Here is a 72,089-nt window from a genome sequence, read left to right as displayed (position 1 = left end):
CATCACATGCAATCAAATAGTGACATGATATGGCCAATATCATTATGCTCCTTTGATCTCCATCTTCGGGGCACCATGATCATCTTCGTCACCGGCATGACACCATGATCTCCATCATCATGATCTTCATCATTGTGTCTTCATGAAGTCGTCACGCCAACGATTACTTCTACTTCTATGGCTAACGCGTTTAGCAACAAAGTAAAGTAATTTACATGGCGTTATTCAATGACACGCAGGTCATACAAAATAATAAAGACAACTCCTATGGCTCCAGCCGGTTGTCATACTCATCGACATGCAAGTCGTGATTCCTATTACAAGAATATGATCAATCTCATACATCACATATATCATTCATCACATCTTCTGGCCATATCACATCACATAGCACTTGCTGCAAAAACAAGTTAGACGTCCTCTAATTGTTGTTGCAAGTTTTTACGTGGCTTGTATAGGTTTCTAGCAAGAACGTTTCTTACCTATGTAAAACCACAACGTGATTTGCCAATTTCTATTTACCCTTCATAAGGACCCTTTTCATCGAATCCGTTCCGACTAAAGTAGGAGAGACAGACACCCGCTAGCCACCTTATGCAACTAGTGCATGTCAGTCGGTGGAACCTGTCTCACGTAAGCGTACGTGTAAGGTCGGTCCGGGCCGCTTCATCCTACAATGCCGCCGAAACAAGATAAGACTAGTAGCGGCAAGAAGAATTGGCAAACTCAACGCCCACAACTGCTTTGTGTTCTACTCGTGCATAGTAACTACGCATAGGCCTGGCTCTGATACCACTGTTGGAATTCGTAGCATAATTTTAAAATTTTCCTACGCTCACCAAGATGCATCTATGGAGTATACTAGCAACGAGGGGAAAGGAGTGCATCTACATACCCTTGTAGATCGCGAGCGGAAGCGTTCCAATGAACATGCATGACGGAGTCGTACTCGCCGTGATCCAAATCACCGATGACCGAGTGCTGAACGGACGGCACCTCCGCGTTCAACACACGTACGGTGCAGCGACGTCTCCTCCTTCTTGATCCAGCAAGGGGGAAGGAGAGGTTGATGGAGATCCAGCAGCACGACAGCGTGGTGGTGGATGTAGCGGGTCTCGGCAGGGCTTCACCGAGCTTCTGCGAGACGGAGAGGTGTAGCAGGGGAGGAGGGAGGCGCCCAAGGCTGTGTTGTTGCTGCCCTCCCTCCCCCCCTTTCTATAGGCCCCCTGGGGGGGCGCCGGCCCTGGAGATGGGATCTCAAGGGGGCGGCGACCAAAGGGGGGAAGGGGGTGCCTTGCCCCCCAAGGCAAGTGGGAAGCCCCCCACCCTAGGGTTCCCAACCCTAGGCGCATGGGGGGAGGCCCATGGGGGGGCGCCCAGCCCACTAGGGGCTGGTTCCCTTCCCACTTCAGCCCACGGGGCCCTCCGGGATAGGTGGCCCCACCCGGTGGACCCCCAGGACCCTTCCGGTGGTCCCGTACAATACCGGTAACCCCCGAAACTTTCCCGGTGGCCGAAACTTGACTTCCTATATATAATTCTTCACCTCCGGACCATTCCGGAACCTCTCGTGACGTCCGGGATCTCATCCGGGACTCCGAACAACTTTCGGGTTTCCGCATACACATATCTCTACAACCCTAGCGTCACCGAACCTTAAGTGTGTAGACCCTACGGGTTCGGGAGACATGCAGACATGACCGAGACGCCTCTCCGGTCAATAACCAACAGCGGGATCTGGATACCCATGTTGGCTCCCACATGTTCCACGATGATCTCATCGGATGAACCACGGTGTCGAGTATTCAATCAATCCCGTATGCAATTCCCTTTGTCAATCGGTATGTTACTTGCCCGAGATTCGATCGTCGGTATCCCAATACCTTGTTCAATCTCGTTACCGGCAAGTCTCTTTACTCGTACCGCAATGCATGATCCCGTGACTAACGCCTTAGTCACATAGAGCTCATTAGGATGATGCATTACCGAGTGGGCCCAGAGATACCTCTCCGTCACACGAAGTGACAAATCCCAGTCTCGATCCGTGCCAACCCAACAGACACTTTCGGAGATACCCGTAGTGCACCTTTATAGTCACCCAGTTACGTTGTGACGTTTGGCACACCCAAAGCACTCCTACGGTATCCGGGAGTTGCACGATCTCATGGTCTAAGGAAAAGATACTTGACATTGGAAAAGCTCTAGCAAACGAAACTACACGATCTTTTATGCTATGCTTAGGATTGGGTCCTGTCCATCACATCATTCTCCTAATGATGTGATCCCATTATCAATGACATCCAATGTCCATAGTCAGGAAACCATGACTATCTGTTGATCAATGAGCTAGTCAACTAGAGGCTTACTAGGGACACGTTGTGGTCTATGTATTCACACATGTATTACGATTTCCGGACAATACAATTATAGCATGAATAATAGACAATTACCATGAACAAAGAAATATAATAATAACCATTTATTATTGCCTCTAGGGCATATTTCCAACACCCTGGGCGCCCCCCTACCTCATGGATGACTCGGAGACCCCCCTGACGTGAGACCGACGCCAAAAATTCCTATAAATACAGAAACCCCTGAAAAGAAACCTAGATCGAGAGTTTCGCCGCCGCAAGCCTCTGTAGCCACCAAAAACCAATCGGGACCCTGTTCCGGCACCTTGCCCGAGGGGGCATCCATCACTGGTGGACATCTTCATCATCCCGGCGCTCTCCATGACGAGGAGGGAGTAGTTCACCCTCGGGGCTGAGGGTATGTACCGGTAGCTATGTGTTTGATCTCTCTCTCTCGTGTTCTTGATTCGGAACTATCTTGATGTACCGCAAGTTTGCTATTATAGTTGGATCTTATGATGTTTCTCCCCTCTACTCTCTTGTAATGGATTGAGTTTTCCCTTTGAAGTTATCTTATCGGATTGACTCTAAGGATTTGAAAACACTTAATATATGTCTTGCGTGGGATACCCGTGGTGACAATGGGGTATTCTATTGATTCACTTGATGTATGTTTTGGTGATCAACATGCGGGTTCCGTGACCTTGGGAATCTGTGCATAGGGGTTGGCACACGTTTTCGTCTTGAATCTCCAGTAGAAACTTTGGGGCACTCTTCGAAGTTCTTTGTGTTGGTTTGAATAGATGAATCTGAGATTGTGTGATGCATATCGTATAATCATACCCGTGGATACTGGTGGTGACATTGGAGTATCTAGGTGACATTAGGGTTTTGGTTGATTTGTGTCTTAAGGTGTTATTTTACTACGAACTCTAGGGCTGTTTGTGACACTTATAGGAATAGCCCAATGGATTGATCGGAAAGAATAACTTTGAGGTGGTTTCGTACCCTACAATAATCTCTTCATTTGTTCTCCGCTATTAGTGACTTTGGAGTGAATCTTTGTTGCATGTTGAGGGATTGTTATATGATCTAATTATGTTATCCTTGTTGAGAGAACTTGCCCTAGTGAAAGTATGAATCCTAGGCCTTGTTTCGAAGCATTGCAATACCGTTTGTGCTCACTTTTATCATTAGTTACCTTGCTGTTTTTATATTTTCAGATTACAAAAACCTATATCTACCATCCATATTGCACTTTTATCACCATCTCTTCCCCGAACTAGTTCACCTATACAATTCACCATTGTATTGGGTGTGTTGGGAACACAAGAGACTCTTTGCTATTTGGTTTCAAGGTTGTTTGAGAGAGACCATCTTCATCCTACGCCTCCCACGGATTGATAAACCTTAGGTCATCCACTTGAGGGAAATTTGCTACTGTCCTACAAACCTCTGCACTTGGAGGCCCAACAACGTCTACAAGAAGAAGGTTGTGTAGTAGACATCAGGTAGCCAAGTGGGCCATTGAGCTTGGACTCCATGGCTTAAAATATATGCCTCGCACAGCTATCAAATCTCAAGCACTTGTGGATGTCATCAATGATTGGACAGAGCTTCAGACACCTGAGGAGGAAGCCAGATAGCACATATTGTACTATTCACTTTGATGGATCCAGGTAGTTGGAAGGCTGGGGGCCTGGAGTTATTTTGACTTCCCCACGAGGTGATCAATTTTGTTATGTTTTACGGTTGATGTTCCCTTGTACTAAGAATGAAACTGAGTATGAAGCCTTACTCCATGGTCTTCGGATGGCTAAAGAGATGAATCTATGCCGGGTGAGGTGTTTTGGTGACTCAGATTTGGTGGCTCGGCAAGTTTCAGGCACTTGGGATTCTAAGGACCCGCTCATGGCGGCTTATCGCCGCGAGGTTGATGCTATTGCTGGTCATTTCGAAGGTTATCAAGTGGAACATGTTGATCGCAGGAAAAATGAGGCGGCTGATGCTTTGAGCCGGTTAGGGTCCCAACGTAAGCCGGTGCCACCTAACATTTTCCTTGATATTCTGCATAACCCTTTAGTCAAATTGCCTACAGAGGAAGACCTTGCTATTCCTGACCCAGAGGCATAGTTCGTTGCGGCTCTTCAAGCTATTCCTGATTGGACAGTTCCATATTTGGCTTATATGACCCGGGGCGAGTTACCTGAAGATGAAACTTCGGGAAGGCAGATAACCTGGCGGTCTAAGTCAATGACTATTGTCAACGGAGAGTTGCACCGTTGCAGTGTCACAGGGGTGTTTCAACGTTGCATTTCCCCTGAGGAGGTCCGTGAGATTCTATGAGAGATTCATGAAGGGGATTGTGGTCATCATGCCGGCTCTAAGTCTCTCGTAGCCAAGGCTTTTCGTCATGGGTTTTATTGGCTGACGGATCATGCTGATGCAGAAGATTATGTCAGTAAATGTGACGGTTGTCCCAAAATTTCAAGACGAGCTAATGTGCCGGCTCAAGAATTGAGCATGATTCCAATTACTTGGTCGTTTGCAGTCTGGGTGCTTGGTATGGTTGGTCCTTTTAAAAGGTCCAAGGATAAAAACACCCACCTTTTGGTGGCGGTTGACAAATTCAGAAAGTGGGTTGAGGCAGAGCCGGTTAGTAAGTGTGACGCGGCGACAGCGGTTCAATTCATCAAAAAGATGATTTTCCGTTTTGGCTATCCCCACAGCATTATAACTGATAATGGCACTAATCTGCCAAGGGTGCTATGAAAGAATTCTGTCAACAAGAGCATATTCGGCTTGATGTATCATCAGTGGCTCACCCCCAGTTTAATGGCCAAGCTAAACGAGCCAATCAAGAAATTTTGAGAGGCATCAAGCCCCGGCTTATGGTCCCTTTGCAGAGGACGCCGGGTTGTTGGGTGGAGGAATTACCCTCAGTATTATGGAGCATCAATACCACCCCCAACAGATCTACGGATTACACGCCTTTCTTCATGGTTTACGGAGCAGAGGCGGTTCTCCCTAGTGACATCCGTCACGACTCGCGCAGTGTGGCGGCTTATGTGGAAGTTGATAATGAAAAAGCACGTCAGGATGCTATTGACCTATTGGATGAGGAGCGTGACCTTGCGGCGGCTCGTTCGGCGATTTACCAGCAAGATCTGCGTCGTTATCATAGCCGTCGGGTTAAAACCAGCACCTTTCAAGAAGGCGATTTGGTGCTCCGGCTTATCCAGGATCAAACTGATATGCACAAGTTATCCCCACCTTGGGAAGTGCCCTTTGTGGTCAGCAAAAGTCTGAACAACGGGTCATACTACCTTATCGATGTTCGAACCCACAAGGACTCACGCACGTCGGAGGAAGAGACCCGCCGGCCGTGGAATATTGCTCATCTTCGGCCTTATTACACTTGGGCCACTGGCCCTTCTGATGTACATACTTTGTCAATGTATATATTATAATGAATATAATAAAGTCGGCATCCCTGATAATTCAGGTCCTCTGTCGTTTCATTTCTGAGAATATGAGTCTTTATTATCACTTCATACGATCGCTTGGGGGCTTCCTGCTTGTTGAGCATAGCTATGACTACCCTTTTGATCCGGCTCGTATGGCATGATTATAAAATACTTAGGGGCTTCCTGCTCATTGAGCATAGCTATGACTACCCTACTGATCCGGCTATACGCCTGGACTAAAATATTACTTGGGGGCTCCTTGTTAATGAACTGAGCTTTGTTGACCCTGGTAATAGGCTTGGATGCCAGGTGTATTCACCAAACAATCTGGGTTATCCTGCCTTTGTTTGCCTGCTACTCCGACCAGGTAATTCTGGAATGATTCGTCGTACACTTGCTAATCAATCATTTACAGACCCTGAATTTGTCAAAATTAAAACGGCGATTGGTCATGTGAGGTCCGGCTTACGAGGTTTGAATTAACGTTTAACTTAGCGGCTGTGTGGCCCTTGAATAACACTTGACATGAAGGCTTGGCAGCCTATGAATGCCTTATTTTTTGTTTTGTTGTTTTACACTTGGTTTCTTGTTTATGTAGGTGACAAAGAGGTCGTCGTAAACGGTTAAGTCGATGCAAGCTTTGACACTGATCCGGACGATTCTAAATCACAAACCGGATACGTGTTTATTTTGAACGGTGGAGCTTTCAGTTTGTGCAGTTCTAAGCAAAGCGTCGTGGCGGGATCTACGTGTGAAGCGGAGTACATAGCTGCTTCGGAAGCAGAAAATGAAGGAGTCTGGATGAAGGAGTTCATATCCGATCTAGGTGTCATACCTAGTGCATCGGGTCCAATGAAAATCTTTTGTGACAATACAGGAGCAATTGCCTTAGTAAAGGAATCCAGATTTCACAAGAGAATCAAGCACATCAAGAGACGCTTCAATTCCATCCGCGATCAAGTCAAGGAGGGAGACATAGAGATTTGCAAAATACATACTGATCTGAATGTTGCAGACCCGTTGACTAAGCCTCTTCCACGAGCAAAACATGATCAACACCAAGACTCCATGGATGTTAGAATCATTAATGTGTAATCTAGATTATTGACTCTAGTGCAAGTGGGAGAGTGAAGGAAATATGCCCTAGAGGAGATAATAAAGTTATTATTTATTTCCTCATATCATGATAAATGTTTATTATTCATGATAGAATTGTATTAACCGGAAACTTAGTACATGTGTGAATACATAGACAAACAGAGTGTCACTAGTATGCCTCTATTTGAACTAGCTCGTTAATCAAAGATGATTAAGTTTCCTAGCCATTGACATGAGTTGTCATTTGATGAACGGGATCACATCATTAGAAGAATGATGTGATTGACTTGACCCATCCGTTAGGTTAGCACTGTGATCGTTTAGTTTGTTGCTATTGCTTTCTTCATGACTTATACATGTTCCTATGACTATGAGATTATGCAACTCCCGAATACCGGAGGAACACTTAGTGTGCAATCAAACGTCACAACGTAAAAGGGTGATTATAAAGATGCTCTACAGGTGTCTCCGATGGTGTTTGTTGGGTTGGCATAGATCGAGATTAGGATTTGTCACTCCGTGTTTCGGAGAGGTATCTCTAGGCCTTCTCGGTAATGCTCATCACTATAATCCTTGCAAGCAATGTAACTAATGAGTTAGTTGCGGGATGAAGTATTATGGAACGAGTAAAGAGACTTGTCGGTAACGAGATTGAACTAGGTATTGAGATACCGACGGTCGAATCTCGGGCAAGTAACATACCGATGACAAAGGAAACAACGTATGTTGTTATGCGGTTTGACCGATAAAGATCTTCGTAGAATATGTAGGAACCAATATGAGCATCCAGGTTCCGCTATTGGTTATTGACCGGAGATGAGTCTCGGTCATGTCTACATAGTTCTCGAACCCGTAGGGTCCGCACGCTTAAACGTTCCATGACGATTGGTATCATGAGTTTATGTGTTTTGATATACCGAAGGTAGTTCGGAGTCCCGGATATGACCGCGGACATGACGAGGAGTCTCAAAATGGTCGAGACATAAAGATTGATATATTGGACGACTATGTTCGGACACCGGAAGTGTTCTGGAGTAGTTTCGGATAAAACCGAAGTGCCGGAGGGTTATCGGAACCCCCGGGGGAACTAATGGGCCTCGATGGGCCTTAGTGGAGAGAGAGAGAGGGGCGGCCAGGGCAGGCTGCGTGCCCCCTCCCCCTTGAGTCCGAATTGGACTAGGAGGGGGGGCGCCCCCTTTTCCTTTCCCCTCTCCCTCTCCTCCCTTCCCCCTCTCTCCCTTTTGGTGGAAACCTACTAGGACTTGGAGTCCTAGTAGGATTCCTCTCTTGGGGGCGCGCCAAGGAGAGCCGGCCGGCTCCCCTCTCCTCCTTTATATACGTCGTGCGGACGAGCTTGTCAGCACCTGCACCCGGGCTGCCAAAATAGCGCCGGCGCCCGGGCAGCGAGGCCCGAGCGACCAACGGAGCAGCGGTGCCCGACTTGAGGCAGCCGACGAGCCTGATGCAGCCGTCCCGATGCAGCCGAGGACGAGGCCGGCAATGTAGACCGCCGGGCCGCCGTGCAAATGCGGCGGAAGCGGGTGACGTGGATCGATGGGCGGGCCGGCGCGCGAGCGATGGCTATGGTTGGCCGTCGCATGGCGCGAGGCCACCGGGTCGGGGCGATGCAGGTGTCCCGATCGGAGCAGGGCGGTGACGGCCAGCGCATGGCGACGGGCGGACCGACGCGCGGACGGCGGCTGGCCCGGACGGGCCGCCTCGGTGCGCGTGGCCGCCGGGTCGGAGCAGAGGCCGGCTGGTCGCGCCGGGGTCGGAGTAGAGGCGCTCGGGGTCGACGGCGGCGGTGGGCGACGCAAACCGATCAAGAATAGATCGGAAAACCAAAAAGAAACCGCGGGATCAAGATGACCGGCGGGAGAGAGAAAACCCCGGAGTAAGGCTCGGGGAAAAGACTCTCTAGGGCAGCCGGTCAACACGACCGGCGGACGAACCCTAGATACGGGCGGCGCGGCCCCCGGCGGCGGTCATGGAGGCCGACCGCCCCGGGGGCGGCGCGCGGCGGAAGCGTCGTGCGGCGGCTAGGGATTGGATCGGTTAGGCTGATACCATGTTAGAAGGGAGAGAGGGATTTGGTGGAATATTAGTTGTATTTCTTGAGCCTCGTGGGCATATATATAGGAGTACATGATCTACTTGGAGTATAAGACAAGCCAGAATACTTTCCTAGTCTATTCTATGTATCCAATACAATCATGTTACTCAACAGCAATCAAAGAAGCATTTTCAGCACTGCAGGGCTGAAGAAAAGTACAACCATCCGTATCAATTACCCCGCCCACTGCTGGTCCGGTGCACGATGGCGTACTAGTAGTTTTCTTACACAAGGATTTATTTTACATTTCTTCATCCAAAGTGTGCTATGTTGTGAATTATCTTCCATTTCACTAGCAAATTTGTACTTGTACTGAAGGCAAACTATAGTTCAGCCTATATAGAATAAAGTTTGACAATGGAACTTTTCTTTCGACTTGGATTTTCTTTTTTGTACACCTAATAAACTTGTGTTACTTTAAGTTTGAAGCGCAACGATGAACTAACCACACCCCGTAGAGATGTTAAACTTGCACATCAAACTGTTAAAGTTGAAAACTGAAACACATGTGCCAAGGATAACACATTTCTCTCACACAAATAAAGTAATTTTTGGAGAAGACAGTTTCGATCTGGGGGGCAGAGGGAAGAGGGGAATACTAATAAAGCCAGCGTATCATCAGACCATTAAAATAGAAAGGAGAAGACCAGTACATCCAGGGAGAACTATCGACAACCATGCAGTAACAGAAGACAAGATAATTTGTGAAAATGGCAACCAATCAGAAAAAACAGTGATAATCTGTACATGACGTACCTTCTTTCCAGGTCTAACAAGCTTTATTGCAACTTGTGCTAGTGTCTTCGCAGCAGCAAGAACATTAACTGCTCTTCCAGTAACCGGCCATGTGTATGAGTCAGCACAGCAATAAAACCGTCAATATGACAATCTACACCTATGTCAAATGAGATCAGAATAAATCCTCAAGGCTCATGGTAAAATAAGAGGACAGACACAGGGTATAAAAGGCTAAAGCAAGACAACACGTTTTGACATATCATTTTCTCGTAGGACTGCACTATCACTGGCAAGCGGGGACAATTAATATGGCAAGTGTTGTTCACAGGCAAGCATGTCGGGAAAGCAATGCCCCTTTCAATCTGCCTCTTTACGTTCTTGTACACACTTCCAGTTTGCCTGCCATCAACAAGAAATACTGTGTGATAACGAATCCATGAAGGAAGCAATAAGGAAGATGTGATGGAAGAAAAAACTCGATCCATTACTCTGTTCTATATTATTTGTGAGATTGTAGACCCTAGAATCATCAAACCCTTCTGTTATATGTGATGAACCAAGATGAAGAAGCAGGGAGTAGTTTAGGCCAGGAAAACCATCAAATGGCTGCAGGAACAATGATCTTCATCATCACTCTTGTTAAGATTGGTCCGCTGTGTGCTGCGGAGACGCCTAAAGATCGTCCAGCAATCCAGGAATTGGAGTCACCGCAATCAAAGAAGCATTTTCAGCACCGCAGGGCTGAGCAGAATTACAACCATCCATGTCTATCGAGTGCCCACACACTGCTGGTCTGGTGCATGTCAACCTACGACTAGTTTCCTTTGCCTAGGGGAAATTCGAGTGCTATGTTGTACGTATTTCCTACCTCAAGGTTATAGTCTTTGTGTGTTTAGTGTTTACTACTACAGGGTGGAACCAGCCTAGTAGCAAGCCGAATGAACTACAGCAACTTTCCAGAACCTGAATACAACAAACAGAGGTTGGCGAATCGGGTCACCGTCCAGAGGACATGTAGGACGACATGCCGCCGAGGAGAAATGTCCAAGGGCGAACCGAAGCAGCGTGTGTCCACCGGCGAAGCAGCAATCCCGGGAGGCATGCCACGATGCAGCATTGGGCGAGTCATTGCAGACATGAAACAAACAGGAAACCGTGGCCGAACTTGCGCCCTGAGGCCAGCAAAGATAGGCACACGCCAAGCTCACGCGGCGGCTGTTTGCGAAAGGAAACAGCGCAAGCCCCGCCGCACCGTCAGGAAGCAGCTCGTCCCACGCGGAGGACACCAGACCTTCGGACGAACACCTCGAGGGCACGCGCTTGACAGCTACCAGAACAGATGACGCCAGGCGCTGCGCTGGCGGCGCAATGCGTGCCGAGTCGACGAATGCGCATCACTCGCCGCCACCGAGGTCGAACAGGTGGCGTGCACCTCCGCAGCAGCGACGCCAGAGGCACGGATCGGCAGCCAGGTTGAACGGGGCGGGGCGGGGCGAGCTTATGAGTACCATTTGGCAGCATGAGGGAGAGAGGCCATGCGGAGGACAACCGACCGCAGCTCTATCATTGTTGAGCTGAAGCGGTGGAGAGAAGAGGTGAGGAGGATGGGAGATGAGGAGGAGGCAGGGAAAGCGGACATGCCGAGGACTAGGCGGCGGAGGGGGATGCTGCGGCCGGCGGCCTCGGCTTAACAGGAGGAAACTCCTCTGTTTCCTCCTGTTTTTCCCCTTCGGTTCTACTCCGTATGCACTGCGGAGATGCCTAAAAATCATCCAGCAATCCAGGACGCTTACATCGAATTCACCGCAATCAAAGAAGCATTTTCAGCAATGCAGAGCTGAGCGGAAGTACAACCATCCGTGTCTATCGACTGCCCTAATGTGGTGCATGATGACCTACGACTAGGTTTGTTTTCATAAGACTTTATTTTTCTTCATTCAAAGCATGCTACGTATGTTGTGAATCATCTACTGAAGGCAAACTACAGTTCAGCCTATATAAAATAAAGTTCAGCATGGGAACTACTTTTCTTTCGATTTGCTGTTGTTTTCCTACATCTAATATACTATGGTTACATTTAAGGTTTAATCCCAATTGTGAGCCCATGTTTGTGGTTCATTCCGTCTATTTGTCTGGTTGGTCCTGTGTGTTGCTACTGTGCCTGGTGGCTTTATCTATAAAGTCGGGCGCATGCCTTATCTCTAAAAAAAATTCCCAATTGTGAACTAATGACACCCCTGTAAAGATGTGAAAGCTGCACACACACACAGAAAAAAAGTTAAGCTCTTGACTTGTCAGCAGCTGTGGAACCACGTGATCATTCTTTTGAGCTTAGTTATTGTTTGAAGGGGGAAATTCGAGTGCTATGTTAGCTACTTCCTAGCTCAAGTGAATAGGTTGTAGTGTATATTTACTACTACAAGGTGACACTAGCCCAGTAGTAAGCCAAATGAACTGAGGCAATTCTGCAGAACCTGAATCCAAACAGGGGTTGGCGAAACCCGCTTCAGTCCAGAGGAGACAAGACAACATACCACCAAGGAGAAATGTTCTGAGGCGCGAACTGAAGGAGCTGCATCCACCCCGGCAAAGCAGCAATCCTCGGAGCCAGCTTGCAATACATCATTGCGGTGCGGAGACACCAAAGATTGACCAACCACACAGGATGTCTATGCTGATGCCGTCACAATCACAGAAGCATTTTCAGCACTACAGGGTTGAGCGGAAGAAGCATTTTCAACCGTATCTATCGATTACCCACATGCTGCTGATCTAGTGCATGATGATGTAGGACTAATTTTATTTACATAAGGCTTTACTTTTCTTGACCGAAAATTTGATTTGTACACTGTGATATCATCTTCTATTTCAGTAGCAAATCTTATACTTGTACTGAAGGCGAACTATAGTTCAGGAGCTTATGTACAAACTCATGGGAAGCACATTATTTTCTACTTGGCTGTTCTTTCCCTACAATGTAATAAACTGGTGTTATTTTAAAGTTTAAACCCAACTATAAATGAACTAACCACGCCCCTGTAAAGATGTAAACTTCCAAGAAGGATCAGCTCATGGTTACAGTAAATGGGTCATGCATGAATGGTTGGAAAACAGCAGGTCACAGATAACCAAATAGATGCCCAAAGTAGGCATCAGGTCCTGTAAGTAGAGGTGCAGGATGCAGAGAAGTCAGTAAGAGCACACGGAATAAGCTAAACATTTATTTGTTACTTATTACTAGGTTTTTGTAGGCGTAAAATATATAAACTGTGATTCAGTGCAGCACCCTGGGAAAAAAAATCTTTTACTATCCATTTCCTTTTGCTTTTTATTTGAGAGATTCCAATTCCGCTTCTAACCATGCATGATTCATGTGTTTTGATTTTATTTTTATGATACGTCACATTTCACTAGGTTTTGCAGATATAATAATGTGTAGAAACTGTGGTTATGCAACACTTTTCGGGATATTTATTTTGCTTTACAATGTGGGTCGGGCCATTTTTTGCCTAGCCCATTCCCAGCCCAACACATAAGCAGACAAAGCCACCCATTGGGCTTTAGTGGATATCACTAGGAGGGCCATTGATGTGCACGTATAAAATTTCTGCACCTTCTAAAAAAAAAATCTGCAACCTGCTTGAATGATTGAGTCACTTAATCCAAAAGAAATAATTGAGTCACAAACTGTTGGCAAGTCTAGTGTCATGACCTATCCACATATTTACACGGTACAACCACCTCCAGTAGTGGCTACATCTTGACTTGTCTTTTTGTTATTCCTGCAGATAGTCGATGCAACTTGCTATATGCATTAATCGCTGATGTTGATCGAATGGAATAAAAAAATAGACCATGGTAGCAAGTCTCGCTGATCCCTATGCTCGCTTCATTTTCGCTTTCATGGAATTTTCCACGGTAAAAAACAAAGATTTCATATAATTTCCAAGAGCATGTTTGCTTTTACTAGTCTCGCTGTCAATTTATACCACTTGCTCATATTGTTATGCATCAGTATCAGTGTTGACCGAATATGATAGAAACTTTGTCGGGACACCAAGTCCCCATGCCCTTGCTGTCATATTAGTTTCCATAGAATTTTCAAGAGCGCGTCTTATTTAATATTATTGCGGGGAGTTTTCATGCATTAATGGTCGACGTTGACGTACTAGACTATAAACTCTGTCCAGGAAACCAAGTCTCTCATTACCCTTTCAAAGAATTTTCAAGAGAGAATCTTTTTTTCATTTTTCTTGCCGGCAACCAATAAAAACTAGCTAACATTTCTATGCAGTAATGGTCGAGGTTGACATACCAGACTACAAACTTTGTTCACGACACAGAGTCTTGCTGCCCTTGCTGTCATATTAACTTCCGTAGATTTTTCAAAAGCACGCTATTATTCTTGCAAGCAATCAGTACAACTAGTTAATATTTCTATGCATAAATTATCATACCAGTGTAGAAACTTTGTCCACGGCACCAAGTCTTATCATCTTGCTGTCAATTAGCTTTTGTATATTTTTCAAAAGCGCGTCTTTAACCGACACAATCCCACCTTTTAGTAAGCCACACATTTTATCTTGTAATTGTTTCAATGAGCAAATGATCAAACTTTATTAATCAACAAAATAAAACACATCAAATCAAGGAAATTGGACAAGCATGCACCTTTTTAGTTTTTTGAGTTGTTTTCAAACATTTCCAATGTGGACTTATATTTAAAAATCTTCTTAAAACTCTTGTGTTAGCAGAATAAAGCACAAAAGCATAATAAAAACGTGTATGACCTAACACCTAAGAACAAACTCTGTTGGATTCCCGGTAGAGTGGTCCAATAGTTTGTCCGTAGTGATCAGTACCTAAGATGCCTATGAATTTGCATCACTTTGAACTGTTACTAGTGGTTGGGGCGCCACTCTGTGGCGCCGCTTGAGAGAAAGTTGTACGCACATTTTCATTTAGAAAAAAAATACATAGAGTCCTCACCTTCGTCTAAAAAACATCTTGGAAAAAAAAATCCGCACCTTCATCTAAAAAAAGAAGTAAAAAAGAAAAAAGAAAAAAATTGCCACCGCAGCCTACCGGCGAGTGCCACTTTGCATAACCCTCCATTTAAAAAATATCAGAGGTCCTCACCTCCATCTAAAAAGAAAAGAAAAATACATTTAAAAAATAATCCACACCTTCATCTAAAAAAAATTTCAAAAGATTTCTCACCGCGGCCAACCAGCTTGCGCCACATGGCATAGCTGGTTGGCCGCCCTTCACGCGTAGTTTAATGGGTTTAATGGGTATTTGTGTGGTCTCTAAAATATAACTCTGACTGAAGTTTCACAACAGTATTAAAACCAACAAAACTATAGCACTAATGTCCATTCTGAGATCAGCATATATGATTCTAAAGCACAAAGCTTAAAAACTGAAATAATGTCAGTAACCATATTTCTATTGGATGTGACCCATACATATGTATAATAGAATTCACATAATCCTCTCGGAAAGTTTACAAATGTAATGTTCACACATGAACAACCTTCTTTTGTCAACAACACAAACCAGTTTGCTAGCCAAGTAACATTTTGAGTCCCACTCAGAAAGTCATAGAACAATTTGATGGCTAATAGTTGGTCCTGGTAAAGGTTGCAAAGCTAGATATTGAAATTGAATGGACTGTAGAAAGACACTGACAAGTGTGGAGTAGTCTAAATAGCTTTGAAGAAGGATGATGTTTTAGAGGAGCTCAGGTGAGCCACCGGGAGCACGGCAAAGAAACGTCACTGACTCAGGGTATCTCCAACGCGGCTCCTCAAATGAACCTCATCAAATGTCCGCAGACACGTCCGTCGTGTCTGTATACGCATCCAGCCATGCGGCGGCCATCCAACGCAATTCCACAAACAAAGCGGACAAGCCATTTGAACTTGTTCATGGATTATTTTTACAACGCAAAAGATAGCTAAATAAAAACTATAAAAGCATACTCCTCTCCGTCGGAGGTGAGGTCGATGACCCTTGCGCCGGAGCCAACGGCGTTGGCACAACCACGCTAGAGCTGTCGACATGTGCCTCTTTGGCATCATATTCTGATGCATCAAGCTCCTTGAAGAGCCAGGCCCGCCATGCAACGTTGATGTAATAAACCGGGGGTGCTTCTCCACGAGGAGCCTAGCAGCAGGCCTGTCACGGAGCCTTGAAATCCCACCAAGGAGTTAGCGACTAGCCCGGAGGATCGGATGAAGCATCTATAAATCATCTCAACCCCTAGCTAAGTCAACATGACGGCGTTTAGATTGGATCTACCTCCTGGAAATCCCTAGCCCCCACAATGTATATAAGGTGGAGGCTAAGGGGCTCTTATACCCATCTACTCTCGTAGACCTAGACTCTCGGTAGCAACTCATCTCCCCCACTGTAATTCCTCGCACGAGGTACACCCACCATGAATAATAAGACAAAGCAAGACTTAGGGTATTGCTCCTCACCGGAGGCTCTAACCTGGGTAAAACCACTGTGCGACCTCCGATGTAGTACTTCCGGCCATGCCCGCTACCCTACCAAATGTACTAATTGAATATGCGTGCAGTACACTCGGTAGGATGGCGAACACGGCCGAAAGTGCTACAAGGGAGTTGGCACAAGAGGGTTACCCAGGTTTGGGCCACCATGGTGAGGTAACACCCTACATCTTGCTTTGTTTTGTATTGATGGTGGAGCACCTCGTATGAGGGATTTACAGAGATGGTGAATATGGCTACCGAGAGTCTAGCCTATCAGAGAATAGATGAGTATGGCTACCCCTGCCCTTGTCTTATATAGATGATCAGGGCTAGGGTCTACAAGGGGTCTAACCAATCTCATGCCTTCTTTTAAACACAACAAATTTATAGATTAAATCATTGCTTTACAATTGTTCTCGACCAGCTCACCCCCTTTAATCAGTACTGCAGTATCTGTTAGATGCATGCAAGTAGGCATACCACCAGAAGATAAAACAGAACATAATGTTTCTATTGCCAATTTTATGTGATATGAGAAACACACATGCCACCCATGTTAATTAATCTACCTCAGGCATGTCATCATTGGTCACGCTTTGATTATTTTTAAGTCATAGTTCTGCTAATTTCCAGTTATATATTTTTTCAAAAAATAACCATAGGAACATTATACAGCATTTACCCCAAACTGCATTATTGAAAATATGCAATTCTAATCCAACTGCAACTTCTAGGCCATAGGTAAGTTAAGTTGAGATGGTCATTGTTGAAGGATAGGAAAGTAACTCAGAAGTACTAAAAATAATCAGAGCAGAGCTGGACTTTATTTGCTGGTACATGTCACTCAATTTTTGCCTATAAAATTCGAATGACAGGCTCTTCCGCTCCTGTATATTCTTTCAGTAAGAAAAATAAGCATCTTAAACTACAAACTTATGATCGACTGAACGGATTACACTTGCATAATGTAAATAGCTCCTGTAGAAAGATGAACACCCCATTTATAGGTAGAAGACTTGATGTGCAATGATCGTGAAGAAAGAGAACAACAGATGCTCCATTGGACCAGCCTCCATCCACATATTTGCATGTTCCATTGTATAGAACCAGTACCCTTCCTATGAGCAGTACGGTGGGCAGCGTACGGGTGGGCAGCCTACTGGGTCGTCTGTTCGATTTAGAAAATATCAGGCTATGAACAAATAAAAATGCAAGTACGAGAGAAGAGCAGAGAACCACCATACTGCGAGCTACTCCCTCCGTCCCATAATATAAGAACGTTTTTGGCACTACACTAGTGTCAAAAACGTTTTTATATTATGAAACAGAGCTGTAGTACAAGGTTAAGACCTCATAAAACACGAATACTTACGACCAGGAAGGCAGTGGCGAGCTGCTTTGTGCATGAAACCCCTTGTAAGCAGGCAGAAGCAGACAGATAACAGCAACAGGAGGACGGTAAGAACCCGAATCAAACGGCAAGCGCTAGGTAGCATTCTTTCTCACCGGGGTGAGCTAGCTCCGCGGATGTGCGAGAGGGCAAAAGCTAGCTAGTTAGCACCAAGATGGAACAACTGGAGTACTACTGAAAATCGCAACGCTGCAGGGCACGTATTTATTAAAGCTCAAGTGTGAACTGAACCGAACCCCTTTACTGGGAAACATGCGCCAAGAGACGAATGACACATCCACAAGTGTGAACTGAGGTAGCGCCGAACTTTTTGACTGGGAATTTGTGGAACTAGGAAACTTGCAAAGGACGGCCATGAGCATAGGAGTAAAAGTCTCCGCATGACTTTGACTCAGTGTTGAAATTGTGTACATCAAGTATCGAACCCATCAGCCTTCTATAAATGAAAGTAGAGAGGCCATATCTGATATCTCAAACCCATCAGCCTTCTACAAATACACTAGAGAAACCATATCTCAATGCAAGAGTAAAGCTGTAGAACCCAAGCCATCATGTCTCCTACGCCTCTGATAATCATTGTCCTATCCTCTATTCTGACATGCTCATTACTAGGTGCTACAGCTCTCCACGATCATGGTGATGCTAGCACGGACTTCCAAGCCCTCCGTTGCCTTAAAATTCATCTCAGCACTTCTGCTGGATTCCTACCCTCATGGAAGATTGATGGTTCCCTCCAAAAGTTCTGCACTTGGTCCGGTGTTACCTGCAGCAAGAGGCAGACGTCTCGTGTGGTTGCACTGGACCTCGAGTCACTCTACCTTGATGGCCAAATGCCTCCTTGCATTGCAAATCTCACCCTCCTCACAAGAATCCACCTCCCAAACAATCAGCTTCGGGGTCCAATCCCGACTGAACTTGGCCAACTGAATATGTTGCGCTATCTTAACCTCAGCTCAAACAATCTTAGCGGCATGATCCCGAGCACTCTGTCCTCATGCTCTCAGTTTAGAGTCATTGATCTTGGAAGCAACTCCTTCAGCGGTGAGATCCCACCAAACCTAAGCCAATGTTCAAATATGCAGCAGCTCAAGCTGGATCACAACAGGCTGATTGGAGGCATCCCCGAAGGGTTGGGGATACTCCGCAACCTTTCAGTTTTGCATCTTGCTGGAAATACTCTGACGGGTAATATACCTCTTTCACTTGGAACCAGTTCTGCTCTTCACTCTGTTAATCTCATGGACAATAGCCTCACAGGACATATTCCGTCTCTCCTAGCTAGTAGTTCATCACTTCAATGTTTGATCTTAACCAAAAATCAGCTAGGTGGAGAGATTCCATCTGCACTATTCAACAGCACATCACTCAAAATCTTGTCCCTGGGTGTAAACAACTTTACTGGGTCCATACCTGCTGTTTTCCCGAATTTTGATGACTCACCCTTGCAACATATTGTCTTGGCATCAAATAATCTTGCAGGGGCAATACCTTCTACTCTAGGGAACTTTTCTTCCCTTCGCTGGCTCTTACTTTCACAGAATAATTTTCAAGGTAGCATCCCAGCGAGCATAGGTAAGCTTCCCAACCTGCAACTACTAGACCTGAGTTACAACTTCTTGTCAGGGAGTGTCCCCGCCTCTATTTACAACATATCAACACTCACATACCTTAGCGTGGGTGTGAATTCTCTGGCAGGGGAAATTCCATATAACATTGGATATACCCTTCCAAGCATCCAAACTTTGATTATGGGAGTAAACAAATTTCATGGCCAAATCCCCACTTCACTAGCCAACACAACGAATCTTCATGAGATATATCTCGCTGAAAATGCATTCAATGGTATTGTGCCTTCTCTTGGGACTCTTCCCAACTTAATCAGCCTAGATCTAGGCGAGAATAGTCTCCAAGCAGGAGACTGGTCTTTCTTAACCTCCCTGACCAATTGCAGTCAACTGGTGGAATTATTCTTGGATGCAAACATCCTTCAAGGAGATTTACCGAATTCCATTGGGGACCTTCCAAAGAGCTTAGAGATATTGTTATTAAGAGAAAATAAAATATCTGGCACAGTACCAAAAGAAATAGAGAACCTCACAAACATCAAACGTCTTTACATGGGAAATAATTTGCTTACTGGAAGTATCCCCAAATCACTTGGAAATCTTCAAGAATTGATTGAACTAAGCTTATCCCAGAACAAACTCTCCGGACAAATTCCGCTATCAATTGGCAATCTAAGTCAATTGGGTGAGCTATATTTACAGGAAAATAATTTGAGTGGCCCAATCCCAAAAACTCTACGGGATTGCAAAAAATTAGAAATATTGAACCTCTCTTCTAACAGCTTTGATGATAGCATACCAAAGGAGCTCTTTACACTTTCCTCTCTTTCAAAAGGTTTGGACTTATCTCATAACAAACTGTCAGGACAAATACCACTGGAGATTGGCAGCTTGGTGAATCTTGGTGCATTAAATATTTCCAATAACCAGTTGTCTGGAGAAATTCCCTCCACTCTAGGTGAGTGTGTTCATTTGGAGTCGCTGCACATGGAGGGGAACACTTTTCATGGGAGTATCCCTCAACCTCTCATGAATTTGAGAGGCATCATTGTGATGGATCTATCTCAAAACAACTTGTCTGGTGAAATCCCGAACTTCTTTCAGTCCTTTAGTTCCATGAAGCTTCTCAATTTGTCGTTCAACAATCTTGAGGGACCAGTTCCACCAGGTGGGATGTTCCAGAATGGAAGTGAGGTGTTCATACAAGGGAACAAGAAGTTATGTGCAAACACCCCATTGCTAGAGTTGCCACTTTGCAATGGAGTGATATACAAACAAAAGATGCACATCTCCAAGATCCTTAAGATTGTAGCAATTACTGCTCTTTCTTTGGTTCTGTTATCATGCTTTGCAGTTGCTATTTTTAAGAAGACAAAGAAAGGCAAACAAGCAGCACATCCATCTGTCAAGGAGTTAAAGAAGTTCACATATGCTGATTTAGTGAAAGCAACAAATGGGTTTTCTTTGGCCAACTTGGTTGGTTCAGGAAAATATGGGTCCGTCTACAAAGGTAGAATTGAGTCTGAAGAACATCATACGGTTGCTATCAAAGTTTTTAAACTTGATCAACTTGGAGCAACAACGAGCTTCCTTGCTGAATGTGAGGCACTAAGAAACACTCGTCATCGTAATCTTGTAAGGGTGATCACCGTATGCTCAACAAGTGACCCGATAGGAAATGAGTTCAAAGCTCTTGTTCTTGAGTTTATGGTAAATGGCGACCTAGAGAGTTGGATCTATCCAACACTAATCAACGAGCATCATCCAAAAAGGCCGTTGTGTATGGGTTCAAGGATAGCAATAGCAGTGGACATAGCTGCTGCTTTGGATTACCTCCATAACCAATGCATGCCTCCTATGGTCCACTGTGATCTGAAGCCTAGCAATGTCCTTCTGGATGATGTCATGGGCGCATGTGTCGGTGACTTTGGGTTGGCTAAGTTCCTACATTGTTATTCTTCTTCTTCTGGGATAGATGGTTCTACTTGTACAAGCTTAGTGGGGCCAAGAGGATCAGTTGGATACATTGCACCAGGTAACGATTTCTTATGTGCTCTACTGGATATGCAAGTAGTATATATTCCTTTTTTTTCCCAGAAAACCCTTTTGATTCTTCTGCTCCAAATATTTTGTGCTAATTAATTGTTTGAATATATATGTATTGCAGAATATGGCTATGGAAGCAAAATCTCGACGGAGGGTGATGTTTACAGCTATGGAGTCATCATCTTAGAGATGCTCACAGGGAAGCGTCCAACTGATGAGTTGTTTAAAGATGGCCTGAGCCTCTACAAATTTGTGGAAGATTCATTTCCTGAAAAGATTGGGGAGATTCTAGATCCTAGAATGATCATCCCCTATTATGGGAACCGAGATGAAGAAGAAGCAGGCAGTTCTTCAGACCAGGAAAATCATCAAATTGCTGCTGGAATAATGGGCTGCATCACAGCTCTTGCTAAGCTTGGCTTGCTGTGCGCTGCGGAGACGCCTAAAGATCGCCCAGCAATGCAGGACGTCTACGCTGATGCCATCACAATCAAAGAAGAATTTTCAGCACTGCAGGGCTGAGGAGAAGAAGCATTTCAACCGTATCGTACCTATCGATTGCCCACACGCTGCTGGTCTGGTGCATGATGACCTACGACTAGTTTTTCTTTAGATAAGGCTTTCTTTTTCTTTGTTGAAAGGATGCTATGTATGTTACGAATCATATTCTATTGCAGTAGCAAATCTATATTTGTACTGAAGGTAAACTATAATTCAGCCTATATAAAATAAACTGTACTTCAGGAGCCTGTATACAATAAACTGTACTTGAGGATTCAGGTACATTTTATTTTCAACTTGGCTGTTCTTTGCTTACGCCTAATATAAACTGGTCTTTAAGGTTTAAGCCTAACTATATACAGTATGAACTAACAATGCCCCTGTAAAAATGTTAAACTTGCACATCACACTGTTAAACTTGAAAGTTGAATGAAAAGCATTCCCTGACAAAAAGTAAGAGGATTGAAGAACATACCTCATAATACAGCTCCTCGAACAGCCTGCACAGCCAAGGGGCAGCACACGGCCCGCCTGGAAGACGAGGAGAAACCAAAGCACACCTACGAACAACCATCTCCCTGACATTGCGCCTTCATTGCTGCCGCTTGATTGAAGTACGACATACAGGGCAGTTGAGGAAGGTCCAGATGGTCGGCCAACAACAGAGACGAGTGCGGCGTGGAGGTCGGAGTCAGAACTGCGCCCCAGGACGGGAGGAGGAAGACATCCAAATTCTACAGTAGAGGAGCAGAGCAACGCTGAGAGAAGGCGGGGACGGCGCAAGACCAAAGGTCGAACATGTGGCGTGCAGCACCCTGGCCAAAGCAGAGGCAGGCGCTGCAGAATTCAGAAAGACATCCATGGAGGCGCTCCAACTTGTGCAGAGCCCAAAGAACGCTAAGCAGCCGCACCAGGGCAGCGCTGGGAAGGCCGCCGACGGTGAGAGAAGGCGGAGAGCGCGCAAGGCCATCTGTCGAACAGGTGGCGGGCATCACCATGGCCAAAGCAGAGGACGGCGGTGGCAGGGCAGATGGGGATTGGGAGCTCGGTACGGCGGCTGGGAACGAGGAGGAGGATTAGGAGGCGTGGAGGGGCGAGGGGTGGGCGCTGCGGCCGGCGACGGCCGGCCGGCATTCCTCAGCCATTCGCGCCGTCTGCTCACCCTACTCATCATGCATCTTTCTAGTCTTTAAATTTCAACCTGCTGTACTTGTCAATTTTTCAGTTTAGAGTAGTAGTATTTTTGTTCAAGATTTCCACATTTTTGGATTGATTTCTCTACTTTCCATCTGGTGATATACACTAGTAGTATAGGAGTATGATTTAGGGACCATCTTCAATCAGCTAGAAAAAAAATTCCAAACCAGTCATTTCACTCTACACCGTTAGATCGGAATCCAACGGTTCATCCTTTTTCTTTAACCTCCGGCGGTTCTTCTCCCACACAACCCTGTACCTCCCGGCTGTGCACACATCCCCCATCTTGCCCTGCCCTGCCCTGCCCTCATTGTGTTGTCGTCGCCCTCGGCCATCCTACTCTACAGCCATGATTTCGTCGCCCACACTCGAACCCATCGAAGCACTGACTCGACACGTTGATCATGCCATGGCCGGCTGCGGCGTCCCATCTCCTCCTCTGGCGCGCCAAAAACTGTTTTCAGTTGACTGACAAATATTATGGTTGACAGTTAACTATTTTGTGATGAAACCTTCAATCATGACTCCTCTCTTGTTATCAGTCACATAACCCAAAAATATGATATTTTTCGTAAACAGCGTTAAGCTTACTCATCTACTCCCTCCGTCCCATAATATAAGAGCGTTTTATATTATGGGACGAAGGGAGGAGTACTTAAAAGGAAGGCAAAATGGCCCGTGAGGAATTTGTTCTGTAGTACAAACATAAGATGAGCGCTCATCATCAGATTTTTACTAGCAACCTTTTTTTCAAGTGCAATGCTATTTGATGATTTGAATCTACAAAGGTTGTGCCAGTTCTTTGGTGCGGCTTAAAAATTAAGTTGTCTTTCCCCAGCTTAAAAAATAAGCCTCTCCCAAAATTTGTTGAGCCTTCTAAATTAGTTATCCCATAACTAATTCAGAAGCCTCATTGCTTATTTTTTTTAAGCCGCCAAAAGAACTTGGAAGCTATAGCATCAAATTCAGCACGAAACATGGTATGATTGGGAGATTATATGTTTTTGAGGTTCCCTGATTCCCAGGATCTCACCCAAACTTGCTTCACATATACTTGATGCAGCATCTGTTGCCAGGAAACCTGACACAATCCCTAATGAAAACACTGCAACAAAGGAGCTAATTTTTTTGCTTCACTTTACGAACACCTCACGATAAACTCGGCCAAAGTTGATTAAGTTTACACATGTTTCTCCATAAATCTGGTCAAACTTAAATAAGTTTGATTTAAGACGAGATAAATGAGCCCCGTAAACCCGGACAGAGAGCAGTGATCAGACAGGATCATATATACCTATACGCCAGGACTGATGCATCTAAAACCAAGTTTACCATTACTTTCACTACCATAACCACCAAGGCAAAGCTCAAAAACATCATCCCTATGCTGTCTTGTATACCTGTAATGTACATCCATAAGCGCCGAAAATAAATCCACACAATCACTAGAACCACACAAAAAAATCCAGAACAAAACAAGAATAAAATCTATGCAATTCTCTCTCCCTCACCGACTCACTCTTCAGGCAACCAATTGCCTTATGTTACAGTTACACGCCGCCCTCGATGTATTCACAAGCCACGCCGTCTCTTTCGCGCACAACGAAGAAGAGTTCTGATCAAGCTTCGACTCGCCATAATCAACATCCCGGTAGCGACTGCCCCGACGACGCCATGGCGGACAGGCTCGCGTCCGAGTCGCCGCAGTGCCTCAGGTACGACTGCCGGAAGGACTGGGCCGACGACGCGCCCGCCAGGTTTAGGCTCGCGTCCGAGTCGCCGCCATGGCGCAGCAGCTGGGGCTGTTGCTGCTGTGGTGACTGAGGGGCCATGGTGGACAGGCTCGGCCCCGACTCCCCACAGTGCCTCAGGTACGCCGAAGACCGGTGCTGGCTGGATGAGCCCAGGTAGTAGCCCGACGATGATCCATATCCCGAATTGGAGATGTATGAAGAACCGGCGTGCGGGCTGGGCGACGCGTAGCCAGAATTGTACATCTGCGGTGGGGCACAAGCATAACTTATGTTGACTGGTGGAGACAGGTGGTTGCCGACCAAGGAGTGTGTGGAGCCTCCGCGGAGGAGGGAGGTGCGGAGGTAGGGCGAGGACATGTTTGCGAGGTCTGCGCTGCTTCTGCTTATGCTCATGGCCGATGAGTTTCTGAAAGGCCTTTGGGTGTTGAGAGAGTGCGGGGTACCGGAAGCAGAGTAGACCCGAGATATGGACTGCGACGAAGGACGCCGGCTTATTGGTCTGGGAGGGGATGCTCCCATGCTCGACCGGAATGAGGATGACGGAGAAGGCAAGTGTCCTGCGGAAGCAAACAATGGGGTGGTTTCTGAGGCAGGGGGGCCTGACATTCCAGCGCCTGCATCTCGCTTGCACACGGGGCAGAATGATCTCCAGGATGTGAGCCACATGTCCACACAAGCTGCATGGAACTCTGCAAGACAATTCAAGCAAAATATCAGAGTACTGCCGTAGAGAAAACACATTCCTCGGATAGCTCATTTTATAAAACTATAAAAGGGGTACCATGTGTCCAATGCAGTACACTTTACATTAATGATTGTAGATTATGGAGTTGTCCAATTTGTTTATATAAAAATTTCTTTTTTGCATTACTACCTGACTGATGAATCTACAATTGCATAGCTTAATGATATGTCAAAAATGAATTTACAGATGCAATCTCGCAAGGAAATACAAAATGCAATTGGAACTTTCATGTGGCGGCACAATATCAGCATTCTATATTACTATGTTCTCAAGGATCTTCAAGTGCCAACCACATGAAAATAAATGCAGAGTAGTTCAGTAAGTTTTATTACACATCGACACAATGGTTGTGCAAACAGATTCGGAACCTAGCCCAGGATATTATTTTTAATACCAAATTCGAAGATTGAAGATTAAAAATATAGCAGATAGAGGTGACTAGTTTTGCCTAAAATATTATGGGTGTCGCCAAGGATCAAATTGGCAAGGTACTAGTTTCTACAAAACATAATTATATCATTTCAAAGTTGGCAGAGACATACTGTGACGGCAAGGCAGCACTCTTATCTGTTCTCCGACAGTGTAATCCTCCAAGCAAATGGCACACATCGACGACGTGCAGTTGTCCTCTTGCACTTTGGTGAAAATAAGGCTGGGCATCGCCTTAACTAATTGACTGCTCATCCCATGGAATTCTCGGGAATCTAGATTTCTAGGCCGGTCCCGCCTTATTCGATGTCTTCTCACAAAGAAACAGGTAGCTAAAACAGCAGACATGGCGAGCAGTGATATGAATGAAATCGCCATGATCGACCAGGCTGAGTTCTCAAATGTCGGTATTATCCACACCTCCACATCAGTACGGCCTGAAAATTTCTTCAGCACCTCCCCTGAGACCTTTGAGATGAACACAGCGTATATCTGAATACCGCTTGAGCTTCCAGCCACTGTTACACCTAATTCTCAGTTAGAAAGTGCAGAGAATATATGATCCGAACAATACTAAAACGAACTAGTGAAAACTATAGATGTAGGAACAGTTCCCAAAAACATATCAACATTACAGTTATTTCTAGCTTTTAATAATCTGCACAAGTATTTCAGCTTCATCATTATGGAGAACAGATCTGAAAGCATTTTCTGTGCATCTCAGTCTGTTCCATCTCTACTCAATATGTGGCCATCTACAGGACATGAAAGGTGAAAAAGAAGAACGGAGTTGAGAGGGACAAGGTACATTACTTGAAACCAGAACTCCACTGTTTTCGTTGTCATACACTATTGCAGCTTTGAATCCAGCATCCTGCACGTTTTTCACTTTCTCATCAAATGTGCAGCCACCTCTTATAACCAGGGCAAACGGAGACGGTGGACCCTCGACTGCCTTGCTTGTCAATGCACTGCAGGCATTCAAAGGTTCGGCAGTATAAACTAAGCCATTAACACCTGACCCTTTTACTGCCGGAGCTGCAAACAAATTGAAATGGCATAATTAGTCCTTCAGATAACATAATGCAGAGTTGCAGACTCCACAGAAAAGTGCAAAGTACATAACATAATGCAGAGTTGCAGTCTTGCAGACTCCACAGGGAAGTGCAAAGTACTCCCTCCGTTCCTAAATATAAGTCTTTGGAGAGATTCCACTATGAACCACATACGGATGTATGTAGATGCAGTTTAGAGTGTAGATTCACTCATTTTACTCGGTATGTAGTCCATAGTGAAATCTCTACAAAGACTTATATTTAGGAATGGAGGGAGTAGAAGGGAAAAGGTTATAATGCAAATGCACCATGAGTACATGGCACAATCAATGGAATAACAATCAAGCTTAATGTCGTTAAGAGAGTTGGCAGGACACAGACGGAATAACATAATAGGATTATTACAACATATTTTGCATGCCACCATAAATCAACATCGCAGCCAAGAAGTATGCAGCCAGACATTAGCACCTAAATATGCCATAACCAGTAGGTGGAGAACAGGAGAAAGCATGCAATAAAAAATGTAGTGACAGTCAAATAGTAGAAGTTGGTAGATGATGGTAAGATGTTCAGAACTTACAAAAGTTTGCCTCAACATCGTCGAACGACAAAGTAAGATTATTCCCCATCAGAACTACATTGGCAGCTCCTATCTGAGCCATGAGGCAAACCACTGCCCAGAGACAGAGAGGAGATAACATTGCTCCTTGAGAACTCTTCATCTTCAGCTCTTGACAAAAACCCAACTTGTTTTTACAGGTTACAACTACGCAATGGAAAATCCACCTAACACTTCAATGCTTCAAACCCACGTCTCCACAAGCACTCGACGATAACTATGTGCTCTGAATCTGCAGCTCGAAAGCATCCAATCAGCTACGATTCCTGCAATGGAAACCGACAATGTTGAGATTCATTTGGCATTTTATCACTCACATTACGCCAAAAGGAGCAGGACTTTTACACGGAACATAGAGAATTACAGGCTTTGCACCCACAGGTTCCAAATAATTACATGCTTTAAAAGGTAACAGGTCACAAATACGACAAGAAACAGAGTCTAGCCCTAACTAAATCACAAGTAAATCCACCAAAATTATTCTACTCCAACCTTGTTCCCATCACATAGTGTAGACCTTTAGTAAAGGAATCACGTATTTTCCATTTCCATAAACACGGTTATGATGGCAACTGGACAGCCAACAATAAATTTCCAAAAGCAAGACCCTCTCCAACGTTATCCACAAATAAGTCAAAAATAAGTTAACGGTGCCTAGAACTCCAAATCTTCAGCAACTTCCTGAACTTATCACGTGGTGAGTGAGATTAGTACTAGTAACCGTAACCAGGCTTATCACATTCCGCCAAAACGACCGGTACTTTTCATCACCACCAAGCAAACAGGAATAAAAGTTCCGCCCGACCGACCATTTCGCGCATAATTCCACCTGTTTCATTCAACTGGAATATACTATCCTGTCTGGTTCATTCCAAGCTTCCGGCACTCCGAAACGTCGTATCCCGACAAGAGAACCGAATCACCAGCATACCGGATTTAGCAAGTATGATGCTGGCATATGCATCCGACTGGTTTCTTATGGATGGATAGGCAAATCAAATCGGGCCACAGCACCAAAAGATCAGTCAGAAGCTTGATACTCTCAAGTCGGCATCTAAATCACCACCACCACTCCAATTCAGCTCAACGCCACTGGAAACCCAACGACGGAAGGAGTAAGTAAGCGAATCTGCCTTCCGCGGCGGTCGCCGCCGTCCGTCAAATAGTCAGCGCACGCCACTCGAATCGCCGCCGCAAGACTAAATCTTTATCCGCGTGACCCAAAAGGGGGGAGGAAATTGACGAGGCGAGGGCCGAATCTTTGACAGGGCTTGACCCGAAAAGGAAAAAGGGGGAACGGGCACCGGAGATGTGAGAGGGGAATCGGCGCGGACGGGATGGATGGGAATCGGGATGGGATACCTGAGGGCGGAGCACGGGGGTGGCAATGGCGACGTCGGCTTCCATCATGTGTGAAGTGCGGGGTGGCGGCGGAGGGCCGGGATCGGCGGCGGGCAGGGGCAGGGGATCGAGTCGGGGCGCCGCGGGCAGTTGGGAGGGGAGGTGGACAGGGGAGGGGAGGGAGCCTATCCGTACTTGACCAGCCTGCAGAAAAATGGCGACCCTTTTCTCTCCACTTCTTTTTTCTGGTAAAAAAAAATATGATTTTTAACTTCTTATTTGTTTATTTTTGTGAAAATATGTGTCTTGTTTCTCCGACAGAAAATAACATCAGAATTGTTTATGCTGGATAGCACCCTAATCAAGACATAAACAACATTTACATTCTTCTTCTTTTCTACTCCTTCCGTCCGAAATTAGTTGAAGCTCGAACGGATGTATCCTAAAATTTTTTTAGAAGATTATCTTCTCTTCTGATGGGAGAGGAAAGTTGCTTTTTTTCCTGTTATGCTGAGGCGGATGGATGCGGAGAATGGTGCGAATGGATATGCTCTGAGGCTGGAGGGGACATCAGTCTATCATTCATTCATTGAGTTCGGTTGGGTGTGATCTTGACGCCTTGTGATCTAAAATTAGCCCAAGTGGCCCTCAGCCGTCGAATGGAGATGCATCAGGAGCGTACTTATTTCTTTTGTCCTTGGGGAATGAAAGGGACAAGGAACCTACCTGTATTTGTAGCTTGGTGTGGTGGCTTATTATTAATTGATGATTGGACCGGTGTTTGATACCCAACGTTAAATTAAATCAAAACCATGGGCAGAGGCGGAGGCGGAGGTCGAAATTTTTTTAAGGTGTGGCGAACTTTTAAACAAAAAAATTCATGTGAATCCTCGGAAGAGTAACCAAATATAGGAGAATAATAAAATCATTAAGGAGCCACCAAACATCTTGTTGCGTAACTCGGTCTTGATGATTTTCAAGGAGTTGGCTATGAAAAGGTGTTTGCACCTGCTGTTCGACTCAAGACGGCGTGGCTGCTCCTAGCTATTGCAGCACAAGAGGATTGAAAGGTTTTCAATATGAATGTTAAATCTGCTTTCCTCAACAATGATCCCATAAAAGAAGTGTACGGGGAACAATTTCTTGGCTACTAGAAAAAAAAGGCAAAGAAGAGAAAAATTACAAGCTTAACGACGCACTATATATAAGGATCATAGGGCAAATCCGGGAAACGGGGACGGATTTGACGCATGGGGGTGGAAAGCTGATGCGAAATGCAGTGGCAGACACTAACTGATGCTCTTTCTAGTGGATAAGCGACCACGGCTTTGGCGGGGCAGTCATACCAATAGCGATGACCGAGCTACAGGCGGCATGACGGGCCAGGCTGAAACCTCCCTCCCGAATGAACGGTTGGCACTACAAATACCCTCCCCCCTCCCCCCCCCCCCCCCCCCCCCCACACACACAACAAATGTGGAGGCTTGCGGGCTTGATATGGAGCGAACTCCATAAAGTATGGTGATCGAGGGTCATATGGCGACTCTGCTAGTCTCATTTTGCCCCAAAATCGCCATGTTGGTGGTTATTATCGCGATCGGGATCATAGGGCAGAGTCGCTCTTAGCATCTAATTTACATCATCTCTCTCTGTCTCTCTTGCATGTGTTTTGTGTTGAGTATATGTGTTATGTGCATATTGTGTATTGGGCCCGCCTCATACTTTCTTGTATAGTTAAGGTCCGTGATCCACCTTTGTACATCATATATACGTGTCTATGCACGAAGAGCAATACATCATGCAATCATAATCTCATACTCCACATGATATCAGTTTTCTACGTTTCTCGCTGCCGCCTCCGCCGCGCCGCTGCCCGCGCGTCGCTCGTCTCGCCCGCTCGCCTCGCCAAACTCCCGCGCGTCCGAGTCCCGCTAGCCGCCAACTCTCGCCCGCGCGCCCGCTAGCCGCCCGCTCCTACGCGTCCTGAGCCCGCCGCTAGCGGCCAACTCTCGCCTGCGCGCTCGCTTTTACCGATCCTGCTTGCATCGCTACTACATCGCCCATCCGCAGCACATCGCAAGCCGCTGCTACTGCACGCCTCGTCCTCCGCCCAGCCGCCACGCATCGCCAGGTCGCTACCAGTGCAAAGCTAGCTTACGTGAAGGATCTATCCAGCTAGTGACTACATGTGCATTCTGGCCGGAGTAATCGATTGATCTAGCGATTAGGTTGTGCACTTGTGCGTGTCTTCGTGCGTGCGATTCTGTTGTGACCAAAAGATGCGTCCACCAGCCCGTCCGTCGCCGCCTCTGCCGCCCCGCTGACGGTGCCCTCTGGCGGGCCTGCTGACGGTGTCCTAGGGCGCGGCCCTGCCGCCTCTGGCGCTCTCCGGCCAGTCCCGCTACGGGCCCTCTGGCGCGGCTCCGCCGCCGGCATCCTACGGCGTGGCCCCGCCACCGCCGGCGCTCTCCGGCCAGTCCGTCGTCGCCCGGCCGCCGGCACCGCCTCCGCCCGTCGACCCCTTGCTGTTGCGTGGGGCGTTTGACGCGCCCGCTCCCACGTACGGGGCTCCGCCCGTGTACGGATCTCCCGGGTACCGGTGGGGTCGTCAGCAGGCCAGCACTCGCAGCAGCCTGACGGCGCCCAGCACCTGCAGCATCTGTCAGCAGGTCAACAGGTTTTTCCGGCGGGCCATCCGGCCTACCCAGCACCGCAGTCACAGCCGAGGCTGCTACCCATACCGTATGGAGAGTACCAACCGCCGCAACCGAGCGGCGGCTACGGCCTCCCCATAGCGTCTCCGTCCCCTTGCAGGCCCTGCCGCCGGCGCCCTGAGACCCGGTGCTCCTCCCTGCACTACATGCCGCTCCAACGCCGAATAACTACACTTGAGGTGGAGATTGGTACATGAACACCGGTGCTACGGCTCACATGTTTGCTCATCCTGATAACCTTGCCTCCTTCACTCCTGTCTCCACCGACCGCCGCATCATTGTCGGCGACGGTTCCACACTTCCTATCACACACATTGGCACACTTCTTTTCCTTCTAGTTCTACTCCATTATCTTTGTCTAACATACTTGTGTCACCTCATCTTATTAAGAATCTCATTTTTGTTCGTTGTTTCACTCTGAAAATCCTATTACCGTTGAATTTGACGAGCTTGGTTTTTGTGTCAAAGACGCTCGAACCAGGATGGTACTTCACCGATGTGACAGCCCCGACGAGCTCTATCCGGTGCACTCGCCTTCATCCACAACCACCGCACCGGTTGCTCTCTCTGCTGGAGTGGATCTCTGGCACGCTCGCTTGGGTCATCCTAACCCCGTCACATTTCGTCATATTCTTAGGAGTTTCAGTTTCAGTTGCAATAAGATCGAGGATCACACTTGTCATGCCTGTCGAGTCGGCAAACATATTCGTCTGCCGTTTAATAATTCCACCACCATTGCTTCTTTTCCTTTTCAGTTGATTCATAGCGATGTGTGGACTTCTCCGGTTCCCAGTAACTCAGGCTATTTATATTATCTGGTCATTCTTGATGATTATTCTCATTATGTGTGGACTTATCCTTTGCGCAGAAAGTTGGATGCACTCTCTATCTTGACGGCTTTTTACTACTATGTCCGCACGCAGTTTGGGCGTCCCATCCTTGCGCTTCAGACAGACAATGGAAAAGAGTTCGACAACCTCGCTTTCCGCACCTTTTTGTCGCATCATGGTACAGTTTTTCGCCTCACATGCCCGTACACTTCACAGCAGAACGATCGAGCCGAACGCGTCCTTCGCACTCTGAATGACTGCGTTCACACGCTCCTGTTTCATGCCAACGTGCCGCCTCGTTTTTAGCCAGGACGCACTCGCCACTGCATCACTTCTTCTTAACATTAGACCCTACCGCCCATGGTGGAACTACGCACCTCACCATCTTCTCTTTGGTACGCCCCCGTCTTATGACGACTTGCGTATTTTTGGGTGGCTTTGCTATCCCAGCACTGTCGACACTGCTTCTCACAAGCTTGCACCTCGATCTGTCGCTTGTATCTTCATCGGCTACCCCTCTAACTCCAAGGGATATCGGTGCTATGATCCTGTCTCCCACCGTGTGTTCACTTCCCGGCACGTTTACTTTGATGAGCATGTGTTTCCGTTTCACCAGGTACCCCCAGCTGTTCCTCCCGCCATCGGTGACGCGGGCTCCTCCACGTCTCTCCCAGGGCGCTCGCGCGCCTCTCTTGGCCCACCCCCTGGCTTTGAGGTGCGCCCCCCGCATGCGGCGCCTCCTACAGCCGCAGCGCTGGCGCCCCCGGCGCCCCTGACGCCCTCGGCGCCCCTAGTGCCCGCGGCCCCCCTGGCGCCTGTGGCCGGTCCGGTCACCCGCGCCCGTACGGGCGTTTTTCGCCCGAGCTCGCGCTACGTCTCGGATGACTACGTCCATGCGGCTACGTCCATTGCCGTCCTTCGTTCGAGCCGCTCTTCGTGCCCCGCTCTGGATGGCTACGATGCAAGAGGAGTTTCAAGCCCTGTTGCGCAACCGGACGTGGTAGCTTGTTCCCCGTCCCCAGCACGCCAATGTGATTACTGGGAAGTGGGTCTTTAAACACAAGCTCCGTCCTGATGGTACCCTTGATCGCTACAAAGCGCGCTGGGTCGTTCGTGGCTTCCGACAACGTGCTGGCATCGACTTCACTGACACCTTCGCTCCGGTCGTCAAGCCCGGCACGATAGGCACGGTTCTCCACCTTGCAGTCTCCCGTGCTTGGCCGGTGCACCAGATGGACGTCTCTAACGCCTTCCTCCATGGTAACCTCGAAGAGCAGGTCTTCTGCCAGCAGCCCACGGGGTTTGTGGACCCGGCACTTCCCGACCACGTGTGCCTGCTTTCGCGGTCCTTGTACAGACTCAAGCAGGCTCCGCGCACTTGGTACCAGCGCATCGCGGCGTTTCTCCACCAACTTTTGGGTTCCGCTCTACCCGCTCGGACGCCTCGCTCTTCGTCTATCATCAGGGCTCCGACACGGCCTACTTGCTGCTCTATGTCGACGACATCATCCTGGCGGCATGTACGGCTGGTCTCCTCAGTCAGCTCACGGCTCGTCTTCGTGCTGAGTTCGCCATCAAGGACTTGGGTCCTTTGCAGTACTTCCTCGGTGTCGAGGTGGTGCGCCATCCTGATGGCTTCTTCCTTCATCAGCGGAAGTACGCTCATGAGCTCCTCGAGCGCGCTGGCATGCTTAACTGCAAGCCCGCCGCTACGCCTGTTGATACGAAGGCCAAGCTTTCTGCCACGGATGGTTCTCCTGCTTCGGATGCTGCTTTCTATCAGTCTATCGTTGGTGCTCTTCAGTACCTTACTCTGACTCGACCGGAGTCCAGTATGCCGTGCAACAGGTGTGTCTTCATATGCATGCTCCTCGAGACGTTCACTAGGCTGCGGTCAAGCAGATTCTCCGCTATGTCTGTGGCACTATGGATCTTGGCGTCACGCTTCATGCCTCCGCCGACACCGCCCTCACCGCCTACTCCGATGTGGACTGGGCGGGCTGCCCTGACACTCGTCGCTCCACCTCGGGCTATTGTGTCTACCTTGGACCCTCACTTATCTCGTGGTCATCCAAGCGGCAGCCTACGGTCTCTCGTTCCAGTGCTAAGACTGAGTATCGCGCGGTGGCCAACGCCGTCGCCGAGTGTTCGTGGCTTCACCAGCTGCTTCAGGAGCTTTCTTGCCCTGTTGACCGTGCCACGGTGGTCTACTGCGACAACGTCTCGGCGGTCTACCTCTCTGCTAACCCGGTGCATCATCGATGGACTAAGCATATTGAGTTGGATATTCATTTTGCTCGGGAACAGGTGGCCCTTGGCCATATTCGTGTTTTACACGTTCCTACTTCCCAACAATTTGCAGATAGCATGACCAAGGGCTTGCCTACGGCGTCATTTGAGGAGTTCCGGTCAAGTCTTTGCATCAGCCGCGGTGCCGCTTCGACTGCAGGGGGGTGTTGAGTATATGTGTTATGTGCATGTTGTGTATTGGGCCCGCCTCCTAGTTCCTTGTATAGTTGAGGTCCGTGACCCACCTTTGTACTCTTCATATATACGTGCCTATGCACGAAGAGCAATACATCATGCAATCATAATCCCATACAGTTTGTTCATTGCTTGCGTCTTACCAAGCTAAATTATTATGTGAGGATTGAAGATTAATCAATCATGTAGTAGAGTAAATTCTGCTTTAGAGTCGGCCAAAGAAAACAATGAATCATATGGATATAAAGGCATACGGACGGATAACCGTAAAATTTTCACCCCATATGTCCGCAGTAAGCATTGGTTTGTGCCAAAATAAATTCTCCACTCCAACAACATACCCCATTTATCCTCCCCCATTTTCGCTCATCTTTCATGAGAATCAGACACAGATAGGGACGCTCCACGCTGGATTGTTGGACAAGATAGACGCAGTGCCGCTACTCCACCAGTGTCAAGGTGCTGGGGACGGAGCACTGCCACTTGACTCGAGCCACAGTGGTGGCGGCGGGTTAGCACTCAACGCCTGGGTGCTGGGGATGGTCCACTTTCGCTTGACCCGCTTCGGGGTGATGTGAACGGTGCACAACTATTGGACCAACGTCAGGGCAACGGGGATGTGAAGCGAACTCTAGTGTCCACCATTGGTCCGACAACTGTTTTGGTGGATCGGCTCGATCCATCGCAATGAGCCAATGACAGATGGTGGGTGAATCAAAGCTAGGGTTTAGGGGAGGCGTTAAGCAAATGATACAGTAGAGAGAGATTGTGAGGACCTGACAGGGGGTTTAGTTTGGGATGGGATGGGCACAGCATGTTGAGACGATGTGGCGGACATGTATGGACGACCCTATTTTCCCCCTCCATGTAGATTGGGTTTGGAAGAGTTTGGACAATTCACACATTTGGCCCAACTTTGAGGGGAGCTCATAGTGCGGGTGTTTTTCCCTCTGGACATAGTTTGGGGGGGGGGGGGGGGGGGGGGGGGGCTTCCCTTAGAGTTGCCCTAATGATTTGAAGATCAAGGGTCCCTGATTTGGGCAGGAGGTTTGAGGCGATAACCTTCTGAGAATACATGACGTCGTCTATTTAGAAAGATAGTATTTTCAACAAACAAAATAGTGTCGAAGTATGAAAGAAGTGTGTACGCATATTATCCAACAACTAATAATGATAATTTATAAATCGGAACATTCGGTGAAATATATTAAGCACATTATTGTCTTAGGAGTTCATACAATTTCATTTGGGGCCAACTTGAGTTGACCAAAATTTAGTTTTTGACGAAGGCAAAGGGACAAAATAAGGAGCAAATAAAAAGAAACCAAATAAGCTTGATATATTCTTATTTAATCACATTTTTAATATTTAGTTTGTTGTTTAGTATCGTGTTACAAACTCAGGGTGTCACGAGCCCAATGGTGCTACGAAAAAAGGGACAAAAAAATAAATATTTAAGCATTAATAGAGTACTGAATTCAGCCAAACTTTAACCGATGGAATTCTCCATTCTGTTTCAAAACTTTGTTCTTCACCAAATAAAGCATAAATGGGTTGTGTATATGTCGCTCGTTAAACAGTATAACGGTTTGAGATTCAAATATAAATGACTTTCATAATTCAACTATAGTTTTCTAGTACACTTTATAAAATTGATCGTTTGATATTATAGATAAAATAGATAAGACACAATATTATTATACAATATTAACATATGCCATTCAAAATGCACTTAAATTGTAAATCGTTTTGCATCAAAAGTTATATTAACTATTTCACTTTTGATGCATTATTTCTTAGAAAACCTTTAATTTAAGCAAGTATCCCGACAACAGCAACATAAAGAATGACCAAATCACACACATCAATATTTTTCCGTGGCACTCAAATGAATTATAGGGTATATGTATGTATTGTGGTCCATTTTGTTATACTTAAATACATGGTAGAGAGCTCTACAACATATTTTCTAACAAATACCTTGACAAAAGGTGTATAGTGTGTATGTTTCTTTATCTGAACGTGTATGTGTAAATAGAAAATTCTAGACCATATGCTTGTCTATCCTAGGTGCAAAAAAAAAACGTTTTAGAGAGTTTATGAGGTGTCTGCAAGGATTTGTTAGCTTGTTTATCGGCTCTCATTTGTGTGTTCGTATATGTCCTAAACGGTTAAATATTTTTTATGACAAGTTGACAATGCATATGTGCTCCATACTTGGTATGAAAATAGCATCGCTCGTAATAGGCACACATGAGAACTTACAAAAACTTGAAATATGGAGATTTTTTTAATGTATATTAAATGGCTTTCCTACAAAAAATGCCAGTGGAGACCGAGCTCCATGGATCTTGGTATTTAAATACCATTTTATACAACACAAAAAATCTTTTTTAATACGCATACACATGTATACTATGTATGTGGATTTTTTTAATAATATTATATTTTTACGTGTGGCGTAAAAAAGAGACAAATATCTATTTCCAAATGGGCCAAATTGTTTCGTTTATGGGCCCGAATTTTGTTTTTCCTGTGTAGCCAATAAATTACAATATTTCAGAAAACGATCACACATTTTTACTGAACCCATATAAGTTTTCACAAAATTTGAAACTGTGAAATATGTTTTTTTCCTATCTATATTATGTCATGTTATTTATTGCGTTACTCTATTTCTTACGAACTTATTACTTTGAGATGCATGCTGGATAGCGGGTTTGGAGTGGAGTACTAGTAGTAGACGTTGGTAAGTTTAACTGTCTACTTATTGAAGGAGATATGCCCTAGAGACAATAATAAAGTTGTTATTTTATATTTCCTTATTCATGAAAAATGTTTATTATTCATGCTAGAATTGTATTGATCGGAAACCTAAATACATATGTGAATACATAGACAAACACGGTGTCCCTAGTGAGCCTCTACTTGACTAGCTCATTGATCAAAGATGGTTAAGGTTTCATAACCATGGACATGAGTTGTCATTTGATAACGGGATCACATCATTAGGAGAATGATGTGATGGACAAGAACCATCCGTTAGCTTAGCATAATGATCATTCAGTTTTATTGCTATTGCTTTCTTCATGTCAAATACATATTCCTTCGACTATGAGATTATGCAACTCTCGGATACCGAAGGAATGCCTTGTGTGGTATCAAACGTCACAACGTAACTGGGTGATTATAAAGATGCTCTACAGGTATCTCCGAAGGTGTCTGTTGAGTTGACATAGATCGAGATTAGAATTTGTCACTCCGAGTATCGGAGAGGTATCTCTGGGCCCTCTCGGTAATGCACATCATAAGAAGCCTTGTAGGCCAATTGACTAATGAGTTAGTTACATGATGATGTATTACAGAATGAGTAAAGAGACTTGCCGGTAACGAGATTGAACTAGGTATGAAGATACCGAAGATCGAATCTTGGGCAGGTAACATACCGATGGACACAGGGAATAACGTATGTTGTCATAACGGTTCGACCGATAAAGATTTTCGTAGAATATGTGGGAGGCAATATGAGCATCCAGGTTCTGCTATTGGTTATTGACCGGAGAGGTGTCTTGATCATGTCTACATAGTTCTCGAACCCGTAGTGTCCGCAGGCTTAACGTTCGATGACGATTTAGTATTATATGAGTTATGTGATTTGGTGACCGAATGTTGTTCGGAGTCCTGGACGAGATCACGGACATGAAGAGGAGTCTCGAAATGGTCGAGCGGTAAAGACTGATATATAGAAAGATGGTATTCAGACACCGAAAGTGTTTCAGAGGGTACTGAGTACATATAGGGTCACCGGAAGGGGTTCCGGGCAACCCCCCTTCCGGGCAAAGATATAGGCTTAATGGGCCAAGGGAGGGACAAACCAACCCATAAGGGGCCGGTGCGCCCCTCCACCAGGCCGGCCAACCCTAGGGAAAGGAAAGGGGGGAGGGCAAGTCCCTCCTTCCTTCCCCTCCTCAAGGGAGAAAGGAAAGGGGGCGCCACCTCCCCCTTCCTTCTCCTGGCGCCTATACAAGGAATGTGGAGGGGGGGGGGGCGAACCATGGCAGGAGCCCAAGTGGGATTCGGCCCCACTTGGGGCATCCCCTGGCTGCCTCTCCTCCCCTCCCACCTATATATATGTGGGGGGGGGGGCCTAGAACACACAACATCAACTGTTAGCCGTGTGAGACGCCCCCTCCATAGTTTATGCCTCCGGCCATATCTTCGTAGTGCTTAGGGAAAGCCCTGCGCGGATCACTTCACCATCACCGTGAAGGAAATATGCCCTAGAGGCAATAATAAAGTTGTTATTTTATATTTCCTTATTCATGATAAAGGTTTATTATTCATGCTAGAATTGTATTGATAGGAAACCTTAATACATGTGTGATACATAAACAAACACCATGTCCCTAGTGAGCCTCTACTAGAGTAGCTCGTTGATTAAAGATGGTTAAGGTTTCCTAACCATAGACATGTGTTGTCATTTGATAACGGGATCACATCATCAGGAGAAAGATGTGATGGACAAGAGCCATCTGTTAGCTTAGCATAATGATCGTTCAGTTTTATTGTTATTCTTAACACCGGCAGTTTGTTCAGGGTTCCAAACTCATAGTGGCAACTAAACACAAGGGTTGCGCTCATTACAAGACTTAACCCAACAACTTATGGCACGAGCTAACGACATCCATGCACCTTTCTTCATGTCAAATACACATTCCTTCGACTATGAGATTATGCAACTCCCGGATACCGAAGGAATGCCTTATGTGCTATCAAACGTCACAACGTAACTGGGTGATTATAAAGATGCTCTACAGGTATCTCCGAAGGTGTCTGTTGAGTTGGGATAGATCGAGATTAGGATTTGTCACCCCAAGTTTCGGAGAGGTATCTCTGGCCCTCTCGGTAATGCACATCATAAGAAGTCTTGCAAGCAAAGTGACTAATGAGTTAGTTATAGGATGATGTATTACGGAACGAGTAAAGAGACTTGCCGGTAACGAGATTGAACTAGGTATGAAGATACCGACGATCGAACCTCGGGTCGGTAACGGAATAACGTATGTTGTCATAATGGTTCGACCGATAAAGATCTTAGTAGAATATATAGGAGCCAATATGAGCATCGAGGTTCCGCTATTGGTTATTGATCGGAGAGGTGTCTCGGTCATGTCACCATAGTTCTCGAACCCGTAGGGTTTGCACGCTTAACATTCGATGACGATTTAGTATTATATAAGTTATGTGATTTGGTGACCTAAAGTTGTTCGGAGTCCCGGATGAGATCACGGACATGACGAGGAGTCTCAAAATGGTCGAGAGGTAAGGATTTATATATATAGGACGATGGTATTCGGACACCGGAAGTGTTCCAAAGGGTACCAAGTACATATAGGGTCACCGGAAGGGGTTCCGGGCACCCCCCCTCCTGGCAAAGATATGGGCTTAATGGGCCAAGGGAGGGATAGACCAGCCCACAAGGGGCTAGTGCGCCCCTCCACCAGGTCGGCCAGCCCTAGGGAAAGGAAAGGGGGGAGGGCAAGTCTCTCCTTCCTTCCCTTCCTCATGGGAGAAAGGAAAGGGGGGGGGGGGGGCGCCACCTCCCCCTTCCTTCCCCTGGCGCCTATACAAGGAAGGGGGGGGGGGACCAGGGTAGGAGCCCAAGTGGGATTCGACCCCACTTGGGGCGCCCCCAGGCCGCCTCTCCTCCCCTTCCATTCATCACTAGTGTAGAACTGGGCTTTATCACCGGTTCATAAGGCCCTTTAGTGCCGGTTTTGTAACTGACACTAAAGGGTGGGGACTAAAGGTCCCCCTTTAGTACCGGTTCAACACGAACTGCCACTAAAGGGCCACCACGTGGCACGAGCCACCGCCGGGGGCGGGGAGACCTTTAGTACCGGTTGGTAACACCAACCGGTACTAAAAGGTTTAGGGGGTTTTGGGTTTATGATTTCTTTTTCCTTTAATTTTTTGGTTTCCATTTATTTTTTTCATTTGCTACTATTTTAGGATACTACATATTGTGCACGTTATGCATACATATAAATAGAATTTCTCGTAGAAACGATCATATATATATATATATATATATATATATATATATATATATATATATATATATATAGGACAACACTATTCTAATTCCAAGATTATAATAGTTATTTGGATCACAGCAGCCCCTATATAGGGCCCGAACACAGATTCCCGAACTTCCCTGAACTGCCGGCCCGGCCCGACAGCATCCCACCTGATCCCGAGCCGTCCCGACAGGATCCACCTGACCCTGATCCCGATCCCGATCCCAAGCCGCCCAACCCCCCTCCTCGTCGCTCCTCCCCTCGTGCCCCGACCTCCGCCCTCTTTCGTAGCTGATTTCGCCGGATCTGCCGCCTCCCCTCCGTCTCCAGTGCCTGGTCGACCGGATCCACCGCCACCCCTCCGTCCTACCTCCTAGCCGACCACCGGCGCGGGCGAGCGAGCGACGGCGGACGCCGGCGCGAGGGAGCCCGCGTTGCCAGGACGCGGCGAAGCCGCCATGGACTTCCGGAAGCCGCATCCTCCTTCCATCCTCACCGCCCAACGCCTTGGCAGAGCAGATGAGGGCCCCGACGCAAGCTACGGGAATCGGCACGGCCAACGGAGCAACTCCGCGGCGGAGCCGGCATCGGCGACGCCTCCAAATCCAACAACGGTGGATGAACTTCCTCCCACTTCTTGCCTTCTTCTTCAATCTGGACTTGCCTGACCTTCTTGCTTTATGCAGATGAACTTCGCGCCCTATGCAAGGCATGGATTTCCATGTGGTTCCTCTCCTAGCTCTCCGACGAATTGCTCTCAAGGTGGCCTATCTACTGCTGGAAAAAGGTTGGCCGAACTTCTAGCCAAGGTATGGTTGAACTTCCTTCTATTTTTTATTTTCTTACAGCCATGCGAAGTTCAGGTAGTTTGTGAGCCTCAGTCCAGGCTGCAAAAACATTTGGAAATATGTCTGCATTCACATGTGAAGTTCAGGTAGTTTGTGAGCCTCAGTCCAGGCTGCAGAAACATTTGGAAATATAAAGTGTGCTAGAGTTCAGGTTGGTATGCACTAGTGGTTCAACTATTAAGAGCCATGTGAAGTTCAACTATTAAGTGTGCTAGAGTTCAGGTTGGTATGTATATGGTTGTGTGCAAAAAATAAAAGGAAAATAAAACATACATGTGATCACATGAAGGTCAGGTTGATATGCACTAGTGGTTCAACCATACAAACTCATGAAGGTTTAGGTTTTTTAACTGTAGGCAGTATTTCCCCTTTGCAAAACAAGAAGTTCAGGTTATGGAGAGTTCTCAGTTCAGGTACACATGAGTAATCAAAAAGTGTGGAATTAACAGAATGTGAGGTTCATTCTGTGAAGGGTGCTCAGTTTAGGTACAAAGATATTGGTAGATGCTCAACTCAGTGCAGAGTGTGATGCCTGTCCTAGGGGAAAAACATATACATGAACACCACTTTTATATGAGAAGTTCAGTGTGTGAATAATGCTCAGTTCAGTTACAAAGTTATAGGCAGATGTAACTTGTGTGCTGATAAACATTTTTTTCTTTTATGTCAGCAAGACAAGAGACGCATGAAGAAGCTTAGAAGTTCCCAGCAGCAAGTACACAATCCTAAGCCTATACGCATTGCACCACCCCCTCAATGGGTCACACCTCAAACTCACCAACAGCATTGCCAACCTGCTCCAGACCAATAATGGATGACACCCAAAACACATGGAGACTTCCAAGATGCTGGGCCACAGCCCTATCCACACAACTTTGCACCTCCGCCTAATTGGGTGACGCCGGAAATCCCCCGCGCATTCTTTGTATCCACCAGCAGACTCCCAAGCACGCCGATAGAGGAGGGGGTTAGCTCAAGTCCTGCGTGTAACTCTGGAGGTTATCCTGGTGTGCCTCATCAATGCCAAAGCGAAGCAACTAAACCGGATCCCAGGATAAATCCAACAGGAACACACACACGGAGGAGAGTGCTCCGCACACTACCACCGTTGGATCCTACTGCTGCTGCTACAAGTCAGAATTGTACGGGACATAAGGTAGATGGATTGCTTCAGAAAACAAAAGAGGAAACTAAGACTAGGATCGCAATACCTCCACAACCACCTCAAGCAAAAAGGACGCAAACAAGAGAGAGGCCATCTTCAGCCCTCCTTCCTCCTCGTGATCCACTCCTACATCCTGCTATGATTACTCCGCCGTGCCCCATCCCAGAGGGACAGCAGCAGACTCCGGTGGAGTTGCGATCATACACGCACGTAAGTGAAACAAAATATTTATATACGCATCTTGTATTATCTGCAAAATTTTCTGCTCCCTCCAGGATAACAAGCTCATAAACTGCATTTTAACGTGCCGTTTGGGATTATTTTTTCTTTTTCTGCAGATGCCAGATCTCCCGGATTATCTAATACCAAGACTAAAGATGCGATTCCAAGATGTAGAGAAAGCAAGGGAATTTTATAACAGATACGCCAGACATGCTGGTTTTGGAATCAGGAAGATGGGAGGGAATGACAATCACAAGTATTTTGTTTGCGCGTTTCAAGGGAAACACACAACTTCTGTTTCAGAGGCTGACAGGCAGCGAAACAAAACATCGCAGAGGACATGCTGCAATGCAAGAATGATGGTGAAGGTGCAGGAGGATAACACATGCGTGGCAGTGGACATTAAGTACAATTATAATCACCAACTCATGCAAACTGATGACATGCTGGTATTCTTGCACTCACACAAGAATTATGACCCCACTATTTTGGTGTACGTAAAGCTCCTGCAGTACCATGATGTCAAGCACACAACAATCATGTCCATGCTATCCGAAAATGAAGATGGAAGCTACTTCCTAAGCATGACCGGACGAGACCTACTAAACCAGTAAGTATCCAACATCCACATACAGCAATGTACATAGCATCCTAATTCACAACCGTTTGCTAGCAAAAAATAAACAAATGCATGTTTGAATGTAATTTACAGGAAAGCCATGAATGCAAGGAAAGATGATTTGGATGATGTATTCAAACTTGTTTCATTCTTCAAAGACATGAAGGCAATCAATGATGAGTTTTTCTATGACATCCAAGTAGACTAGGACAAGTCAATTAAAAACATTTTCTGGTCCAACGCAAGCCGCCGAGGAGCCTATCAAGACTTTGGCGATTGCGTAACATTCGACACAACTTACAAGACCAACAGATTTCATATGCCTCTGGGAGTGTTTGTTGGAACAAACCATCACTTGCAGTCAACGATATTTGCTGTTGCCCTGATCAGAGACGAAGATGCAAAGTCATTCAAGTGGCTGTTCGATACATTTGTACGGTGCATGAACAACAAGCACCCAACTTGCATTCTAACAGGTGAGTTCAAAAAAAAAACTCTACAAGTTTCATCATCTTTTCAGTCTATGGGTTTGTATTGGGTATATTTGGTTTTATCTGAAAATAATGTAAAGCAAGCAGTTCGACCACTGTTAGCACTGAAGTCCAACTAACAGTACAAGAAAGGAAAATTATCTGCCACATGTTTAGAAATAAATATAGTTCTGGATGTGAAGTTCAAATAGAGCAACCATAGAAGTTCAAAGACACTACTGTAAGAAAAAACATATGAAACATGTTCAGGAAAAATATAGTTATGTATGTGAAGTTCAAGCACTGGTACCACAGAAGTTCAACACCACTGCTGTAAGAAAAAATTGGGTTACATTATTAGTTAGTAATACTGCTACCTGTGAAGTTCAAGTACTTGAACAACATAGAAGTTCAATCACTGGTACAACAAAAGTTCAACAACACCGCTTTAAGAAAATTTTGAGTGTGACAGTACTATGTAGTCCCACTGCTACCTGTGAAGTTCAAGCACTAGTACCACAGAAGTTCAACACCACTACTGTAAAGAAAAAATACATGTGACATTTTTAGATAGTCATACTGCTACATGTGAAGTTCAAGTACTTGTGCAACATAAGTTCACCATCAGATGATGAAACCAAGTTTCATTTTTTTAATTCATGCAGACCAGTGCCCGTCGATGGCGAAAGCTATACCGCAATCATTCCCAAACACCGTCCACAAGCTATACCGTTGGAACATCCTGAAGAAGTACAAGGAATACCTCGCGTTGCTGTACAAAAAGTATAAAAAATTCAAAGAGGAGTTCACAGCTATATTAAACTGGCCGCTGATGCCAACGGAGTTTGAAGCTGCCTGGGCTGAACTCGTGCACAAGTACAACCTGGAGAACGACCAGATGATGATGCAGCTGTGGAGTGATAGGAAGTTGTGGATTTCAGCATACTACAAGAACATTTTCTGTGCTAGAATGACTTCCACACAACAAAGCGAGAGCATGAATCACGTGCTCAAGCGAGGGTTTGTCAAGGGGACCTACAACCTAGACAAATTTGCTAGGCGGGTAAATGCTTGCATACAAACTCGGATGCAGAAGGAGAACGAGCAAATAATGACCAGCATGGTATGAGGACAAAAAAACCACCATCATATTGTGTTTTCCTTCAGCATGTGCACTTTGAATTTAAAAAAAATGAAACCCATGACTCTGCTTCGACTAAAATCTTATTTTTTTTGACATGTGCAGACCAATCCTGTGACAAAAACTACTTACAGCTACGAGGAAGACATGTCTATCAAGTACACGAGAGCCGTGTACACCGAGATGAGCACTAGGATGAGAAAAGCCACGCTATTTCGTGCAAAGCCTACAGCAGAGCCTACTAAGTACCTTGTGTACTACCACAACAAGGCTGCCATGATGATGAAGAAGGATTTTCCTGGTCAAAGCATGAATTCCAGGCTGTAGCTGACCCAGAGAATGAAATATACGAGTGTGAATGCAAGCTTTGGACACACACGGGTGAGCAGAAAAACAAACTCATTAAATAGCTAAACTAGTAGTATCATATCAAAATATACGAAACTCATTGCTGGCTCACAAACTATGTATTCTGCATTCATCACAAAATGCAGGCCTCTTCTGCCTTCACATCATGAACATACTGGACTACGTGAAGCCTGACAAATTTGCACACAAGTATATCCTCAAACGGTACACAAAGACAGCAAGATCGCAACCAACCTTTGATACAAGGGACTATAACACTACTGCGTCGAATGGCAGCTCAAGACTATCGAAGCAAGACATCTTGCTGCAGCTAAATTTGATGGTTAATAAGAAAGCGATGAGATGTGACCAGCAATATGACCGATCCTTCTATGTTCTCAAGAGGCTCGTGGAAGAGCTTGATGCAATACATTCAGCAAATCGAGCGGATGCTGACGAAAGGATGGCTGAAGAGGATGCTGAAATTGAAGATGACCTTCATTGTTATGCAGCTGAAATGCTCAATGCCGCTGCTCAAGCCAACCAATGCAAGCATGGTGTAGACCAATTAATGCAGCAGCGGCAGCAAGAAATGATGAAACTGCCGCTCTACTCTGAAACAAAGGGTAGGAAGAAAATATCTGCAGCAAAGAAAAGTGACAAGAGAGCTCAAATAAAGGCACCACCTGCAGGAAGAGTCGTCATGCTCGATGAGAACGAAGTGCCACTTGGACATAGGCAATGTAGTGTGTGCAAAAAGGTTGCAGGACATAACAAGCTCACCTGTCCAACACTCTTAGAAAGAAACGATGCCGAGGAGGTCAAGCAACCCAAAGTTCAAAAACAACAGCCCAAAGTTATAGAACAAAAGAAGGGGCCACACCCACAGAAAGCAAGCATCAGACTTTGTAGCATATGCAAGGAGTATGAACCACATAATGCAAGAACATGCCCGAAGCGTGCAGATGCTGGAAAGACAAGCAAAAAGCCAGAGAAGAAACAGAGAGCAAAACCTAGAGCCACCAACAAGAAAGTGGTGGAAGATGAAGAGGAAGACGAAGATGAAGACACCATCGAAGAAGAGGAACATGAAGAGGAAGAGGAAGTGGAATGCGAGGAGGAAGAGGACGATGAAGAGGAAGAGGACGATGAAGAGGAAGAGAAAGAGGAAGATGAAGAGGAAGAGGTACATGTCAAGCAAAAACCACTTCAACCAAAGCCTAGGAGGAGCGCAAGGCTGATGAACATTTAGACTAGGTCAATTAATGTCAATGGGCAGAATACTATTCCACTTTTGAAACATTATTTTAGGAGAAACTTACTTGAACTTTTATTGCTGAAGTTTCAAAAGAAATTATACAGTAGAAGTTCAAGTAAGCTTACTTCAGAAGTACTATTATAGTATAAGAGGAGTTGCTGGTGATGTAAAGTATGAAAGAGCAAGCAGTAAATAAAAATGAAGAATATACACTATGAAGTTCAAGTAATATTACTGCAGAAGTCCTGGTATATTGCAAGAGGAAGTGCTGTGCTGGTGATGTATTCCATGCAAAGTGCAAGCAAGAACAAAAATGAAAAATATACACTATGAAGTTCAAGTAACATTACAGTGGAAGTTCTGGTATATTATGGCAGGAGGTGCTGGTGTTGTATTCCACGATAGAGCAGCCAACAAATAATCATACAGTTTGAAGTTTAGGTCAGCTTACAGAAGAAGTTCTGGTATATAAAATCGATGTAGGAAAAAAATATGCTTAAAAAAATAAAGTTTTGCCGTATGAACTAAGGTTAGCAAGCCTAACACAACGCGTTCAAATGTGAAGTTCTGTTTGGATACATGTAGAAGGTCATGTACAATGCCGACAAAAAGATAAAGAAACGTCAAGGAGTGTATGAGAATATTTTTCCATAAAGTTACAGTTGAAATCCATTCGCACTTGAAAAAACACAAAAAAACAAATATAGATTCTATGCAAAAGGCTACATATTGGTTGGGTTGGCAATACATTACACAACACAGAATATCCAGCCACATCTCAAAGCAGAAGTTCAAGTCTACAATCATATGTTGGGGCCCAAAATTAAACAACACAAAAAAACAAGCAGTTCAACCATAGCCGAGGGAGAAGTTCAGGTACATCTATTGGGGCAAAAACATTCAACACATGGATACTGAAAACGATGCAGTACATTGAAATTCACAAGCCAAATCATTCTTCACACCAAATACATTTGTCCACAATATCATAAGTAATAGTGCTGCAGCTATAGATACACAAATTACTAAAACATTCTTACAACCAAAATCTTTACGGAATCGTTCCAATCATTATCAAACCTAAAATCTGTACGAAATCAAATCTACCCTGAAACTAATGCTTTGATTTCACGGGCCCAAGGACTAGATCTCTTTAGGGAGCTCTGCACTCATGACTTCATTCTTCTGGCTAAACATTAGAGTGTGCATGAACTCAGCCTTCCAGTCATCTGCAGCAGCCTGCAAACAAAGAAATGAAAACGATGGTTTAGTAACGGATAACTAAAACCACAGCAGGAGCGTCTCAGCAAAAACACACAAGAAAAATGAAAGGATGATGAGACAAGAACAAGGACAAAACATACTTCCACATCACCAAAATCATCAACAAGCTCATCGCCATCATATGAAGAGCAGAACTTCACGGCAAAGAAACCACAATCATTATTCTTCTGCTTTGGAACATCGATAAAAGTCGGCCTCTTTGCAATAGTCACCCAGTTAGGTGCTTGCTCGCTTTGTACGCAGCCTTGCCGTACACCTCCTCGAGCAACCCAACAAATCTCTTGATCTGCCAGAAATAACAAAATAAGATGAAGTCAAACACAGGTTAACCAAAAATAGTTAAGTTCAGGTACATAAAAAGCGACACTTGCATAAGATCCACCTAAACAAAAGCAGAAGTTCAACTTTCAAATGATAGTCAGTTCAAGCAGTATTACCAAAAGAGAGACATCAAAAATATTTTGTCAACAGAAGGCATAATAAACTTCGTGTCAAACAAGAGAATATGAAAGGAGGTTCAGGCTAAGAAATACTCATGATATTTTGGCAATCTCCGTGGAAACTTGTTCGTGACGTTGCCATATTAGCATAAGGAAGTGAATCAAGGATGTCAATGCTCCCACGATATCTATTCACCACATACACACTGTAGTGCGCCATTGTGCCAATTGGCTTGAATAGTATCAAAAAAACCTGCCAAGAATGAAAGGAACGGTGAACACAAGCTATAGATCATAGATCTTGAAGAACCGGGAAGAACAACAACTTCTTGACAAACTCAGCAAAAGGATGGACAAAAAATTAAAAAAAGCAAGAGTTATGAAAACCTAACCAGCTTTGCGTTAAAAAGGTCTTCTTCCTTGCGAACAAACATTCATAGGAGATTAGCAGATTTTTTTACATCCAGCTTTGGAACTATTGAACCAAAGAAATCATACTCCAGGCAGTACTGTGCATTCACAAAAACACAATAAAAACACCTCCCAAATGTCACTACATCAAAACTAAGGCAGAAAAAGGGAGATAGGGGTGCAAAGAACTAAAACCTGTATGAAGTAGGGACTGAGTACAACCCTGTCAGCACTAGAGAATACCTCAGAGGTCTCCGGATCATCCTTCCACAAATTTAGGAGATAATCCATTATGTCTCCTTCCATCTGCTGCCCTTGACCGAAAAGAGTATAAAGGCCACGTCCTGTGAGGTCAATCACATTGCCAGGGATGTTAAACATGCAGTAGCTTGTCCTGCAGAATACAAAAGGATGGTAAAAATATATTAGAAATTCAGATACAACAACAAATAGAAGTTCAGATACTATAACTCAAAGGCAAGGAGACATAAAACAGAAGTTCAGGTACTATAGCAACAGAAGTTCAGACACTATAACAACAGAAGTTCAGACAATACAACTACAAGGCAAGGGAGAAATGAACAGAAGTCCACGTACTACAACAACAGAAGTTTAGACACAAAGTAGCATCTCTGGCAGCAACAAAGTTAAGAAAGAAGAAAACTCACTCAGAATATTTCTCCAGACCTTCTTTACTAAGCACATACTGTTTCAACTTCCGGGCCTCGGATAGATGAGGGTAACTGTATTTTTTTAGGGGAGCGACAGCAGAACGCCACTTCAAAGGCAATCTTGATGCTCTCTTGGAGGAAGTTATGTTGCCAGACTCAACTGTCGGTTTCCTCCTGGTGATGACAACATTCTTCCCACCTCTCCCAGCAACAATACCAGCAGCAGATTTACCATTCGGGTAAGCAATCTTCTCAAAATCATCATCTGACGAAATCACTTCTGCTTCGGCTGCTTCGACTGCACCAACCTTCCTGGAGCAAGGGGTTTTTGGAGTACCACTAATACCACCAGCCTGCTTCCCCAACTTGGAAGGAATAAGGGTTCGAGGTCTATCATCTTCTATCGGAGCTGTACTCATCGATTCCTCCCTAGGCTGGTATTCCTATGACCCGAGGAATGAGTAGTGGTAATCGGTCAAGTCAAACGGATCCACTGTCAAAGAAAAGGAAGAGAAAACATCACCATTAAATATAACTGAAGTTCAGGAACAACACAATGTGCAGTCCAACTAATACAGATGACATGGTTACTACTCAAGCTGGCCTAAAAAAATTAGTTGCATTAAAAAACTAAATGAAGTTCAGGCACAACAAAAGGCGCAGTTCAAGATAAACCGATGAACTGGAAAACATTCAACCACAGCTAACAAAACCATAGAAAGGCATCATCTGTGAAGTTCAAGTAGAAGAAATGCTCGTGTCCAAGTAAGCAATGGAAGGAAAGAAATTACTGAAACAAAACACACAAGCAAAATAAAAAAGATAGAAATGAAGTTCATGTACAAGAAATGCTCCTCTCCTTCTGAAACTAGCAGCCCAACCAGATCTCAAACAGAAGTTCAAGTTCAAAGAAAACATATGAAGTACAGGTAGAATAAAAGATGCAGTGCAGGTAAGCAGTCCAAGTTCCAACACTTACATGTGTAGTAGCCAAACAGAGCTTGGAAGTCTGTCTCAAACAGGTTGGAAGAAGCGATTGAGTACAACCACGTCTTCCTGATATCCAAGATATTTTCATGGGAATAATTTGCAAGAACCCCATCATGATACGAATTAACATTCGTAAGAATGAAGAATCCGTAGTCGATACTGCCATCAAACACAAAAAAGAATAGTGTTAGAACAAAAAAGAAAGCCAACAAATAAAACACGTCACAGCTTAAGTACAACTACAGATAAACAGAAGTGATAAAGAGAAAAGTGAGACTCGTACTTGTTAGTCTGCTGGGGGACATCGATCCAATCCAGAGGGAAATGATCGATAGAAAGAGGACTGAAGGGTGTCTCCCTGTCGTTGCTGGCATCACTCCAAAGCTTCATGATGTTATCGGTCATCCGCCGAAACAGGCGTACCGCACAGTCATCGTCTGGTCCATAATATGAGTCGAGAAGCTGGAACCTTGAATTCTTCAGGTCAAGAAATATCGAAACCCAATGACCAACACCACCCATGGAAGCAGGAATTTCAGGCGGGTCAAAAGTGGGGAAAACAACCTGAAGCAACATAAACACACAAATCATTAAAAACTCAGAATTAATATCAAACGGTACAACGAAAAATAAAACAAATATTAACACAGTGGATCGCAGTGCAAAACTAATACAGAGGAAAAGAACAAGATATTGCATACCGAATCATGTGCATCCATGCTATCTGGACCACTCGCCAAGAAGTACTTCCTCACACGGGAATCAAATTGACCTCTGAAAATCTTGTCCTAAAATAATGCAGACAACACCAACATATGAAAATACAAAAATGAGACAAACAAGTTTTAACTAAAATGGTAAGGAACAAAACGGAAAAGAAATCACTATATGGTTGAGTTACACAAACCCAATACGACATGATGAGTTTATCCGATCCCTGGTACTTCGTACGTAGACAGTAGAGTGCACACTCAGCCACATTGGATTTAAGCATTCCGCGAGGAGCAAAAGATATTGCGACTTCTTGAACAGAAGCTTCACACTCCTTGTTTTGGAACATAATCACTGATCTAAAAGCAAGCAATAGAAAGTAAAACAAAGTTCAGCATCAGGAACTCAGGAGGTTCATAACACATACAAGCACAGAAGTTCACCTATATGACAACAGGCAGTACAAAAGGCCAGAAGTTCAGCACCAGAGAAGTAAAAAATAGAAGTTCAACAAACATAGAGTAAAGAAGTTCAGGTATGAAACCACATGGAGTTCACAGGGGGTGCATGGATGTAAATATTGACCAGCTGCACTCACCTCTTGGAACGATCATTCTTAGGCCTAGTTACACTCAAATAAAAGTCATCAACCTTCTTTCGGACGACAACAAGGTCGCTATCTGCTCAGCAAAAGAAATAGAAATTAAGAGCAACACTCAAGCACATAGATTCACCATAGTTCAATTAAGAGCAACATTCAAGCACAACATTCAAACACAAGCACATCTCAACTGCTACACCACAAAAGATAAAACCACGGGATCATAAACATCACAGCCCATGCATTACGAACCTTCCCCCACATAGAAAACAGGTTTACTTAACTTTATTTACAACCCACACAACAAACCACTAAACCAGAAAGTTCAACTTGCACCACACAGGCAGTTCACAGGGATATCATGGACAAAAACAAACAGCAAAAGGGACGGGGATGGGGAAAGAAGAGAGAAGCATGCTCCTCTCTTCATGGATTCTTGCCTAGACCAGTGGCAACACTGGAATGATTAACCTCCTCTCCATAGCTATCGCTTTCAGACTCTTGATCGTCATCTCCAGTAGACATTGAAGCGTCGTCGTGATGGACAACAGCAGCAGCTGGAGCAGCTGGAGAATCTGAAACAACAAAAACAGTTGGTTGTGTTTGAACATCATCAACAACAACTGATGGCTCTGCTGCACGAGACTTCTCTGGGCTTGCAGCAGCACTACCACCAGTCTCAACAGCAGCCTCAACGGGATCTTTCTCCAAAATGATATCTCCAGCCGTCTTGCCCTGCTCAGCATCAGAAACCTCAGCTGTCTTGCCCTGCTCAGCTTCAGAAACCTCAGCTGTCTTGCCCTGCTCAGCATCAGAAACCTCAGCGCCAATGGACGACTCAGGTTCAGTTGGGACCACACCGTCAGAGCAGCCGGTGCCTAACAAGGACTTGTCTGCAACCTTCTCTGGAGGAACACTACCATCATCAATCTGCAGCAAGAACAAAAAGTGATTACAAAAGGGGCACATAGTGATAAAATGATCAAACAAGTAAAATAAATAATGAGACAAATGGACAAGAAAAATGGTACTTTATCTTCACTGCCATGAACCTCATCAACTAATACATCACTCGAGGGAGCAGGTTGGGCAGGTTCATGCACAGGAGCAGGTTCATGCACAGGTAAAACATCCTCCTCAACCCTAGTACCATCATCAACAGCCTACAAAAAAAATCATGTAGAACAGAAATACCTAATCAGCAGAAGTTCACATTACATAATCATAGAAGGTCAGCTATGACCACTGACACATAATAGAAGTCCAAATACAGTAAACATAGCAGGTGAAAGAACATGCGGTGCCCCCATGTTTGGTTTTGGTAATTGATGACAATCTCTATGGACTAATGGTTGCCTTGAGTTATATTTGAAGGATTTGTCCATAGGCTTTTCTTGAAGTCCATGTGTTGGTTTCAAGGAGTTTATGTGGTGACCAAGGTGTTATTAAGGAATTATCCAAAGATTGGTCATGTGAGAGTAGAGCTTATTGCAAGCATGTCTTGAAGAAGAAGATTGTGTGATCATTCATGTTTACCTTCAAGACATCATCCAAATGAAGAGAGTTGGAAAGAGTCAAGGTTGATCAAGACTAAATCAAGAGTGAATCAAGTTGATCAACACACAAAGCGCACAAGATGTACCGAGAGGGATCAAGCGATCCCATGGTGTGGTAAGCATTGTCGATTACGCTTTGTGTACTAACCCATGATCTTCGTGAGAGTTCTTTGTGAGGTTAGGTTGCGGTGCGCAAGTTCAAGTGAAGCATCATGACGAGATCAAATGCTTGAAGCTTGCCGTCCATTGTGGTGACAATGGACTGGTGAAGATGTGCGGAAGAGTGGCTCACCCATAGTGGAGTATGGGGGAGCAATCAACTAGTCTTCATCGAGCCAACACAACCAAGAAAGGTGGTCCAACTTGAGGGAGTCAAGATCGTCATCATCTAGCTCAAGTGGACCATGTGCAAGGCAAAGGTTTGCTCTTGATAGGTTTTCTATTTTACCGGTCTCATGATGGTAGTTGGGAGACCGGGTTATAGGATCGATTGCCGTACTATCAAGGGGGGCTCTCAATGAGTAGCTTGATCGTATCGTTAATAGAGAGCTCAAACCATTGCATCCTTGCATCATCTTTGTTGGTTCTTGTTTGGTTCTTCTCTTTGTGAGTTTTGGAGCTTATGGTCATCTTGATGACAAGCTCGAGTTCATCGAAAACGGAGTTCACTCGCATCTTCTATGATGTTTTCGATGTTGGAGGTTATGCCGGTTCTTCTCGGTTGGAGGTTTCACTCCTCTATTTTTGGCATACGTCCCCTGCCTCTTCTTACTATAACCAGTTGCTATTTTCATGCTACTCGTCTTTCTCAATCCAACAAGCTTGAGTTTGCTCAATTCGGAGCTCATATGCAGAAGTTATGGCAGTTTTGGTTTCCTAGCGGTAGTACCGCGGCCAGAGTGGCAGTACCGCTTGTCACCCCAAGCGGTAGTACCGCTGTCCAAAGCGGTAGTACCGCCTATGGCCATAAGCGGTAGTACGGCTACGGTTCCGCGCTGGTACCGCCTCGATTTTGGGTCTTGCATTTTTCGTGTCGAGTTTTGCAGTAGTTGCACGGCAGTAAGGCACGGCAGTTCCACCTATAAGCGGTAGTACCGCCCTGATGGGCGGTAGTACCGCCTATAAGCGGTAGTACCGCTCCGGTCGGGCGGTAGTACCGCTACTGCATTTTTGTCCCGTGTTCTGCTCCTCCAGCGGTAGTACCGCTGGGGTGCGCGGTAGTACCGCTTATAAGCGGTACTACCGCCCCAAGGTTCATGTTTGGTTGCTCCTTTTGCCTGCTTCTTCCGCCAGAGCGGTAGTACCGCTCGTGGAGCGGTAGTACCGCTCGTGTGCGGGCTGAGCACATAACGGTTGGATTTTCCCCCTTCTATAAAAGGGGGTCTTCTTCCCCATTGAACCTTATCCTTTGAGCTCGTGTTCTTCCCCCATTGTTGACCTTCTTCGAGCTTACTAACTCTCAATCCCTCCATGGATTCTTGCTAGTTTTTGAGGGAAAAGAGAGAGGAGATCTAGATCCACATTTCCACCAATCACTTTCTCCTCTTTGTGAGGGGAACCCCTTGGATCTAGATCTTGGAGTTCTTGGTGTTCTCCTTCTTGTTCTTCCTCTCTTTTTCCTCCCTAGCATTAGTTGCTTCGGTGGGATTTGAGAGAGAAGGACTTGGGCACTCCGTGTGCCCTTGCCATTGCATTTGGTGCATCGGTTTGAGTTCTCCACGGTGATACGTGGAAGTTACAAGTTGAGAAGCTTATTACTCTTGGGTGCTTGGTGCCCTTGAGCTTGTTCCTCTTGGGTGCTTGGGCACCCTAGACGGTTGGTAGTGTTCGGAGCTCAATCATTGTGGTGTAAAGCTCCGGGCAAGCGTCGGGGTCTCCAATTAGGTTGTGGAGATCGCCCCGAGCAATTTGACGGGTACCGGTGACCGCCCCCAAGGGTTGCCAAAGTGTACGGGTTCGGTGACCGCCCCCAAGGGTTGCCATTTGTACGGGTTCGGTGACCGCCCTCAAGGGTCCCTTAGTGGAATCACGGCATCTTGCATTGTGCGAGGGCGTGAGGAGATTACGGTGGCCCTAGTGGCTTCGTGGGGAGCATTGTGCCTCCACATCGCTCCAAACGGAGATTAGCATCCGCAAGGGTGTGAACTTCGGGATACATCGTCGTCTCCGCGTGCCTCGGTTATCTCTTACCCGAACCCTTTACTTACGCACTTTACTTTGTGATAGCCATATTGTTTCTTGTCATATATCTTGCTATCACTTAGTTGTTTATCTTGCTTAGCATAAGTTGTTGGTGCACATAGGTGAGCCTAGTTGTTGTAGGTTTTGTGCTTGTCAAATTAACCGCTAGGTTTATTCCGCATTTGTTCAAGCCTAAACCGTAATTATTTTAAAGCGCCTATTCACCCCCCCCTCTAGGCGACATCCACGATCTTTCAGCAGGTCAGATATCAAACTACTCTAATACAAAAGGGAACAAAAACAGGCCAGTTATGGAAATTACAGAAGTTCAATTGTTGTAGCCCATGAAGTTCAGGTGCTATAAACAGAGAAGGTCAACTAGGAAACACTAGTACTAAAAAGTAAAAGTTTACGACACATGGAATCAATAAGGGGTCACCTATGACTAAAAATAGTAATAATTGAAAGCTAACAATGAACAGAATCAGTTTACCTCTTTGGTATACTCCACGTGGCCTCCTTCATGACCCAAACGAACAGAATCCTGCCTCTGAATCTGTCTCACAACAACACTTGCCTCATCTTCAAAAGGCTTGCAACGAGAATCCTGCATTTCCTTGAACAGTCCAAAGCTAGCACGGAGGTGGGAAGTGCTTTGACGAAGCTCTTCAAGAAATCTAGCTTCAATTGACAAAACCTCCTTCGAAGAATCAGCATCAAAACTGTGTCCGGGAGGAAGAGTCCCATCAATGCGACTAAGACACTCAACAGTTGACGGAACATGGGCCAACTCCCCACAAACGGTTTCAAGAAGACCGTCAATCCTAACCAGGGAAACATTGGCAGCTTCAAACAAATTCTCGGAAGACACGCCACCTGCAGCACTCACACGGGCAGAAGAACCTCCTGGATCTACAGGGGGGCACCGGTATTAACATCCCGGGAGAATTCAAATCTTGGAGAAGTTCGACTCCCTAGGCCGGCGGCATGAGGCATCGACGTTCAATAACCCTAAAGAACACAACCTCAGCCTTTGTCTTCCACTCCATACAAAAACAAAAGTCAATGCATCAGAAAACAAACGAAGGAACATGGGAACAAAAATATAGAAGACAGTACCAGAAGTTCAAGTTAAACTACACAGGAAAGAATGATGCGTATAAACACTCACATGTAGTCTCCCATACACCCAGTTGGCTGGGTCATCATCACCCTTCTTGACCAAGTGAGCCGCTGCAAGCTCAAGAAGCTTGACCTGATCCATGAAATTGATGCGCGGGGTCCTCAAGTCAATATTAGGCGTCTTGCCAATGATAAGGCAGTCCAGGTACATAAGAAGCGGCGCGATGGCACTGCCTGTGATAGCTTTTCCTCTGCTAGTACCTTGCTGATACCTAACAACAGCACTTCGAATATCATCAACAACCAACTGGCAGTAGTCCATATCAGCCATATCCTCGAACACAAGATTCTCAGCCATTGCTGCCTCCCTGGACAATCGTGTAGACATTCGAGGAATAACCACCTTCATGAAATCAATCAGGTAAAACACCTGCAGAGCAAGATCATCCTTCGTGTCATCCTTCACAAGTTCCTGGAGGATATTCCGCAGATCCCTTGTCTTGATGTCGTCACTCCTAGCGTACCCAAGCTTGCCCTTTAGCCTCATAACAGCATCATCAAACCCATCATTCGAGGGTCTAGGAGGGGTACGATTACCCTGAGGGAATCCAAACAGATGGTGAATAACATCACTTGTAATACGCAGAACCTTGTTCGCCTCACCCATGTCCAGAATCATGGTTGCAGGGTCAATCCTCGTGTAGATGTTGCCCATCAAAGGACGAGAAATGTTGGAATCAACCTTCAAGTCAAACACACAACCAAAACCAGCCTTGATAACCCTTGTCTTGTGGCTAGGTTGTAGCATTTTCGCACATGTCTTGACCTCTTTCAGTGAGCAGCGAACCGTCTTGTTAAAACGTTTTGCCTCATCTCCTCCTTGGCCACCTTATTCGGGGGCTTTGCCTCCTCTCTTCCTCCTCTCAGTCTGCTACACAAGCTGGTACTGAAAAAAATACAATGACAAGGAAAAAAGGCAGAACAATGAGATACACAAGCTACACCAAAATTCAACTAATGCCTACATACGCATAACATTTCAGAAGTCCAACTATGTCTACACAGGCAGTACAACCATGTAATGACCACAAGTTAACATGCTTTCAAAATGTTGGAAATCTACAAAGCAGAAGTTCAACCATGTACACCAAGGCAGTAATACAACATGTATTTCAGCAACTATGTCTACACAGGCAGTACAACCATGTAATGACCACAAGTTAACATGCTTTCAAAATGTTGGAAATCTACAAAGCAGAAGTTCAACCATGTACACCAAGGCAGTAATACAACATGTATTTCAGAAGTCCAACTATGTCTACACAGGCAGTACAACCATGTAATGACCACAAGTTAACATGCTTTCAAAATGTTGGAAATCTACAAAGCAGAAGTTCAACCATGTACACCAAGGCAGTAATACAACATGAATACCAACACGTTAAGCTAATTTCTTCATGTATATATCCAGAAGTCCAACTATGTACTCGAAGGCAGTAACACCATAAAAGCATAGCAGTTTAGCTAATTTATTCGTCCATACGAAGCAGAAGGTCGGCTATGTTTGCCAAGGTAGTGCTAAAAACACAAAAAACTACAACAAATCTACAAATGTTCTCAAAAGCAGTAAACATGAGACATTCATACCTGACTAACATCATCATTGTCAACCTTGTCATCAGCGTTGAAATCATCATCATCCTTGTCCTCTGGATTAACACGAGAACGCTTCTTCACACCCTTATTGACCTTTGCAGGTGCAACCTTGCGCTTAACGCCGCATTTCTTCCCCTTACCAGATGCACCAGCACCAAGTGCAGAAGGTGTAGGGGCGGCAGTGGCAAGCACATGAGGACTACGACGTGGCGTACCACCAACGCCTAGCCCTTCATCTTCAGCAACTTCAGCAGGCCTTGAAACACGTGGGCTCCTCCGAGGAGTAACTTCACCAACTACAAGCTTCCTCGCAGCGGTCTTCTTGATTTTCTTCTTAACAGGGACAACCGTGCGATCACTGCCACACGGCACGTCTTCCTCAAATGTGAGCTCAGCAACATCAACAGATCCAGGAACATTAGAACCTTTCTGAAGGCGGGCCCCCTCTTCTTGTCAAAATCTTCTTGCTTCTTCCTCTTGTGTTGGTCCTCCAGAAGAAGCTGAAGAGGCACATCCTCAGGTTGCGTGACAGGTTCAGTGCCATCAACAGACTGCAACTGTGTCTCTGACGTAAGAGAGCATAAAGGATCCGGAACGGAATCACAACCTTTGACTGACAGAGCCCCCTGCTCAGCAGCAGCAGGGTTTTCTGATAAATCCAACTCAGATAGAACATCGCTGATCGTGTTCACAACTTCCTCCTCTGTGGACACATCTGCAAAGAACACAAAAAATCAAAGCAAAAAAATAAAATAAAAGTCAGGAACAAAAAAAAACGACGGGAACAAGTTAAAAAACATGGCTCGAGAATTTAAAATGAAAAGAAAAGGGGTTTCACATACTAGGTGAAGCAAGAGCTGTAGAAGCAAGGTCCTCGAGGCTTGAAAAATTCTTAAGGCAGCAATCACAGTCAAAGGAATAATGGGTGACTTAGCCGCATCAGATACTGGAGCATTAGTATTAACTTCTGAAGCTCCATCTTGATCGCATGCATTTTTTTCAGAACTATTCAACGCATCACCAACTACAAAAAATGCAAGTAAAAAGGCAGCTGAGTTCTAATCCACAATCCTACACCAAAGGGACTTCTACTATTACAACAATGTCCAATACCCAGAAGTTCAACAATACCTAACAAAGCAGTAAACACAACAAATAAATTAAAATTTACATACTAAAAATGTAAAAACAATCTACACCAGAGGGGCTACTACATATAACATGAATGTCCAGAAGTTCAACAATATATAACAAAGCAGTAAAACAAGATGTGCATAACAGAAGTTCAACCAAATTTCATTATAAACAAATAATAATTAAAACCAGAAGTTCAACTATGGGACCCAAGCAAGTAGCACATAAAAAAGATGTAGCATGACCACAAATAGTATTTCACAGGCAAACTAAATATCAATACCATGAACATGATAACAAAAAAACAAAGATATACACTATAAATATGAAACATTTGGGAAGTCCAACAACACTTGGTGACATAGTTTCACCTGCAAATCATCACCTAAAAAGTAAGCAACACTCTACTAACTCAAACTAAGGGTAAAATGCATACACATAACCTTTGTTAGAAGTTCACACTATTAACAACGACAGTCCAACAAGAATACTAAGTGAAGATATGTGCAGACATATATAAGAATACTTCTATTTAAAATAATACATCCAACCACAATAAAATACCTGGAGAAGGTTTAGAAGCCATGACAACACAACCCCCTTGATGAATGCAACTCCAAACCCAAGAATAACCTACTAAAAACAGGGGATATATTGTGTATAGTTAGCAAGTAGAAAATCATACAACAAATACACAAAACAACTAAATGAAACCCTAGGATGAAACAACTAGAACATATCAAAAAGTATGAAAACATGAACAGTAGCACATCTAGGCAAGCACAAACAAAAAAAGAATCCACAAACTAACTAGCATGTGAGAGACACAATTTAGACTTCGAAATCAAAAACACTAAAACAATTAGATATATCAGATCCAGCATCACACCACACCCTCTCTTACATGCATCTGACTGTTAAAATCAAGAAAGGGGAAATGAAATCCACACAAGTCTGAAGGGACAAATAGCACACACAAGCATCTCACAAGCAAATCTGACCACGGGGGAATGCAACCCAACCACCACACACACAAGAACCCTACCTAATCTCCTACCAAACCATCAGAAGAGGGGGGGGGGTAGGAGGCGGACGCAAGAACACAAAGAAGTAACAGGCAGCCCTCGACAGATCTGGCGAAACTAAAAGCAAGCATTAGGGGGGCAGCATTTGTACCTCTCCAAACGACCCCTGCACGCACGAATCCACGGCGGTTCTTCCACTCCCCACGATGCCACGCGCACCTTGCAACCGCGCAGGCAGTTGCCGCCCTCGCTTCAGAGCAGAAGAGAGCGGGGCGTGGGGGAGAAATAGGAGCGGGGGCGTGCGCCGATTACTCCACTCACGAGGGCAGGGGACAGGGGCAGAGAAATCGGGCGGAGTTGGAGGCGACGAAGGCAGCGGAGCGACGGAGAGGGGGGAGAGAGCGAGCGACAGCGGGAGAGGGATTTTCTGACAGGTGGTGGCGAGGGAGATGGTCACTTAATGCCTCTCTGTCATGGGAATTGCAGCGCCTGTGAAATTACAGTTTTACCCCCCAACAACTAAAAAAGTAAATACATCTATAGATAAATGAATGCACCATTTGAATGCATCTATTATAATGAGATAAGATCACACAATAGCACTACTGATATGCTTAAAACCAAAAATTGATGGTAAATACACTAGCAAGGGAAGAAAAATACATACACAAAATATGCACCTAAAAAAACAAGAGAAAGAAGTTCAAAAAATACAGAACACAAGTTCAAGTACTCTAACAAAAGAAGTAAAGGCATATGAATAAATAAACATTAAGAAACAAAAAGAAGTTCAAGTACAAAAACAGATGAAGTTCATATCTAACTAAAACAAGCACCCTAAACCCTAAACCCTAAGATAGATAGTGGGGTCACGGATGTGACGGACTCGCCTCCGCATGCGACGACGCGGCACGCCGCATCGTCGCTTGCTCCGTCTCGTTCCTGTCTCGGCCTCGCAGGGGGAGGGGAGGGGGGTCCCGACCTCCCTTCCCCCCTGCCCGGCCTCGCGTTACCGCATTGCTGCGCGCTAGGTTTTGACAGGACGCAATGCGGTTATTCTGTTTCCACCCCCACCACACGCACCCTAAACCCTAAACCCTAAGATAGATAGTGGCGTCACGGATGTGACGGACTCGCCTCCGCATGCGATGATGCGGCACGCCGCGTCGTCGCCTGCTCTGGCTCGTTCCTGTCTCGGCCTTGCAGGGGGAGGGGAGGGTCCCTCCCCCCTCCCCCTGCTCGGCCTCGCGCAACCGCATTGCTGCGCGCTATGTTTTGACAGGATGCAATGCGGTTATTCTGTTTCCACCCCCACCGCACGCACCCTAAACCCTAAACCCTAAGATAGATAGTGGGGTCACGGATGTGACGGACTCGCCTCCGCATGCGACGACGCGGCACGCCGCGTCGTCAGCTGCTCCGGCTCGTTCCTGTCTCGGCCTCGTAGGGGGAGGGGAGGGGGGTCCCGAACCCCCTCCCCCCTGCTCGGCCTCGCGCTACCGCATTTGTCAATAGGCGCAATGTCGATTTCAATGTCTACAAAATATTTAAATCCAAAAATAACAAACAAAATTATAAATGAGAAGTTCAAATAGTGAAGATATAGAAGTTCGGGGTTTTGTAAAACCTCAAATTAACATGTTAAAAACGATTATCATACAGAAGTTCAGGATAGTTATTCAGTGAAGACCAACAACTATTATAAGTACAAAAAGATAATAGAAAAAATAAAAAATATACTCATATCTGTCGGCTAATTCCATGGTTGCTCATGGGACTAAGTCAAAAAAAAAATCCAAACCAATGCAAAGAATGAAAAATAACATAAAAAAGAAAGAAATACAGAGGACTTGCTGCATTACCTTGCAAAGAAGGAAAAGCAGAAGTTCATGTATGAACAACATAGAAGTCCAGCTCCTACAACGACCCTTAGATGATCTAGAAAAGGTGCGTGCATACTTCGGTTAAATCCCATGATTGCTCACGAGACAAAAGTCTAAAAAAATCTGAAGAATTAAAAATTACAGAAAAACAAAACAAAGAGAATATAGAGCACCATGCACCTTCGCCTTGCAAATGTGGAAAACCAGAAGTTCAACCATTAATAAAATAGAAGTCCAGCTTATACTGAAGATAGTGGATGATCAAAAAACTATCCCAAAACATAGATTAAAGGAAAAGAGGATGCATGTGCTTGTGGTCCAGCTCCACACTTACACACATGACGACAGTCAACAACATAAAACATACTTGATTTTTTATACAATAACAGCAACAGACTAGATCGTATTGCCTCATCTCCTAAAAGCATGCCTAAAGAGCACAGAAGTTCAACTACGGATGTTATAGTAGTCCAGCTTGTACAACAGAACGTAAAACGATTGAAAAAACAACCCCGAACAAATTTGGTTCCCAGTTTTAATCGTTTGGGTAAATTCCAACACGTCAATAACCTTTTCGAACGTCGTCATACTCCAGATAAAACATCAAAAAATGATCCGCCATCAAGCTGTCCGCTCGAACATCGAACCACAGCGGGAGGAAGAAGGTCCAATCCACATTTTCGGAATGAATGAGCAAGCCAAATCAAATTAACAATGCAGGAATGATTCTACCGCCATTTTGAACGTCATCATGCTCCAGATAAACAAGAAAATGATTCTCATCATATTGTCCCTCGAACAGAAAACCACGGCGGGAAGCAGAAGATCCAATCACCGGATTTTGATTTGTATGAGCCCGCATAATCAAATTAACAGCATGGGCACCATTCTATCTCGCTAATGCACGCAAATCCACCGCCAATTTGAACAGCAAAACTACAAATCTACAACAGAGCCATGAACCACTTCCGCGGACGAAGAACAGAGGCGGCGGAACACCAAATCGAATTTGTTTGAAAATAACAACAAAACACGCAGTAAACTCGTATCTAAACCCAATTCTCATCCTGTTAGAGATTCTAGAACATCCAGTACATGCAAAAAACTTGTAACAGACCCATGTTCATCACCGCAAAATCCGCCAACGTGCTAGATTCCGAATCAAAACAATCATTTAGATTCTAAAAAACGTGTCCACATTACACTTACATCACAAAAAATACGAATGATCAGAAAAACTCATGGTAGAAGGCACGATTACGAAGATAGCCCGAAGGTCGGGTTGGTACAACGGGAAGTTCAGGCGCGTTACTAAGGCAGTTCAGGTTGTGATCAGAATATTATTCTAATCCCGTGATCAGAATAGAATTAAAGAGATGGTAGTTAGCTAGTACTACTTAATTACTTACCTTGGGTCGATACCAATACAGCTTTTGTTTCCATTCGAATGGAACATGTTTGATGAACTTTTGCCAAGCCCTGCCCATCGGCAAAGAAAATGAATAAAGGAGTTATTAATTAGTTGATATCAGGAAATGATGAACTAAAGAGGTCGACATATAGTTCAATAATGATTGAAATTACCTGTTGACTATCCCCTTCATGATTGCGTAGTCACTAGGTTCTTTAAGTAGTGAGTCTAGTACTGCAACTATTCCTTCTTCAACTTTAATGACTAACAAGATCCAGTGGAAACTACATGCGCACACGTTTGCATGTATAAATTAAGAGGGCATGTGCATAACACTCATCAACTACCCTAAACCCAATACACTTATTAACATTAGCTACTAAGCAAAAACAGAATTTGTAGTACAAGACAGTGTGACTCACCAGAAGTTGTAAGGAAGTAGTATATCTCGATTGGTATTGAGGTGCTTCAAGAACTCTAGCATGTTTTTCTCTACCTCTGCTCGATACCATTCATATGTCCATGTCTCTTCATTAATGGTATTTGGGTCAATGAACCCAATGCCATAGCGTCTAGTTTTTTTCATTTCATAGATCTTCATCCTGCATAATACCACATAAAATAATATAGTGAGGATATAATTACAGGTAATGATCAACAAGCACTATAGCTAGCTAGCTTGAGATTTAAATTACAGAAAGAAATCACTTACAGACAATAGCAACTGACGATAGATTTGTCAAGTGCATCTTGATTGAATAACTGAAACAGTTCTGAAAACTCAACCCACATATCTTTTCCATGGAAGAATGTTGTGCCTTGACTTTCACCATGAGGGACCCTCGATTGGTAGTCTTGGTTTCTCTCTTGTACCATTCATGCAATTTATACATTCTCGTTGGGAGCTTCTTGACCTCCTCAGGCTTGACCAGAGGTTCGCTGCGGACATATTTCCGTTTTAGTTGCTGCTCTGTAAACTTTTCCATGGGCTCGAGGCCTAGGAGATGTTCTATAGTGCATCCGATCTCTTCAGCCTGCATTCTATGATCGTCGGTTATTACGAGCTGATCGGCGCCGGTACTCACATGTTTTGGTACAATGAGCGGGGGGGGGGGGTCGATTGCACCGCCTGTTCTCCCAGCCGGGGAATAGTTTTCCCACTTTTTTTGGCAGCTGCTTGGCTTGAGCTCGACTCCTTGTTTTGTTGTGCTCGATGTGCCTTCTTGATTTCGCGCTCATAGTCTGAGTCAACAGGCTTGGGAGTTGGTGCTTTAGCCATACGAATAAAGTGGTCAACGACTTGCTCAGGCACTTTCTTCTTTGGCGGCGGAGGCGGTTTGGGTCCAAAATGGGCGTCCAATTGGGCTCGCACTTCGGCTTCATTTTCCTCCGGAGTTAGGTCATAAGGCCTCTTCTGAAGAGGCGCGAGGCTTGGACCATATTGAAATTGCTTGCCTCCTGTACCTCCTATACCTTTACTTGTACCGCTACATACCATACCTGCGGCGGCTCTCTTCCGCTGTTGCTGAGGCGGCGGAGACGGCTGACGTGGTTGAGTTGGAGGAGGAGGAGTGGGCCGTGGTGCCGGACATGGAGCAGGAGGAGTGGCCTGACGCGGAGCAGGACTTGGAGGAGGAGGAGTGGCCTGATGCGTTGGCTGACTTGAAGGAGCAGGACTCTGCTGAGGCGGTGGCTGATGACTTGGAGGAGCGGCAGTTTGCTGACATAGTGGTGGACTTCAAGGAGGAGTCTGCTGACGCATTGTCGGTGGCCTTGGAAAGATGATGCAATCCTTTCTCCATAGGATGATATGATGTATGGCCTCTCCCAGTGTGTGCTCCTCGTCACCTCCAGGAATATCAAGCTCTAGCCCCGAATATTGGTCCACCACTTCATCAACCATGACACGAGCATAGCCAGCTGGAATCGGGTTGCAATGGAAGGTTGCTTCGGGGGGATTTGTATAAGCAACGACGTCTGCCACCTTCATGGATATGTTCTTCATTTTGAAGTGTAGCTCACAATTAGTGTTCTCCATGATGTCATCCACAGGGTATCTATCTAGCAGTGCCTTGCCCAGGGCGGAACCCATGCTGCTTCTCAGCATGGATGGGACGGTGCTATCTAATGCGGCATCATCCGCTAGCTGCTGCCACTGCTGAGACCCCCTTTCTTGGCTAAGTGAGTCGATCATCTGCTGCTGCCGCTGGAATTGGAGTGCCAACTCCGCATGCGCTGATTCTAGGCCTTTAAGGTGTTCTACTTCCTGCTTCCTCTGCTCCTCCTCCAGCTTCCTCTTCTCCTCCTCCTCCATCTTCTCGCACGGCTTCTGTAGTCGGAGTTCCAGTCCGCAAACCCCTCATACCACGGAACAACGCCTTTGCCTCGTGTTCTTCTGTCACGACCGGTTTTTCAATAAAATAATTATTGAGAGACCAATCCCTTTTACGGACCAGTAAGGAAGAATCCCTTCTCACTGGTAGACAATATCTTGGTCACAGAAGAAAAAAATACCAGGAGTACTAAATATAATACAAGGTTGAGCGGAGACTGCCCAACAATTTATTACATGCACGCCGATAAAACAAGACGGCGGGTAGGGTGGCAAACTACTAACTCACGATAATAACGGTGGTGGAAATATCACCGCGAAGCGAGTGATATGATTCCAGAAGACTACAGCTCTTCGAGCGTCGGAGTGAGGCTCGAGGAGACTTATTGCGGGTGGCGGAAGCGTATATAATACAAGTGACCAAAATCCGGGATCGCGCAGGACTGACTGGGACTCCTCTAGGCGTCGGACGCGCTATCAAACTCTTCATCCAAGAGATCGCCTTTGTCCACATCTGGCCAAATCAACAAGCCAGGTGAGTACTATGAAAGTACTCGCAAGACAGTTCAGACATAAGATATAACAAATGTAAACATGAAGCATATGAACAATTAACCAGTGCGTTCAGACATAGAGATAATAAATACGGGGTGCCAAACGAGGGTCTGAATGACGCCTCGAGCGGAAAACTGCAGAATAGTAATACTGGTGCCAAGCGAGTGTCTAAAAGACTCCTCGAGCGGAAAATGCAGAGTAGTAATACTGGTGCCAAGCGAGGGTCTGAATGACTCCTCGAGCGAAAAATGCAAGAATAATAATGCTGGTGCCAAGCGAGGGTCTGAATGGCTCCTCGAGCGGAAAATGCAAGAATAATAATGCTGGTGCCAAACGAGTGTCTGAATGACTCCTCGAGCGGAAAATGCAGAATAGTAATGCCACAGTCGGGCGTCGGGGCGACACCACCTAAAGGGCTTCTAACAGAAAATAAAAGCAGTGCGTGCCACAGTCGGACGTCTGAGCGACATCACATAAAGGGCTTATATTCAAAGTAAGAAAACAAGAACACGCCACAGTCGGACGTCTGAGCGACATCATATAAAGGGCTTATATTGTAGTTCAATAATTCAATAACTCGGGAACACAAATTTACTGCAAGTACGAGACAAACATAAGGTTAGTCCATCCACAATAATAATAATCAAACTAGGTTTACCACTTGAGCTTGTTCACCGGGGACAAGTTTTCACGCGGATAGATATGGATGTACTGATTTCACTATTTGATCATGGATACGATGACTTGGAAGGAAATTTGACTCTGCAGAGTTTGTACTCAACCACAGCCAACGGATTTCAGTAGTCACGGGGACTAGTTCCGTCTACGGTGTTTTGGAAGAAACACGTCTAACCAGTACACACCCAATTCAACCTTCCGAAGCCAGGGATCACCCTCGGCAACGTTCAAGAAAAACCTTGAGACGGGGAGGCTACAACCTCGCGTAGCATGGGATCAAATTTCTATACGCGCGCTCTAAGGGGGTGCCCCCCTCTCGGACCCAACCGGAAACACCCATGCCCCCTGACCGGATGACTGGCTTTAATCCTGGGCCAAGGTACCATCATCCCGGCCTCTCTGTTTGGTGTGTACACGGAAAGAGGTTACCAACTTACTAAACCGCATCCTGGCAAATGAAACATGTGGTAGCACGGAAGGGGGAAAGATCGATAACGTGACTTCGTCCACGTTAACGTCAGAAATATTCGGATGACGCAAGGCTAGTATGCTACAACAGTACCACCTTACTGCCCTTCATGTCACCACATGATTAGGCCATCTCTCATCAGAGATCATCGCAACTATGGAACATGCGGGAAAAGAACGATAACATGACTCCGTCCATGTTAACGTCGGAGAAAGTCGGATGACGCAAGGCTGGTATGCTACAACAGTACCACCTTGCTGCCCTTCATGTCACCACATGATTAGGCCACCTCTCATCAGAGATCATCGCAACTTTGGAACAAGCGGGTAGTTTCCTTACAAGCAACGAGGTATTTACCGACACTCATATGCCACGCACAAACTTTCAAGCAAACATGCAAAACACTTATCATATCAAATGTTCAAACATGCTTGCCTGGTTCGGAGAAGTCGGAGTCTAGCTCGGCGAAGTTCGCGGCTCCTTCACCTCTTCCGGAACCTACGGCAATCACGAAAACGGGTACTAACGTGAAAACCAATGGGTGCACAGAAACTTTTCCAAATATTTTTCAAATAAATCCCATAAAAAACTAGACAAAATTTGAAGATTGTCAGAAAAAGAATCACTCAAAAATTCCTTTTTATTAAAAAGTTATAAAGGTTTCTGTCCAGGGACTTATCTGTAATGAAACAGAAAAGTTCCAGGGTTTTAACTGAGAAAACAGAAAACGGTTCGATTGGAAAAGCGCAAGCTCAAGAGGGAAAGCGTATTTGCCCGAAGGCGCCAACGGAAAATGGTTCAAAGGGGAATAGAACAGAGGCTGACAGACGGGGTCCACATGTCAGGTTTGAAAAGCTCGCCGGCGCCCGAAGACTGCGGTGGACGCTGGCGTCGAACCACGGCGAGTTAGAGGATCGGAGGGTACCAAGAGCTTCAGCGTCTTCTTCCGCGTCGGTGGGTGGTGGACTCGACCAACGGGGAGCACCACGTCGACGGCGACACTATCTCCGGCGGACGGCGGCTCGGGTGAGGATGGGGAACTCGGTGGAGGGGTGCAAACTTCGAATTGAAGCGTGGGTCAGAAAGAGGGATGCATGGTGAAGCTACTGGCAAGAGATGGGAGGCAGAGGAGCACGCACGGGGGCGAATCGAGCTGGATCCCGTGGCGGGTCGCGGCGGCCGGAGTCGAGGAAGGAGACCTCCTCGGGGCTCTTCCAGTGGCTAGGCATGCTCTAGGTAGAGTGCAGGGATGGTGGGTGCTCGAGTTGAAGCTCGGGGCCTCTATTTATAGGCGGATCGACGGGGTGGCCGTGAACGAAGAATCTCCGGCGAGCGATTACGGCGGAGCAGTGGATTGGCAGGAGTTTTGAGTGGCCAGGCAGCATCAGTGGAGGTTACTGGAGTCATTCCACAGCTAAACGGAGTTGGTCTTGGCGTAATGGCGTCGGTGCACGGTGAGGTGACCGCACGGGCTCGACGGCGGCAGAGAGCGCGCTCCGCGCCCTGCGGTTCACGACGAGAGTGGCAGCGCGTTCGGGGGAGTGGAAGGCCACGCGGCGAGCTCCGGTGGTTTGGGCGGCGCTGGGTGGCGTCGTCGGCGCCGTGCCTCCCGCTGGCGGCCGCAAAGCCGCCGCTGGCGTCTGTCACGGGGCGGCGCACCTTCTGCTGCTCGTCGCCGACGCCCGCAAGGTGCCAGGCGTTCGTGCGGTGCAGGAACAAGAGGGAGGGGACGAGGAGCAAGGCGACACAGTGGCATTGGCGAGATCGACGTCCATCTCTGAAGAAAACGATAGTAAGCCACTGACTGAATTTCTGAAACTCTGAACTTGATATTGACACAGCACTGCAGGTGTTCGACAGAATGATTTGGCTATGAGATAAATTTTTCTGGGGCTGTAACTTGGTGAGGTGACCACTCAATGCACCCAGAGGCTGCCTGATTTTACTTGGAATTTCTGGAGAAGGTTTTGAATGAATTTCACCAAATTTGACAAATCTGGTCCAAACTTGCAGCAAGTGTAGTTTGAAAATTTTGAACTGAAGACCAGTGGATCTTCATGGATCTTGGTTGAGGGTTGAAAGGACTAGGAGGGGAAAAAGGTTTGGGGGCAAAAATCAAGACAGAAAATGGAGTTCCTTTGTAAATCTCCAAGTGCTAGAATAGAAGACAGAAATTTATTTGAATAAGATTTAAATGCAAATGATCACATGGGGAGGTCCAACTTGCTGGATTTGATGCAAATCATGATCCAAAGGTGAGGGAAGGGTTAGGAGAGAGGATTTGCACTAAGGCCATGGCAAGAAGGAATTGTTGAAAGTGGCAAAGGATTATTCCAAAAGCCATAGTGCAATTTTCAAAGAGATTTTCAAAAAGGCATTTTTCCAAGTTGAAAAGTATTTTGTCTTGAGTCCAAATAAAAAGCAAGAACCTCCAAGACCAAAGACAGATCTTGGGTGAATCCAAATAAAACTTTTGCCATAAAAAAAATATTTGAAAGGGGGAGTTCTTTTTAAGAAAAAATTAAATCACTCCCCTCAAGTCAAATAGAAATCTTTTGAAAAATCCAAATAAAAACTTGGGTGTCACAACACCTACCCCCTTAGGAAAAATCTCGTCCTCGAGATTTCTGCTGATCCTCAAATAGATATGGATACTCTGCCCGGAGAAAATCTTCCCTTTCCCATGTAGCTTCATCCTCAGTGTGGTTGCTCCACTGAACCCTGTAAAACCTTGTCGTTTTCTGACGGGTCCTCCGTTCAGACTCTTCTAAAATCTTTACTGGTCTTTCTCTGTAGGTGAGATCTGGTTGCATATCAATGTTCTCATGAGGTACATGCTTCTCCGGGTTATTCACACATTTTCTCAATTGTGAGACGTGGAATACGTCATGGACGTCTGACAGCTCCTTGGGTAGGTCTAGTTGGTAGGCTACTGTGCCTCTTCGTGCCTTTACACAAAATGGTCCAATAAATCTTGGGGCTAGCTCCCCCTTAATTTTGAACCGTTGTAGACCCCTCATAGGAGATACTCGTAGGTATACGGAATCACCGGGTTCAAAGCTGACCTCACGATGCTTCTGATCATAGTAGCTCTTTTGTCGGCTCTGTGCTGTCTTGAGTCTGTCCCTGATTTGTTTAACTTTCTCCTTGGCCTCTTTAAGCATGTCTGGGCCGAAGATACGGCTGTCACCTGTTTCTGACCAATTCAGTGGGGTACGACACCTCCGTCCGTACTTCAAAGGGTGCCATTTGCGAGCTGGCTTGGTAACTGTTGTTGTAAGCAAATTTGGCATAAGGCAAACTCTCTTCCCAGCTGGATCCATAGGTGAGCACACAGGCTCTTAGCATATCCTCTAGGATTTGGTTTACACGTTCCGTTTGTCCATCAGTCTGAGGGTGGTATGCTGTACTGAAAGCTAGTTGCGTGCCCAGAGCTTGTTGTAGGTGATCCCAAAATTTGGAGACGAATTGTGTGCCTCGGTCTGATATTATAGTCTTTGGGACTCCGTGCAAGCAAACTATACGGGAGAGATAAAGTTTGGCCAGTCTTTGTGTGGAGTAGGTAGTCTTCACGGGGATGAAATGAGCAACCTTGGTTAGTCGGTCTGTGATGACCCATATGGCGTCATTTCCGCATTGTGATCGGGGTAGTCCGACGATGAAATCCATTCCTATTTCGTCCCATTTCCACTTCGGTATCCTGTTAGGCTGGAGTAGCCCTGCTGGCTTTTGGTGCTCGGCCTTGATGCGCTGACATGAATCGCAACAAGCAATGAATGTGGCTATATCTCTTTTCATACCGTGCCACCAAAATCTTTCCTGGATGTCCTTGTACATTTTGGTTCCTCCAGGATGGATCGAGTA

The 72,089-nt window shown here is 45.5% G+C and overlaps 2 protein-coding genes and 1 long non-coding RNA gene across 6 annotated transcripts; 1 reads left to right on the top strand and 2 right to left on the bottom strand.

The window, feature by feature from the left end:
• Positions 1-15,667: 15,667 nt before the first annotated feature.
• LOC120961998 (uncharacterized) lies at positions 15,668-17,865 on the bottom strand. The gene is made up of 2 exons (XR_005769606.2): positions 17,643-17,865; positions 15,668-17,438 (listed from the first exon to the last, which is right to left on the bottom strand). It is a non-coding gene; the product is annotated as an uncharacterized lncRNA (long non-coding RNA).
• Positions 17,866-18,119: 254 nt separating this feature from the next.
• Positions 18,120-22,089, top strand: LOC109756648 (receptor kinase-like protein Xa21). 3 transcript variants are annotated; one of them, XM_073509406.1, is made up of 3 exons: positions 18,120-18,866; positions 20,112-21,281; positions 21,414-22,089. In XM_073509406.1, the coding sequence occupies exons 1-3, from the start codon at positions 18,233-18,235 to the stop codon at positions 21,812-21,814; spliced, it is 2,205 nt and encodes a 734-aa protein (XP_073365507.1). In that variant the 5' UTR covers positions 18,120-18,232; the 3' UTR covers positions 21,815-22,089. The 3 variants fall into 3 exon arrangements, with proteins under 3 accessions (XP_073365507.1, XP_045089442.1, XP_020171084.1); XM_045233507.1 differs by having other exon boundaries at positions 18,120-19,253; XM_020315495.3 differs by having other exon boundaries at positions 18,120-21,281.
• Positions 22,090-24,298: 2,209 nt separating this feature from the next.
• LOC109756647 (receptor homology region, transmembrane domain- and RING domain-containing protein 1) lies at positions 24,299-29,176 on the bottom strand. 2 transcript variants are annotated; one of them, XM_020315494.4, is made up of 5 exons: positions 28,958-29,176; positions 27,557-27,861; positions 26,732-26,956; positions 26,032-26,436; positions 24,299-25,433 (listed from the first exon to the last, which is right to left on the bottom strand). In XM_020315494.4, exons 2-5 carry the CDS (start codon positions 27,696-27,698, stop codon positions 24,631-24,633), a joined length of 1,575 nt encoding a protein of 524 aa, XP_020171083.1. In that variant the 5' UTR covers positions 27,699-27,861; positions 28,958-29,176; the 3' UTR covers positions 24,299-24,630. The 2 variants fall into 2 exon arrangements, with proteins under 2 accessions (XP_020171083.1, XP_020171082.1); XM_020315493.4 differs by having other exon boundaries at positions 26,032-26,445; positions 28,958-29,153.
• Between the last annotated feature and the right edge of the window lie 42,913 nt (positions 29,177-72,089).

Source organism: Aegilops tauschii, chromosome 2 (assembly GCF_002575655.3).
Source record: "Aegilops tauschii subsp. strangulata cultivar AL8/78 chromosome 2, Aet v6.0, whole genome shotgun sequence".
Taxonomy (NCBI): domain Eukaryota; kingdom Viridiplantae; phylum Streptophyta; class Magnoliopsida; order Poales; family Poaceae; genus Aegilops; species Aegilops tauschii.
The sequence above is the reverse complement of the archived record's forward strand: the minus strand, read 5'-3'. Positions and strand labels throughout refer to the sequence as shown.

What these genes read in the sequence shown, in the direction of transcription:
- LOC109756648 (XM_020315495.3), top strand. Translation starts at nt 18,233, where the DNA reads ATGTCTCCTACGCCTCTGATAATCATTGTCCTATCCTCTATTCTGACA. An exon ending in AGTTGGATACATTGCACCAG is followed by an intron (nt 21,282 to 21,413) that starts GTAACGATTTCT and finishes TATGTATTGCAG; the next exon opens with AATATGGCTATGGAAGCAAA.
- LOC109756647 (XM_020315493.4), bottom strand. Translation starts at nt 27,698, where the DNA reads ATGAAGAGTTCTCAAGGAGCAATGTTATCTCCTCTCTGTCTCTGGGCA. An exon ending in CGATGTTGAGGCAAACTTTT is followed by an intron (nt 26,957 to 27,556) that starts GTAAGTTCTGAA and finishes ATTTGTTTGCAG; the next exon opens with CTCCGGCAGTAAAAGGGTCA. An exon ending in CAGTGGAGTTCTGGTTTCAA is followed by an intron (nt 26,446 to 26,731) that starts GTAATGTACCTT and finishes ACTGAGAATTAG; the next exon opens with GTGTAACAGTGGCTGGAAGC.